Source organism: Oryctolagus cuniculus, chromosome 4, assembly GCF_051225735.1.
Source record: "Oryctolagus cuniculus isolate XC-2025 breed Fujian yellow rabbit chromosome 4, ASM5122573v1, whole genome shotgun sequence".
Lineage (NCBI taxonomy): Eukaryota > Metazoa > Chordata > Mammalia > Lagomorpha > Leporidae > Oryctolagus > Oryctolagus cuniculus.
Genome location: NC_142870.1, coordinates 130,610,052 through 130,681,122, shown reverse-complemented (window position 1 = coordinate 130,681,122; position 71,071 = coordinate 130,610,052). Strand labels below are relative to the sequence as shown.

Sequence of the window (71,071 nt, the reverse complement as noted above, 5' to 3'; positions counted from 1 at the left end):
CCATCAGTTAGCGTTAGCAGGTACTAGACTTGTCTATGTGCTCCCTTTGACTCCCAGTCCCTTCACCATGACCAACTGTGAACTGAAACTGATCACCTGGAACAGTGAGATGGCATTGGTACATGCCACCTCGATGGGATTGAATTGGAATCCCCTGGTATGCTTCCAACTCCACCACTTGGGGGAAGTCAGCCTGAGCATGTCCCAAATTATACATCTCTTCCCTCTCCCATTCCCACCACCATGTTCAACAGGGATCACATTTCAGTTAATTTTCAACACTTAAGAATAACTGTGCATCCACTTTGACTATGAGCTTGTCTAAACAAGATAAGAATCGGAGAACTCAGAGGGCTTCCATAGCCTTGGAAACTCATGACTGGAGCATAGGGAGATTACTGATGCCATAGACAGGAGTGTCAATTGGTAAAGTCAACAACAGGAGTCACTGTGCACTTACTCCTCATGTAGGATCTCTATCCTTAATGTGCTGTACATTGAGATTTAATGCTATAACGAGTACTCAAACAATATATTTCACTTTGTGTTTCTATGGGGGTGCAAACTGTTGAAATCCTTACTTAATGCATACTAAACTGATCCTCTGTAAAAAAAAAAAAAAAAAAAAAAAAGAAATTATCAATTTATCAATTCCCAACTTGACTCTCACTGGGATTAAACATGACAATAGGTCTGCTCTGATTTCATCATCATTTTAAAAAATCATCTATTATTTTTCACTTTATGTTTCTGTGTGGGAACAAACTGTTGAAATCCTTACTTAATGTATACTAAGCTGATCTTCTGTATATTAAGATAATCGAAAATGAATCTTGATGTGAATGGAAGGGGAGAGGGAGTGGGAAAGGGGAGGGTTGTGGGTGGGAGGGACGGTATGGGGGGAAAGCCATTGTAATCCATAAGTCGTACTTTGGAAATTTATATGCATTAAATAAAAGTTTAAAAAAAAAAAAAAAAAAGAATACTGTATCTTGTGCCCAACTAGCTTGCACTGGCTTTGCTTTCAAGAGCTGATGGCGAGAGGTATGTCCAAGAAGAATGAGGGAGCTGGGCTCTGCGTATCAGCTGTGGGAGGCTGGAATCCTTCACCGTTGTGTTATGGAGGGGGTCCCTGCAGGCAGGTGCAGGGAAGCCCCTTAACACACATGGTCATAATCACCTCACTTTTATGTTCCTGATACTCAGTTTCTCTCCCCTGGCTAATTCCAAAAGAACACCCTGGAAAACCATTTGATGCTCTTAACTTGAAGAATTTGTTCTGTCTCATACCCAAAGATATGCACAACATATTATTTTTATAGTTTTTATTCATATTTTAGTGAGAATTTTATGAATATAGGTTTTGATTCTTTGGTACAAGATGGAACATAATCTATTTAGTTGTGTCTCTCTCTCTTTTAATTTTAGAAAGATACTAAATTTACCAGGAGAGGGAACTGAATTCCTACCTATTAGTTACAGAATGGAATTGAAAACAATGATAGATCATTTTGAAAAAAAGAATGTTTCTTGAGGAAATTATTAAAAACTGAAGGGAATCAATTTATGGGCTTTGTTTTTGACTACTGGAAAATGCACCTGAGCTGATATTGGTTTTTTTCTGTCTGTCTGTCTGTCTTTAAGATTTCTTTTTTATTTGAAAGACAGAGTTACAGAGAGGAAGAGGCAGGGAGAGAGAGAGAAAGAGAGGTCTTCCATCCGCTGGTTCACTCCCCAAATGGCCACAATGGTCAGAGCTGCACTGATCTGAATCCAGGAGCCGGGAGCTTCTTCCTGGTCTCCCACGCGGGTGCAGGAGCCCAAGGACTTGGACCATCTTCTACTGCTTTCCCAGGCCGTAGCAGAGAGCTAGATCGGAATTGGAGCAGCTGGGACTCAGACTGGCACCTATATGGGATGCTGGCACTGCAGGCGGCAGCTTTACTTGCTATGCCACAGTGCTGGCCTCGGGGTTGTCCTATTTTCAATTCCAAGTTGCATTCAGCTGGCAGAAGGAAAGAAAAAGAATGGGTGATTAAAAAAAAAAGATTTATTTATTTGAAAGAATTAGGAGAGGCAGAGAGAGAGATTCGCTGGTTTACTCCCCAGTTGACTGCAATGGATAGGGCTGGGCCAAGCCAAAGCCAGGAGCTTCTTCCAAGTCTCCCACATAGGTGCAGGGGCCCAAGGACTTGGGCCATCTGCTGCTGCTTTCCCAGGCACATTAGCAAGGAGCTGGAGCAGCTGGGACTCCAACCAGCTCCCATATGGGATGCTGGCACTGCAGGCCGTGGCTTAACCCACTGTGTCACAGCACCAGTCCTGAGATGGGGGTGATCTTTAAGCTCCAGTATTGACATCAGCCAAGTGGAATATGGTAGCTTTGGGATCTGCAAGGAGGGAAGGCCTATACTTCCAGGAAGAGAGAGTCCCTACCTGTACTTCTGGGGAAGAAAAGTCCTTGTCAATGTCCCCACGGTGCCTAAAGGTCAACCAATGAGGATCAGACCTGCCTTGACCTTTAACCCCCACGCGCTGTATCTATAAAAGGAACCCTCCCAACCTCTGATGTGCGTCTTCCCCGGCCCCTGCTCTATTGGGACTGGGGAACCTCGCCCGGAGCGGAATCCCAATAAAAGCTTGTGAATTAATTGATTCGTCTGTCTGGGAAGATTTGTTACGCGCCGGACACCTTGCAGAATATTAGGGGACATAATTGGGAAAAATAGGAAGAGCCCAGGAGTGAAGGAAACAAGAGATGTAGCACCAGCAGGGGCAGGCACAAGGCCCAGGGCGGTGGCCCCATTCAGGTGGAGTCGCAGGCAGCCTGTGGCTCACCCGCTGTGGTTCCACTTTTCTCCATCACAGGAATGCAATCTGGCAGAAACAGGCTGGAGGTGTGGTTCCAGGGGAAAACTTGCCGAGTGTGGACATCAGGTGCAGAGCTGGGTCATCCCCATCACTGTGTCGAAAGCCAAGAATCTGAACAGAAAGGAGAGGAAGCCGAGAGGTGTGGGCAGAAGGTGAGGTAGGAGGGTGGCCCAACGTGGTCCCTGATGCCGTCAGGGAGCTGGGGCTCAGATGAGGACGAGGAGCTGTCTGTCCAAACTGCTCTACTGTTCTGGCCGGACACGCGATAGGGGAGGTCCCAGGGCCTGACAAAGCCACCCTCTGGGGTGAAGTCTTCGGGATACCCAGGCTGAATCAGCAAGGCCCTTCCTTTAAAGCTGCCCGTCCAGTGTGCCCTGATGAAATGCAGCAACTCAGATCCCAAGACAGCCTGCTGGGCTTTCCTTCCGCAAAGACACCTGTCCTCGATGCCTGGCAGGGTCTGGGGCCATAATGCCTCTTAGGCCAAGTGCAGGACCCTGTTGTCGCTGTGTACTTCAGAGTGCTCAGATTTACTTCCCCTCCCGCTAAAGGCACTGTAAGGAGAGGCAAGCAGTGTTATTTTTTTTTTTTAACTAAACAGACTCTTCGTGAAATCCTTTTAATGTTTAATTTTTTAAATATTTAGCCTGTACAGTTCCATGAGTTGACACAAACTTAAAAATAATCAGTTCTAGTCGCTGGCACTGTGGCGCAGCGGGCTAAAGCCCTGGCCTGGAGTGCTGGCATCCCGTATGGGCACCAGTTCTAGTCCCGGCTGCTCCTCTTCTGATCTAGCTCTCTGCTATGGTCTGGGAAAGCAGTAGAAAATAGCCCAAGTCCTTGGGCCCCTGCACCCACATGGGAGACCGAGAAGAAGCTCCTGGCTCCTGGCTTCGGATCAGCGCAGCTCTGGCCATTGTGGCCAATTAGGGAGTGAACCAGCAGATGGAGGACCTCTCTGTCTCTCTCTCTCTCTGTAACTCTGTCTTTCAAATAAATTATATATACATATATATATTTAAAAAAACAGTTCTAGATCAGCAAACCCAATTTTAACAGCCCCCAGAAAACTTCTGTCTCCAAGCCTCCCACACGTTCCAGTCACTGCCCACCCTAAGGGGAATCCCTGCCCTGACATCCTGCAGCCCTGATGAGTTGTGTCTGTTTTTATCCTTTTTATGGATGAAATCCTACTCCTTCCACTCTTTTATAGCCGGCTTCTTCCTTGTCTCTGTGTATGGCCATAGATTGCGCATTTCTGTTGCTGTATCGCATTCACTGTGTGACTGTACTACGGTTTGTCCATCCTTTTATAGGTGGACATTTAGATGGCTTCGAATTCGGGTACTGCTGTGAGTCTCATGGCTGTGGATTTTCTAGCACACGACTGTGGATCATGTGTTCACACTCTGGTGCTTGATTTCTGGTTGCAGAAATAGTTCCCTATCACCAACACCCCTGTCTCAGACATTTGGGCTGCCATAACCAAGCATAGTAAAGGCCGGTTGGTGTATAAACCATAGGACTCTCTTTTTCCCGGTCCTGGAGGCTGGTTGTTGGGGAGCAGAGTACCAGCATGGCCCATTTCTGGTGAGGGCCCACTTCTGGGTTGCACGCTGTTGGTGGAAAGAAGATGAGAATGCTCTCTGGTGTGAGAGATTTTACCCTGATGGCCAGCTGCCTCCCAAAGGGCCCCACCTCCTTAGGCTGTCCTGTTGGGGTTTAGGATTTCAACATATGAGCATTCAGTCCATGGCAACCCTCTCTGAGTCCGGAACTCTGTGTGAATGTCTGTGAGGAATTAGAGGACAGCTGGGCGTCCGCGAGGGCAAAGGTCCGGTGAGCATCCACAGAGTGGCTCTCTCCAAACCTCACGCATCCCATTCTTTCGCCTTCTAGCGGTGGCTCCGGTTTTTGCCCTCTGAGTCGTAAAGAGGCTAAACACCACGCTTGAAGTCACACGAGCAGCAAGCACAGGAGCCAGAGCTGCAGCCAGGTGGTCTGACCCCCACGCCAAGCCCTTTGTCACCCAGCGATGCTGCCTCTCCGAATCTTCAGCCTCAAGTCCCTGCTGTTGAGCGGAGCCATCTCTTCCCCGTGGAAACAAACACGCCTCATCTTTCCCTCTTAAACTCAGACATAAATTACTGCAAAAATGACTTTCCATCTTCCACTCCATCTCTTCTCATTGCTTCTTACTCACATTTTATCTGGGATGTTTAGGATGCTCCTAGAAGTAAGAGTAGTTTATGCTAATTTGACCCGTGTAGATGTTTAATTACCAGTGTCAAAAAGAAGCAGTCTTATGCAAAAGAGAACCTCAACATCATTAGCCAGTAGGGACCTACAAAACAAGTCAACAATGAGATACTACGCTGTACTCACTAAGCTGACTTTGATTAAAAAAAAAACACAGACTATAACAAGTATTGGGAGGAGGGTGGAAAAATTAGAGTTCTCAGACATCACTGGAGAGACTGCAAAATGGTGCAACTGTCCTGGAAAACATTCTGGCATTCCACGGTGTCCCCTCCCGTCCGACCCAGCAGTTCCACTCTAGTTCCACCCAGGAGAATGCAGACACGTGTCCACGCGAAAACTTGCTCATGAATGTTCTCATCAGCATCATTCACAGTAGTTAAAGTGTTCCTCAGCTGACCCATGGGTGTTTAAAATGCATGTTCATCCAATGGAATGCTGGTTGGCAGTGAGAATAAATGAAGTACTTATCCGTGCTTCAACATGGATAATCCTCGAAAGCATGAAAAGTGAAAGCAGCCGGTTATAAGGGCTCCACAGAGTAGTTCCATTTGAATGAAATGTAGAACAGGAAAGACGGGCCAATGTGCAGATACAGAAAGCAGATTGGTAGCCGTGGAGGACCAGCAGAATTTGGGAAAGTGGGGAATGACTAGTAATGGGCCTGTGGTTTCCCTTAGGGATGAGGAGCGTGGTCCAAAATCACTTGGGTGCTGGGCGTTTGGCTCAGCGGTGAAGATGGTGCTTGGGTTGCCCGCGTGCCTGGGTTCCACTCCTAGCGCTGCTTCCGGTTTCAGCTCCCTCCTAATCCCCATCCTGGGAGGCAGCTGGCGATAGCTCAAGTACTTGGGTCCCTGCCACCATGTGGGAGACCTGGATTGTGTTCCTTACTCCTGGCTGTGGCCCGGTGCCCTAGCTGTAGTATACATTTGAGAAATGAGCCAGCTGATGGGAGATTTCTCTCTGTGTCTCTTTCTCTGTCAAATAAAAAATTAAAAAATGAAGTTGTGGTGGTGGAGCACATCTCTGAGAACACAGCAAACACCACTTAATTGTACACTTTGAGTGAACTGTCCGGTACGTGAATTATATCTCAATAAAGCTATTTTTTTAAAGGAAGTGAAAAAGTAAAATCACCCCACCCAGATGTTATTAACAACAGCTTATGTGGCAACAGAACTGAACCCCAACTCTGTCGCCTGCATGTGCCTCTTCATGCCGGGATTCTTTCTGGGGATTGTATGTCCCTGGCTTTTGCTTTGATTTGGGATAATATTTTATGTCCTCTCCTCCTTTGAATTGCAAGGCATTGTGCAAGATCACAGCAAATAGTAGTTCTCCCTTTCTAGGATTCTTGGCAGGATTCAATTGTGCCTGGCATGTGGTTAATAACTATTAGCTATTATTTTTATCCTAACCAAATTTTTTTATTGTTGCAGAAAAAACTGAGATATGGAGTATGTTTCTCAGTTTTAATGCCTGTTATTTGTGTAGTTCTGCCAGGTCTAGCACACATCCAGTACACGGGAGGTGAAGGGGCACAGACCTGCCTCCTGTCTACCCATTATCACATGGTGCAATGATAAAGACAGACATTAGGGGGCAGCATGCAATCGCAAGAAAACCCAGCTCATTTGACATAGGCCAGAAATATCAAAGGAAAGTGAAAAGCTTTCCTTTAATACAGCATCTTGTAGCATGCTTTTTTTTTAAAACATTTATTTTATTTATTTGAAAGACAGTTACAGAGAGAGGTAGAGACAGAGAGAGAGGTCTTCCATCCACTGGTTCACTCCCCAGATGGCTGCAATGGCTGGAGCTACGCTGATCCGAAGCCAGGAGCCAGGAGCTTCCTTCTGGGTCTCCCACGTGGCTGCAGGGGCCCAAGAACTTGGGCCATCTTCTACTGCTTTCCCAGGCCATAGCAGAGAGCTGGATTGGAAGAGGAGCAGATGGGACTAGACCCAGCGCCCATATGGTATGCCAGCGCTTCAGGCCAGGGCGTTAACCCGCTGTGCCACAGCGCCAACCCCTTGTAGCATGCTTTTATGGAAGGGAAATACTGGATGGCATTGCTTCTGGAAGAACAGCTGCAGCATTTCTCAAGGTCTACCTACACATTCCTGCATTATGGGATGTTGCTCACGGGCTGTTCACTGTATGCTGGCTCCTGTGGGATCACTTAGCTTCTCCTGCAGCCAGTTCCCGCCATGAGAGGTGCTGATGGGAGCCGCTGAAGGCCTACGTTAGGATACCACTGCCTTACAAAGCACTTGAACATGAGATGTGGCTTCTGGGAGCAATGGGGATGCTTTAGGTCTGAGGCTTCCCTTCGACACCTAATGAGTTTCCGCAGAGGTCCGTGTGCCCCAGCTCAGCCTGAGTCCCTCAGGCACAGGGGCCTACTCCATTTTCCTCTTTGTGTTCTCAGCCGTGTGCAGGGTTTGGCGTGTCCAAGTGAGCAGCACAGTGACTCCTGGGCTAAACTGCTCTGTGAACAGAAGCTGGAAAAAGAGGGCGAACCGTGACCACTTTGTGCACGAGCAATGGGACTCTCCAGTGTGTCTTCTTTAGTTATTTTGTTTTTCCATAATGCAAAAGCAGTCCACGTTCATAATGGGCAAAGCAAGCAAACAGAACTTTGGAAAATGCTCATCATCCCACCTACCCAATATCAATCTGGAGAATATCACAGATTCTTTCCATGTGTGTATATAAACGTGTATGTGTGTATAAATATATGTGTGTATACGTAGATAGCGTTTACATTGCTGGCATTGTGGAATATCGCATTCCATCGTATGAGGACACTATCTTCATTTAACTACAGCCCCTCTTTCGGATGTTTGAGCTGTTTCTAAATGTTTGGTCTTTTGAAGAGAAGTCTGTCTCTAAGACTCAGCACGCATTCTTCACGAACACTTCAGGATAAATCCCCAGAAGCAGGATTTCTGGGTGAAGGGTAATTTACGTTGTCACCAGCAGTGGCAGTGCCCTTGATCAGCTGAAAAGTTCTAATTAGACACCACGTGAGAACTCTATAATCGTGGCTCAGGAATGTCATCGCTGCTCAAAACATTTGGGGAGCTTTGTGTTTGGTGATCCGGGGTGTGACTCACAGAAGAAAATAAATCATCTCATCTTGTCTTTGATCTTTGTTCAGGAAAATCCAGTTTATGGCAAAAGGACAAAGCAAGCATGCATGGAGGATATTTGTATAAATGTGGCACCCACGTCAAGGGGAGAGGTGGAGAAGCGTGTCCCACACGGCCTGCAGTGACACACCAGAGGGTAAGCTGCCACCCCTCATTTTTGTAAGTCTCTTTGGAAATTTTGGATAGAAACTCCCCATCATTTGAAGATTCATTCTGTGTGGCAAAAGGTTTTTTCTTTTTTAAAATATTTATTTATTGATTTGAAAGGCAGAGTTACAGAGAGGCAGAGGCAGAGAGAGAGAGAGGTCTTTCACTCGCTGGTTCACTCCCCAGATGGCCGCAATAGCCAGAGCTGCGCTGATCCAAAGCCAGGAGCCAGGAGCTTCTTTTGGGTCTCCCACGCAGGTGCAGGGCCCCAAGGACTTGGGCCATCTTCTACTGCTTTCCCAGGCCATAGCAGAGAGCTGGATCGGAAGTGGAGCAGCTGGGACTAGACCCGGCGCCCATATGGGATGCCAGCGCTTCAGGCCAGGGCGTTAACCTGCTGTGCCACAGCGCTGGCCCCCTGGGCTCTTTCCTAAAGGTTCCCAAGCTCCTCTTGCTTTAGCTCATAAAGATCTACCCAAGCAAAGCACAGAACATCCCAAAACACGTTTCTTCAGGTTTCTTCTTGGAATAACAAGAGAGGCAGTGATTCCATCCGAGGGTTAGCAGTTCTGTTTAGAGGGGCTTATGAGTGGCAGTTGATTGACGGGAGCTGGCCCGGAGGATGGCACTGGTTTTCTCCAAGGTTATCTGTTTATTTGGAGGGGATTTGGAGAAGAGCTGATGGTGGGTGGGCGCTACAACAAACTCAAGCAACCCTCTCAGTGCTGCTTTGAGAGGGCTGCGGTGCACAGAAATCCTCAGTGGCTCCTCGTAGCTTCCTAGATAAAGCTCTGGACCGATATGCAAGGCCTCCTACACAACAGTCCTAACCCTACTTTCCCAGCCCTCCCAGTCTCCACCGTTTATACAGACCCACATGGAAGCTACCCACACGCTTGCCACTGCTCCAGCCACCGCTCAGCAACCAGCTGGGCAGTGTGGCCTGTCAGCCCAGGCCTTAGCTGCAGCGAGAGTGGCTCACTTTCTGTCTGGTGTCTCCCTGATCCTGCCTCCCGGTGGCCTTCTGGACTCAGGCACGCGAGGGACCTGCTGTGCTTTGGAGCAACCTTTGATGACCTGGGGACAGGAACTGGAAGGTGAAGACTCCTCTTATGTTCTAGGCCCTTCTACACAATTTCCTCAGAAGCCCCCAGTGGGATTGAGCCCCACTCAGTCGGGATTGAGCTCCCTGTGCTGACAGACTGGGAAGGCACCCTTACCACCTGGCCCTTTGGTCCCCACTCCTGCTGCCTGGGATCGAAGCCTCGTTTCAGGCTCTGCTTACCAGGAGCAAACAACAGTTGCCATCCTATTTGCTGTGTCCACATTATGTTTTTATTTTTCTTTCTTTATAAAAAATTTTATTTATTTATTTGAAAAGCAGAGTTGCAGAGTAAAGAGACAGGGATCTTCCATCTGCTCGTTTACTCCCCCAATGGCCACAATGGCTGGGATTGGGCCAGGAAGAAGCCAGGAGCCAGGAACTTCTTCTGGGTCTCCCATGTGGGTACAGGGGCTGAAGGACTTGGGCCATCTTCCACTGCTTTCCCAGGTACATTGGCAGGAAGCTGGATCAGAAGTGGAGCAGCCGGGACCCAAAACAGGCCCCATATGGGATGCTGGCACTGCAGAAGGTGGCCCAACCCACTGTGCCACAGTGCTGGCCCCACTGGTTACATTCTTTGCTTTTCTTTGATTCATTTCTTCGATTCATTTCTTCAGTACTCACATGGGGACATCTAATATGTTGCCTGTGTGGGGAAGGGTCCTGTAATATAAAAAGAAATCAGACACGGGTCTCGCCCTTTAGGAGTATTTTTTTGGCCTAAGAGAAAAGGCAGGCAGCTCAAACAATGGCAGAGTAACAAAATGAATGCTGTTCCTGAGACCCAAGACGGGGGGACCCAGGGGGCAGGGCTACTGATTCAACTCGGGGCACCTGGGATGGGTTTCTCGCAGTGGATTTTAAGGGATGAATAGGAGCCAGTTTGTAGGAAGGAGGTGGAGGGCGTGGTCTGGCAGACAGAGTCGTGGGAACGTGGGGTGCTTGGGTACTGTGGGAAGTGCCGGGAGACTGGCGTGCAGCACGCCCAGCAAGGTGCTGCTCAGAACCAGAGTGCCTGCTGCTTATGTGCCACTGGCCCGTCTGGACTCCGGGACAAGGTAGTCCTCTCATCCTGGCGGTAGCTGCTGGCCAAGGGCAGACGCCATGGACTGGGGACAGGCTGAGTCCGCTGGGGTGGGGGGTCTGGGAAGCTGCATCTGGCCTTGCAGTACTGCGCACGGCTTGCTGTGCATCAGTTTCCTGTTCTTGGAGAGAGCCAGCAGGCATCCCCGGGTTCGAGTACAGCTGGGAGGGGGCTGGAAGGGTGCTGTCTCTCACAGGAGCAAACCACTTGTGTGTGTTTCCTCTGCATTGAAATAATTCTGCATTATGTTTATTGGTGCCTTTCCATTTCCCTCCCCCATCTTTTTGGTTAGCCAGGCAGCTCCCGACTTGGGAGCAGGTCAGTGACTTTCGGAGTGGGACGGATGAACCAATGGCTGGCTGAACCAAGTGGCCACCTCCTGGAGACCCCTTGGAGAGCTGGGGGAGGGTGAGAATTTAAGGCCACACAGAGAAGGCATGGGGAAGAAGCAGTGGGGAGGAGAGGAGAGGCAAGGAGAGCAGAGAGGAGCAGGGTGTGGCTGAGGCCCAGCGATCCGGCAGTAGCAGGGGTGGGAGATAGCGGGGCTTGGGACGCTCGCTGGGGCCTGCCTGATCTTTCTGCTTCTGGAAACATTCCAGCTCCCAGAAACCCACTGGTCTGCCGGGCCCGTGGCTCCCAGGCCATGACAGCAAACACACACTTCCCTGTTATCAGTCACATCCCAGCGTGAGCATGGTCAGGACAGGCCCTGCCTGGTCCTGCCTGGCCCTGCCTCTCACTGCTGTGTGAACTTGGGCAAGGAGTTGACCACCGTGTGTGCCTCAGTTTCCTCATTTGTAAACCAGGCTACCATTGGTGACCACATCCGTGGGTCATAGTGATGACTGCCAGTGGCACTCACTAAACGCTCTCTAAGCCACGTTAAGTAAAATGTGTAGGAGGCAGCTGTGGACGTGGCCTGGGCCCAATAGACGGAAGCTAATAGAGTTACCGCGGCGGCTGAGCTTTGCTTGGTTGCTGGCGACTCGGCAGCCCATTCATGCAGTAAACTAACCCATAACCAGCTGATGGACTCAGCTGTAGCCGGTTAGGTGGTTTCTGTGGGTGCCGTCGGGCCACGCTGCTGGCCCCCTTCTCAGAGCCTGCCCTGCTTCTGGGGGCTGCTCGACTGGCACATCCTTTCTGTTTGGCTCAAATCAACTCTGCTGAGTTTAGTTGGTATAAGGGACTATAGAGACTGTTTCCCAGGTGTGTGGCCTGGGGGGTGGGGGCTGTGGCCCCCTGGGAGCCCTGAGCGGTCCCAGGCCTGTGGGGCGAGGGAGGGAGCAGCTCTCAGACCCAGTAGCCTCAGGAGAGGGCGCGGGCAGCACTGTGGGGCTCTGTACCACTGCAGCGGGGCCAGCCGGGCCCAACACGGCAGCGTGGAAAGGATGTGGGTCCTCAAGCCCTCCCTGCTTTCCTGCCCTGATCTCCTGCCCATGTCTCCCAAAGACCAATCTGATTGGAGACCAGCGGGCAAGGCAGTACGGTGGGTATAAAACATAGAGGGCGGTGTGCCAGGCCCAGAGTGGGCGGTGGGGAGTGCTGCTGTGCTGTCCTCTCTACATTAAATGCCTGGTGCTGGGGTCTCCAGGCCTTGCAAACCAAACAGCCAGGCACAGAGAAGGCCCAGGGGATCACACAGCTGGACCTCTCTCTCGGTGACCTGAACGTGCTGTGCCGCTTCCCTGGCTAGCCTTGAAAGCTCTGCGGGCAGGCACTGAGGCCTTTTCTCTGTGTGTCCTGAGTGGCAGGCAGGACCAGGGACGTAGCCCTGCGGCTCGACCATTGGGGGACGTGTGGAGTCCTGGAGAGGCGCTTGCTGTGAATTGTTACAGAAGCAAAAACTCTGTGTGTGCGTGTGTGTGTGTGTGTGTGTGTGTGTGTGAATGCTAACATCACACACGTGCTGGGGAGAGGAAGTCTAACATGTTCTCAGATTTGGGTCAGGGAGGAGGCTAGGCCGTCCCCAGTGCCTTTCTTTCCCCTGTTTTGAACCCAGCTGAGGGTATCCCTGGATTGCATTGACTCTTTTTTTTTTTTTTTTTTTTTTTTTTTTAAGATTCATTTATTTCTTTCAAAGTTAGAGTTACAGAGAGAGAAAAGAGACAGAGAGATAAAGTCTTCCATCTGCTGGTTCACTCCCCAAATGACCACAATAGCCAAGGCTGGGCTGATCCAAAGCCAGGAGCCAGGAGCTTCCTCCGAGTCTCCCGCATGGGTACAGGGCCCCAAGCACTTGCGCCATCTTCTACTGCTTTCCCAGGCACATTAGCAGGGCGCTCGATTGGAAGAGGAGCAGCCAGGACTCGAACCAGCACCCATATGGGAAGTCGGTGGCACTGTAGACAGCGGCTTAACCTACTGTGCCACAGCGCCGGCCCCTCTCATTGACTCTTGACAACAGGTCTGTGGAGTACATGTGGCCTCTGCTTTATGCACGAGGACACTGGGGTGAATAGGTTTGGCAGTGTCTGTGTTTGAGCCCAGGTGTGTGTCTTTTGAGTCCTGAGCTTCTTCTCACTGAGTTAGTGTTTCCTAGCCAAGCTTTTGCAACCCGCCCTTGGCATTTATGCCACTTCCACATATTTCCTGTGTTGTCGTTTACTTAATATTTTTATGGGAATTGCTTTTTTTTTTTTTTGAGTGTTTTAAACAACTCTGCTTGAAAAGGAAATGGTATCAGTGCGTAAACGGAGAGCCAGAATCCCCCACGGCGAGCGGAAGGTGGCACGCCTGTCACACACAGGGATTCCTGGAGGCAGCCTGCCGGCTCTGAGAAGCAGAATGTGACTGTGTCCCCCTGAGGTGCTGGGCTGCCCCGAGAGGCCCCTCTCCCGTCTGTCTGGGCCCTAAGATAGGCAAAATTAGAGTTGAAATTGGATGGTAGCCAATTGCCTTGAAGTTTATCTTGAAGCCAGGCAAGGCGCACGCGCCCCGTCACGGAGACAGCACCACGCTGCGGGCTCGGGTGCAGTCACGTGGCAGATTTTGTCTTTTCCTTCTGCAACTTCGTTTCCTCGCTCTTCACTGCACCCTGCCATCGTACACGCCCTCCTCAGGCACTTTGTTAGCTGTTTTCCCTGCTAGAACCTTCTTCCTTCAGGTACCAGCCTGGTTCACTCCCTTACCTACCTCAGTTCTCCACTCAAGCCTTGCCTCCCAGAGGGCTTCCCTCTCACCCTATGGACAGCACAATCTCCTTCTCCTCTATTTCCTGCTGGGCCCACCCCACTTGCCTGCTTTATTTTCCTCCATAACTTGCCTGTCTTCAGTGTATTACCCTGTATTATATTTTTGCATTAGTTTCATTTTTTTTGCCTGTTTCCCACCATGAGCAATACAAAGGCTAGAATTTCTTTCTTTCTTTCTTTCTTTCTTTCTTTCTTTCTTTCTTTCTTTCTTTCTTTCTTTCTTTCTTTCTTTCTTTCTTTCTTTCTTTCTTTCTTTCTGCATAATTTTCCTGGATCCTTTCTGTGTGAAAGATTGCCTGGCATGGTGCAGCTAGTCAGCATATGGTTGTTGAATAAATGAATGACTGAATAGTGGGTACCTAGTAAACATGTGTTGAACAAACAGACGAATGGATGTTGCCTTAATCCTGGACATGCCAGCTTATCAGGGGAGAGTTTTCCCCATGCGTTTAATAGCTTTATTGACATATGATTTATACATGGTTGAGCCATTTGAAATGTATAATTCAATAGTTTTTACTGTATTCAGGGTTGTAGGATCATTATTAATAGTAATTTTAGAAAATTTTTGTCACTCCAGAAAAAACCCTGTGGCAATTAACAGTTACTCCCCATCACCTGCCCACCACCCCCACCCTAGTCAACCGCTAATTTACTTTCTGTCTCTGTAGATTGGCCAGTTCTACACATTTCACAGAGTCTCATAATACGTAACCTTTCATATCTGGCTTCTTTCACTTAGCATAGTCTTTTCAGGGTATTTCATTTCTTTTTATTGATGACTATCCCATTATGTGGACATGTCACATTTCACTTATTCATTCCTCCATTTATAGAAGTTCGGGTTGTTTCACTTCTCGATCATTATGAATAAGGTTGATAAGAAGATGCATGTTGAGTGTTTGTGTGGCTACCAGGACTGGAATTGCTGGGTCACGTGACAACTCTATGTTTAATACTGCCAGAATTTTTTCCAAAGCAGCTGCACCATTTTATATTCCCATCAGCAATGTGTGAGACTTACAATTTTCCACGCTCTTAACTACACTTGTTATTATCTGTCTTTTTGATTACAGTTGTCATAGTGGGTGTGAAATAGTATCTCATTGTGAATTTGACTTGTATTTTTCTGATGGTTAATGATGTTATGCATATTTCCACATACTTATTGGACATTTATCATTGGAAAAATGTCTATTCAGATCTTTTGGCAATTTAAAATTATGAGTTGTTTGTCTTTGTTGAGTTATGAGAGTTTATATTCTGAGACTAGACCCTTATTAGGTATTTGATTTGCAAAAAAACCCTGGATTATGTTCTCACTATTTTGATGATGTTCTTTGAAATCAGTTTTCTTCTGTTGCTTGTGCTTTTGGTATCATATTTAAGAAGCAATCACCTAACTCAAGGTCTAAATGAATCCTGTTGGTGTTTTCTGCTACAAGTTTTTTCATTTTAGCATTTGCATTTATGTCTTTGATCATTTTGAGTTAATTTGAATGTTGTGAGGCCAGAGCTCAGCTTCATTCTTTTGTATATAAATTCCCAGTTATGTCAGTACCATTTGTTGAAAAAACTCTCCTTTCACCATTGAATGGTCTTGGCACTCTGGTTTTAAAAAGTGGGGATTTTACGCGCGGGAGATCAGGAAAAAACTCCTGGCTCCTGGCTTCGGATTGGCGTAGCTCCGGCCGTTGCGGCAATTTGGAGAGTGAACCAACGGAAGGAAGACCTTTCTCTCTGTCTCTCTCTCTCTCTCACTGTCTGTAAACCCTACCTGTAAAATAAATAAATAAATAAATCTAAAAAAATCATTTAAAAAAAGTGGGGATTTTAAATAAGATTTATGTTATTGACCTTGTTTATTAAGGTAGAAGCACTGAAAATTCTAGTCAAATATTGTTCAGCTACAAGGTGGAAAATCCACCTGGCTGAAGGTTTTTTTTTTCACATTTGACAGAGTTAGAGTGAGAGAGAGACAGAGAGAAAGGTCTTCCTTCCATGTTGGTTCACCCCCCAAATGGCCACTACTGCCGGCGCTGCACTGATCCGAAGCCAGGAGCCAGGTGCTTCTTCCTGGTCTCCCATGCGGGTGCAGGGGCCTAAGCACGTGGGCCATCCTCTACTGCCTTCCTGGGCCACAGCAGAGAGCTGGACTGGAAGAGGAGCAACCGGGACAGAATCCGGCGCCCATATGGGATGCCGGTGCTGCAAGGTGGAGGATTAACCAAGTGAGCCACGGTGCTGGCCCCTGGCTGAAGTTTGAGTAAAGGGAAGGGCTAGTGCTTGGACTCTGTTTTTTTTTTTTCTTTCTTTCTTTTTTTTTTAGATTTATTTATTTATTTGAAAGTCAGAGTTACAAAGAGAGAGGAGAGGCAGAGAGAGAGAGAGAGAGGTCTTCCATCCGCTGGTTTCACTCCCCAGTTGGCCGCAACAGCCAGAGCTGCACTGATCCGAGAAGAAGCCAGGAGCTTCTTCCAGGTCTTTCACATGGGTGCAGGGACCCAAGGACTTGAGCCATCTTCCTCTGCTTTCCCAGGCCATGGCAGAGAGCTAGATCGGAAGTGGAGCAGCCGGGACTCGAACTGGCGCCCATATGGGATGCTGGCTGGCACTGCAGGCAGCAGCTTTACTCTCTAAGCCACAGTGCCGGCCTCTAGACTCTGGCTTTAAGTTATTGTTTCCCACTAAAAGAACCCAAAATTCCTTGGAGATGTAGTTGAATTCTATGTTGAGGGCAGAGAAAGGACAGGATGAGGCTGGAACTTCAAAGACGATTATCTATGATCATGTCAAAGGACCCACAAGCTTAGCTGAATACACAGTTGCCAAACCAAGATGTTATGGTATGAATATCAACCAGGACAACAACTACAATAATTGGAATGTATCAAAAATATTTAAATGTGGTTGGAGTTTGCCATGGTGTTGAGATGCTGCTTGGGACACCTACATGCTAGCTTTACTTTGGATTCCAGCTTCCTGGGAAGGTGCACCCTGTGAGGCAGCAAGTAGCACCTCAGTGTCGAGTCCCTGCCACCCATGTGGTTGACCTGGATTGGGTTCTGGGCTACTGGCGTAGGCCTGCACCTGCCCAAGCTGTTGTGCATTTGAGGAGTAAACCAGCAGATGAGAGAGCACTTTCCTCCTCTGTCTCCCCTGCTCTCTTTCTGCCTTTCAAATAAAAATAAATAAATAAAAATTCTTTAACTGCTATAATCCATGAGTTTATTGTGATTTTTTAAAAATATTTGTTTGTTTGAAAGGCAGAATTACAGAGATAAAGAGATGGAGAGACAGGGAGAGACAGAGAGAAAGACTCTTCATCCGTTGGTTCCCTCCCCGAATGGTGGTAGTGGCTTGGGATGGGCTGGGCCAAAGCCAGAGCCAGGAGCTTCCTCTGGGTCATGAAATTTAGCGAGTACGGGGCCAGGGGTTGTGGCACAGCAGTTACGGCACCAGTTAGGATGCCCACATCCCGTGGAGGTGGCAGGGGCCCAAACACCTGGATCATCCTCAGCTGCCTTCTCAGGTATTCCAGCAGGATCGAAAGTGGAGCTTGGGGGCCGGCGCTGTGGTACAGTGGGTTAACACCCTGGCCTGTAGTACCGGCATCCCATATGGGCGCCGGTTCAAGACCTGGCTGCTCCCCTTCTATTTCAGCTCTCTGCTATGGCCTGGAAAGCAGTAGAAGATGGCCCAAGCCCTTGGCCCCCTGCACCCATGTGGGAGACCCGGAAGAAGCTCTTGGCTCCTGGCTTCAGATCGGCTCAGCTCCAGCTTCAGATCGGCTCAGCTCCAGCTTTTGCAGCTGTCTGGGGAGTGAACCAGCGGATGGAAGACCTCTCTCTCTCTCTCTCTCTCTCTCTCTCTCTCTCCCTCTCTTTCTGTTTCTCTCTCCCCCTGTCTCTACTCTGTGTAACTCTGACTTTCAAATCAATATTTGAAAAAGACAGTGGAGCTTGGCTACCATGTGGGATGCTGGCACTGTAGGCAGTGATCCCTCTGCTTTGCCACAATGTTAGCCCCAAGGTTTTTTTTCTTTCTTTCTTTTTTTAACTAATTAAAAAAATCAAGGCAATGACTTGTCCTTATCTGAATGGCAGAGAGACAGATAGCAGGTGACAGTGAATGCTTCCATCCACTCTCTCGTTCATTGCTCACCGGCCTGCAGTGACCAGTCAGGCTGAAGCCAGGCGGTGGGAACTCAGCGCAGGCCTCCCAAGTGGGTGGCAGGAAGCCGGTTAGCTCAGCAATCACCGCTGCTTCACAGGGTCTGCGTTAGCAGGGAGCTGGAGAGTCTGGAGCATAGTGGGTGTTGAATTCAGGTACTCCAAAGAGGGACGTGAGCATCTTAACCGCTGGGCCAAACACTCTCCCCAGCGATTTTTTTTTTAAATATATTTCATTGGGGGCTGGAGTTGTGGCATAGCAGGTGAAGAGCCACCTGTGACACCAGCATCCCATATAGGCACTGGTTCGTGTCCCTACTGCTCCGCTTCCAATCCAGCTCCCTGCTAATGGCCTGGGAAAAGCAACAGAGGATGACCCAGGTGCTTGGGCCCCTATTACCCATGTGGGAGACCTGGAAGAAGTCCCTGACCCCTGGCTTCATCCTGGCCCAGCCCTGGCTGTTGCAGACATCTGGGGAGTGAACCAGTGGATTAGAAGTTCTCATTCTCTCTCTCTCTCTTTCTCTAACTCTGCCTTTCAAATAAATGAAAAAAAAAAAACAGATATAACCATTTCATCAGTAGCAATGTGAGGTTCTCATACATGGATCCCAGTTCAAACAGAGTGTACAGCAGCTGGAGAAATATGAATTCTGATTGGATATTTTTATCATATTCAAGAATTGTTCATTTTTATGGATATAAGAATGGTATTGTGAGTATACTTTAAAGTACTAATCTTTATTACATATTGAAATACACACACACACACACACACATGCACACACATATATATATGAAATTACATAATGCCTGGGATTTGATTTTAAAATGCCCATGTGGATATAGAGTTGATAAATGCTGATATTGCTGATGACACCTCCCATTCATCGCATTATTCTTTCTTCTTTTGAAAATTTACATAATAAAGGCATACAAAACCGTAATCCAGCTGGACAACAATACAGAATTTAACTCCGAAAGAGGGAGCTGCTTTCTTCCAGCTTGAGTGGGAGGAATCAATAAATATGGACTAAAATTGAGAGGGGGAAACAAGTAGCGAGAGGAATGAACTGGGAAGACACGGTAGGCCATTTCCAAGATGGTACAAGCAGAAAACGGACAGCTGAGACTCTCGGGGGTGGGGGGAGTCTGGGGCCTGCAAGGGTGGGCAGCGGTGCCTGCTGCCTCCATCTCTCAGGGCCTCCTTTGCCTGCAGCTATGCCGTATCCTGGCACTGCCCTGACTTTCTAGGGCTCTGCGAGTCTGGGGCCTGCCACCAATGGTCTCTGATGCTCCTAAGAGAGTCTGATTGGTTGCTGCTCAGCTAATGAATGAGCGCAATGTGGCTTGGGTTTCACCAGCCCTGGCCCACTTTGTGAGTTTGTGGATGAGGAACTAGCATGGGGTTTTCCAGCAACTGTAGGCAAAGTTTTCCAGCAAGGAGGGAAATTCTCTAGAAAGAGTGGGTTTCATTGTGAGTGGAGTTGGTCGTGAAATTTAGCTAGTAAGGGGGCAGGGGTATGGCACAGCAGTTACGGCACCAGTTAGGATGCCCACATCCCATATCAGAGTGCCTAGGTTCGTGTCCTGCCAACCAACTGACTTCTAAACAGCTTTCCATTAATGCACATTCTAGAAGGCAGCAGATGATGGCTCAAGGACTTGGGTACCTGTGATCCATGCAGAAGATCTGAATGGAGTTTCTGGCTTCAGCCTGGTCCAGCCTTGGCTGTTGTGGGCATTTCAGGAGTGAACCAGCAGATGGAAGATTCTCCCTCTCCCTCTCCCTCTCCCTCTCCCTCTCCCTCTCCCTCTCCCTCTCCCTCTCCCTCTCCCTCTCCCTCTCCCTCTCCCTCTCCTTCTCCCTCTTGACCCTTCTATGTGGTTGATCTTGTGTTCAAAGCTGCAAATGTAAGGTTAAAGGACATGTGAGTGAGAGAAAATCCATGAAGGGGACAGGAGGTGGCCAGGGGTGGACTCAGGCACTGAGTGGATTGAAGTTGATCGGGAGGGGCTTCGCTGTCTCTACATCTGCCTGTCTACCTCCATCCTGCAACGCCCTACCCAACATTCAAGGCCCAGTGCAAACCCTGCCTCCACCCGTCAAGGAGCATTTTCCAGTTGTCCTTTGAAATCTGTAGCGATTTGCAGGCCTTTCTCTCAGCTTGCTTTGTGATGACGTAGTTGACACAGTTGTGGTTGCAGTTTTTGTATTACCGTCTGTTGCCTCTTTGTGTTACGCTGTCACACTTCTGCTGGATAGGAGAGTACATACTCTAGTCGTGTGTACTGGTAGGCAGGGCCATAGGAGAGCCCACAGACCTGAGTATAAACACCATTTCTAGGGGCCAGGTGTTTGGCATGGTGGTTAACATGCTGCTTGGGATGGTCACCTCCCACATTGGAGTGCCTGGGTTCAAGTACCAGTCCCCCCCGCCCCCACCCCGCCGGATTTATTCTACGGAGTTACAGAGAGGTAGAAACAGAGAGAGGGTCTTCTATCTGCTGGTTCACTTCCCAAATGGCCACAACAGCCGAAACTGGGCTGATCTGAAGCCAGGAGCTGGGCCAATCCGAAGCCAGGCCAGGAGTTTTTTCCAGGTCTCTCACGTAGGTGCAGGGGCCTAAGGAATTAGGCCATCTTCTGCTGCTTTCCCAGGCCATAACAGAGCTGGATGGGAAGTGCAGCAGCCAGCACTCAAACCAGTACCCATACGGGATGCTGGTACCTCAGGCCAGGGTTTTAACCTGTGCCACAGCACCGCCCCTGCTCTACTCTCAACTCTAGTTTTCTGCTAATGTGCTCCCTGGGAGACAGCAGGTGATGGCTCAAGTAGTTGGGTCTCTGCCACCTGTGTGAGAGACTGGACTGAGTTTTAGGCTCTTGGCTTCAGCCTGGCCCACCCCTGGCTGTTGTAGGCATTTGGGGACTAAACCAGTGCTTGGGAGATCTCTGTCTCTGTATGTCCTTCACTGCCATTCAAATTAATTAATTAATTTAAAATCCCATTCCCAATGCTTGCCAGCTGCATGTTCTTGAGCCCTGATTTCGTCATTTGTTAACGCCAGTACTAATACCCATCTCGAAGTATTTTGTGCGGATTAACTTATATCAGATGTAAAAGTACAAGGCCAGGCACAGAGCAGCTGATTGACATGTACTGAATTGAAGAGAAACAAGTTAGGCCTGGAAAGATGAGGAGACTTAGCATCGTCACCCAGAGCTGTCTCCTGTGGTCCCTCGGTGGAGAGGTGAGAGGGTGGGCTGACCAGGGAGGAGGGCAGCTCTGGATGACTGCGAGGGACCTCTCCTCATGTTGTCTGCAGAAACGGCTGGAGTTCCACTCGGCTGGCGGCACACGTGCCCGGGGCAATGGAATCTCCACTCTGAGCTGCAAGCGTGCCCCTCCTTGATGCAGGGCCTGGAAGCAGCAACAAGAACAGGACTGGAGAACGCTGACCCAGGCTTTGAGGGAGCCTGGACGAATGCTGCAGCTTCCTGCAGAGCAAACCGCTCTGGCTGATCCGGATCGGGTGCCTTTTCTCCCACTCAGGACCGGAGAGGCACAGACTCCAGCCAGTGCAGGGCCTCGTAGACATCCTTTACTTGTGGGCACAATTTCGGAGGTCACAGCCTCCTGTATTTTCACAGCGGCTGCTTCCTGACTGTCTTAATTGAACAAGCAAATCGTCTGCCCCGAGAATTCTCGTCTTTGGAAAGACTTTGCCCTGCGATTTCTCCCTCTCCTCTGGGTGCTTCACCCTGGCATCACACCACGCTCTAGCGGCTGCAACTTAAGAACAGAATAGAAATCGATTGTGGGCTCCATTGTTCTCCGCCAGCTACTGCTCGGTCCTGGGACTCTTCTTGGCACACCTTCCGGAAAGCATTGTCTACAGCCCCTGCCTCCGCTCCTCACTCCTACAGTCCTGCTCGTTCCATCACCTGGAGTGCTATGGGCCTCTGTCTCCTCCCCGCCACCGGCTCATGTGACTCAGCTGTCTTCTCAGTAAGCATCAACCCACTTCTCTATTCACTGAACCGGATTTTTTATTCCCCCCAGGGACTGTGTGACGCCATACATGCCTTGTATTACTCATCTGCTCGGTTCCTCATGTCAACTCTAAAGTTGGTGGTCGGAGGACATGGGCCCGAGTTCCACATTCTTCTCTGTTCGTATTCTCTGCCTGGGTCTTCTTATTGCACCCACAACTTAAATACTGTACATATAGTGATGGTTCCTCAATTGACATCCCTACCCTGGCCTCTCCTCAGACCTCCAGGCCAACTCTCTGGTTGATGCCTTCAACCATGTGTCTCTGGCTCTCTCTCTGGTCTTCTTTGTTTTCATAAATGGTTCTCATCCAGTTACTCAGGGTGAAAACCTAGAGGTGATCATCCATGATTCTTCTTTTCCTTTATTTCTATAATCATCACCCCCTTTACACCCACCCACTCCTTTAGCAACCCCTGTCAACTCCACCATTAAAACATGGCCTAATTCTGTTCATTGCTTCCTCTACTCACCCTTGTCCAATCCATCATTGTTGGGGAAGGAGAGAGCCCTCTCCCGGCACCCCCTTAGTTATCTTGTGGGCTCTTACCTATTTATTTTTTTATTTGACAGATGGAGTTATACAGTGAGAGAGAGAGACAGAGAGAAAGGTCCTCCTTCCATTGGTTCACCCCCCAAATGGCTACTACAGCCGGCGCGCTGCGTTGATCCAAGCCAGGAACCAGGTGCTTCCTCCTGGTCTCCCATGTGGGTGCAGGGCCCAAGCACTTGGGCCATCCTCCACTGCACTCCCGGGCCACAGCAGAGAGTTGGACTGGAAGAGGAGCAACCAGGACTAGAACCCGGCGCCCATATGGGATGCCGGCGCCGCAGGTTTAACCAAGTGAGCCACAGCACCAGCCCCATGCTGAGTCTAGAAACCAAATCGACTGGAGACAGATTAGCAAGAGAAAAGCATATAAGCTTTATTGGTCTTTTATACTATTTAGAATGAGAATGATAGTGTGAAGAAATGACACAAAGGAATCTGGACTGGGGCAGTAGCCAGGAGATAGGACTGCATGGGTGTGGGGTGTAAAGCTAGTGCAAGATAAGGGTTCCTTTGGTGAGTTTGTTGAGTCTTAGGCCCATCACAGCCCCAGTGTCCATCTCTAGTGCTAGAGGCAGCTTTTTCCATCTTGTAGGGGCAGGCACTCCTTCCAAAGGAGTCTTCATGGTTCACCATATGTAGGACGGGGACTACCAAATGGCCTTTTTGCAGCTATGGTCTTTAGGTGACTTCAGCTCAAAACAGCCAGCATACCAGGGATGGTGTATCTTTACCTCCTTCATAGTCATCTGTCCCCTGGGCAAACACAGTCACTGCCTTAGAGCTTCCGTTCTTCTCCCAACAATCATTTTTCTTTATTGAGCAGCTAGAGATAGTGGTAAAATCCTCAATCAGGTTATCTGTAATGTTTCTCAAAACTGGTCAGTGGCTTCCCATTGTAGCTGGAAAGAAATCTAGAGCCCTGGTGTTGGCCTCACAGGCAAGCATTTAAGCCCTTGCTGTTCACACACCCCGTCCCAGGGTGCTCTAAGCCCGCTGTTCACACCCCATCCCAGGGTGCTCTAAGCCCTTGCTGTTCACACCCTGTCCCAGGGTGCTCTAAGCCCGCTGTTCACACCCCATCCCAGGGTACTCCCACAGCCCTGGCTGGATCTGCCCAGGCCTCTGTACTTGCTGCAATGCTTCCCTGCAGGTGGTTTCTACATTCACGTACATTCCTCCCCTTCACAGTCATTCAACCTAAAGCAGTCACCTGGGCAACTCTAGTTCATCACCCCATTTATGTTGGCAGAACACTTCTTACCCTCTGATAGTTTCTTGTTCATTGAGTTGTCTATTGTTTGTCACTCCTACTTGAATATATATGTCCCATGAGAGTAGATACATTGGCTATTTTTGTACACTGCTCCATTTCCAAAATCTAGCATGGGGCCTAACCCACAGCAGGTGCTATCAGATCTTGGATTTGATTCTACCTGACTTACTGACTAGTTGGTGAATTTTTTTTAACTATTTCATGGATGCTGGTAGAAGATGTGAGACTCCTGATTCAGAAACAAAGGACTTTATTCCTCTCAGCAGCATGAACACCAACACGTTTGCCCCAGGTTTCCCTGGCCTCCACGTCTCACGGGGATGTTGGAAAATGAGTCAGGTACTGCACAAAGCTGAGTCTGTGCAGCAGGTGAAGGACACCAAACTTGAAGACTACACAACTTGTCATAGGTACTTGTGAAAATTCATGGAAAAAATGAATTAAAAGCTTGGTGCAAAAAATTACAGCCTATGCATAGTTTTTTTTCCCCCATAGTATGCATTTTTCATGAAGTTCTCGAGGATTCCATTTAGTAAGCAGTAAGCAAGCCTGCCCTTTGCTCCCAAAGGAGACATTACTTCATCCGTCAAGTTACTTGCTGAAAATACAATCCTGAGCAACGTCTCAGGTAAAGAGCAGTTAAGCAGCAGGTCACGGAGCCTCTTGCTGCAACTACAGTTTCTCCAATGTTGTCGGCTTAAAATAATCTAGGTACGAATTTGGCGTATTTTGGAGTGGCATGGCTTAAACTCCTTCAGTTGTACAGCAGAAGAACAGAAAGGAGTTGGTATCCGTGGCATCGGGAGAGTTCTGTGGAGGACTGTCTTTCCCAAAGCTGTGTTGTAAATAGATGTGAAGGGAATGAATGTGGCCAGCCCACCCAGCGGCCAGATAGCAGGTCCTGGTGTCTGCTGATGGACTCATTGGAAGTCAGTTCCTGCCTGGATCCCCACCTGTCCCTCACCTTTGGGTACCACTTTATCACTGCTGTTGTCAGCCCTTGTGACTCCCCTGCAACGGCTATGCTCACAGAGGCTGAATGCTTGTTGGAACTTGTAGCCACCACATTTTGCTGCTAAATGGCCCAAGACTGACCCTGTCACTACGCATGACAGGAGGAGAATTAACAGTGGTGCTCATGATGACACCTACTGGGTGAGAAAGACAAGGTGTGTCCTCTAATTCCACGCCCCAAAAAGTACTCCATGGAATGGCATGAAATTGGTCTTTACCATAATCGAGTACAGTCTTACAGGATTAGTAAAGCTCAGTTGACAAGGTCCTGGGTCGACATAATTTGGTGATGCTGAGGGACCCATAGAGCTCTCAGAAAACAAATATCTGAGAGCCAATGAATTTAAGTACAAGAAAGGTCTACAGCTCTCAGAGTGTTGGACCGTTTACAACAGTCTACCCAGAGCATTCTTGCCCTGTAAGCAAACTGCATGTGAAGCCATATTGCATTCAGAAAATTGTTTGGCGGCATGGAATTAGACCCACAGTACGAAACGCTGATCAGATGTTAGGGAGGTTTAATGGTATCACTCTTTGCAAGCCTGAGGCACCTATCCCCATACTAGAAACACATCTGTCTGCTTGAGCCTTATCTTTTACCCTAAAGAGTTCTTACTACAGACTGCCAATCTTTACCTCCTGGTCTCTCCTTTCTCAATGTTCTAGGGTGGACAGTTTTCCCTTTTTGATCAGTATGTTCTTTCTCTCTGAATTTTACTTCCAATTCTTTTTTCTTTTTCCATCTCTTTGTTACTACATCTCAAGTACCTGAGAGAAGCTAACTTATGCAGGAAAAGGCTAATTTTTGCTCATGGTTTTGGAGGTTCACAGTCCAAAGTCGGGGGCTCTATTAGTCTGTGTCTGGCAGGGGTGCTGGATGGCAGAATGTGTGCAGAGCAAGGATCATACGGCAAACCAGGAAGCAAACAGGCGCATGCTCACTTCACAGGGTCTCCCCTAAAAAGGGCATCACGATTTGATCATAGGAGTTCCCCAGCTTAATCCAATCCATTCACTTCAGGCATCGTGCTTGGATTAAGTTCTGTCCTTGATCCATTAACGTAAGACTCTGCAGAGCAAGCCTTTAAAGTCTGAGCTTTAGGAGCCACCCACACTATTATCCAAACTATGACAACTGCATAACTGAAGGAGTTGAGGAGGTGCCATCCCCAAAATGCGCCCCATAGATATAGTGATGATTTCAAGCTGCAAACCCTGGAGAAACAGTGGTTACAGGGAGGCCTCTCTGATCTGCTTTTTCCTACGTGTAGCAGGCCATAACGATTCCTTCAGGGGGATTCCTTCCCCTTCCAGGACGAGAATGTTCTTTATCGCTGCAGACCGGGACTGAGGGCACCTAAACGCACTGTGCTAACTTTCATCTTCCACTAGCTCTGCGCCCCTTGGACTCCCCTAGAATTCACAGTCCCTAGATTCCTCTGTGCTGACAGTCCTTTACCCATTAGTCATTCTCTGTCCCAAAAGTATAAAGGCTTTCTGCAATTTCTTTCATATTCAGTCCCTTGTCATGGTCTCCGTGTACATGTAAAACTACTAGAGTATATGTGTTTCTCTTGTTCAGCTGTTTTGTGGCAATTTGGTTCCAAGACTCAGGTAATGATCTTACCAAAGAACTAGGATGGGTAAGGACCATTATTAGTCTTTCTTACTCAACTAATACGTGAGTATATTTTGTTGTAAACGACCCAACCAATCAAAACACACACATGTGTGTGTATGTGTGTGTGTGTGTGTGCATGTGTATATAAACACATGGAAAGCTGGGCCTACCTCTTCCCCCTCTACCCCCCCTTTTTTTAAAAAAAGATATTTATTTATTTATTTGAAAGGCAGAGTTATGGAGAGAGAGGGAGAGACAAGAAGAGAGTGAGATCTTCCACCTGCTGGTTCACTTCCCAAATGGCCATAATGACTGAGGCTGGGCCAGACAGAAGCCAGGAGCCTGGAATTCCATCTGGGTCTCCCACATGAGATGGCCAGGGCCCAGTACTTGGGACATTTTCTGCTGCTTTTCCAGGTGCATTAGCAGGGAGGTGGACTGGAAGTAGAGCAGCCAGGACTTGAAATTGTGCTCATATGAGATGCTGGTGGAGTGGTCAGTGGCTTAACCCATTGTACTACAACGTCAGCCCCATTAACTTTTAAATTTTTAAAACATTCATTTATTAATTTGATAGGTAGAGTGACATACAGGGAGAGACAGAGAGAGATCTTCTATTTGCTGAGTCACTCCCTAGTTGGCCACAACAGCCAGGGCTGGGCCAGGCCTAAGCCAAGAGCCAGGAGCTTCATTCAAGTCTCCCATGTGGGTGCAGGGGCCCAGGCACCTGGGCCATCTTCCACTGCGTTCCCAGGCATATTAGCAGGGAGCTGGATCAGAAGTGGAGCAGCTAGGACTTGAGTCAGCCCTCTAAATGGAATGCCAGCATTGTAAATAGCAGCTTAACCCATGTGGGCCCCCATATTCATAATTTTTTTGAAGCACTTCCATATGTATGCAAGAAGAGGAAGAAGTACAACAGAATGACTATGTGAATGTGCTCAGCACTACTGAATCGTACACTCAAACATGGTTAAAATGGTGAATTTTGTATGTCTATTTTACCACAGAAATATATATTTTTAAAAGTTGAACGTGTGTCCAGATCTCTAGGGGATGAGATTAAAGTGCCGATTCTGCATCAGTGGGTCTCCATGGGCTGGGGATGCTGCACATCCAACAAGCTCCCTAGTGATGCTGACGCCGATGGACAATGGACCACACTTTAAGTAGTGAGGCTCTGTATGGCCTGTCACTGGAGGAAAGGCCATGGAAGCTGTGGGGTTCTTGTCTTCACACAAGAAATAATTCAGGCTGAGACAGAGAGCAGAGTGATAAGGCTTTATTGGGGATAGGGCATCCATCAGAATGGAAGGGACAGAGAGAGCGCCCAGTCGCTCAGACTGGGGAAGAGTGAGGTTGCATGGTTGAGTGGAGAGAATACACCTGCCAGGTGGGTGGCTCAGCAGAGAGCAGAGAGCTGAGCACACAGTCCATTTGGACTTGCTAGGTTTTTAAGGGAGTCTGTTTACCCACCTCCCCCTCTCCTCCAGGACAAAGGATGGGGAGTCCCAGTGGAAGGGTTTGTTGGGTGAAAATTAGCAAATTCCTCCCCAGATTTGCTGGCACCTGCAGGGAAGCTGCAGCAGGGCAGAGCATGGGGCTTCCCTTAGGGCTTCTGGGAAGGTTGTTTCTTCCCATGCTATCAGGTCAGGTAGCCCATTTGGTCCTGAGGAGAGAATTCTCCTGGGAGCTTTCCTTGGGGGAAGGACTGGGACCCCCTGGGAGGTCCCCTGGGAGGTTCTCAGGGTCTGGGCAGGACTTTGAAGTGCCAGATGCTGGGCTCCTGGAGCTTCCCCAGTAGGTGCTGGTCTTCAGGCCTGTCTCTCACACACACACACAGGCTCAATTTCTGACTCCTGCCTAACATGGCCTCTGGGTTTCCTTCCCCTTCCAGCTGCTGGGACAGTGGACAGAGCAGTTCTGAAGCACAGGTGTTCTGTTCTGTATTCACCAAGCTTCCTGCACCCTATAACTTGCTTATCTTTATCTGTTCCAAATAAATTCCAAAGAAGCGGGTTTGTGTTGGTGGTTAGAATGTATGAAAGTCAAACATAGATGAAGACAGATGCTTTGATGTGGTGAAGGGGCACTGCTATGGTTTGAATAGGATAGGACTCCCAACCTGCTACAGATGGTCAAGTCCCAAAGCCGTGGATGGATGGTATGAAGAGGGTTAAGATGTGACCCAGTATGATGTCTAAGAGGTGGTCCTAGTTGTCGGTCTTTAGGTTCATAGCGGGAGGGGAGCGTGCTCTTGGAGAGTAGTTCTTGGGCGGGGGTTGGCTGTGAAAGCCGCAGTCGGGCCCAGCTGCTCTCTCAGCGGCTTCCTGGCTTGCCATGTGCACCTTCCTTTACCTGTTGTGTGCCACAGCCATCCGCCACCCTCGGCAGATGGCCAAATAAATGGTCCTGCTGCATATTGGACTATGAAAGCCCTGAGCCAAAGCACACTCTCCTTCAGGAGTAGCTAATCTTAGGTACTTGGTTGTAGGAATATAGGCGTGGACCCTGCAATGGGCTTCTATCCCAGTTCTGTTGCTTTCCAGCTGGGCACTGGAAGCAAGGCACTTAATCTCTAATTTCCAAAATGGGGCTAATATGTCCTTCTTATTATCTCCTGGGGAGCATTCAAAGGGTTAATGTGGACAAAGCACCTTGCACACAATAGATGCCCATATAGAGGCTGTGATCTTGGTGGACTTTGCAAACTGATCTAATCTCGTAATCTGATTCCCTGCAGGTCAAGGGAATTTATCTGTGCTCTCTGCAAGGCTCATCAAACACAGAGCCTACCTTTGATCTGAAAGTCAGGTGACACAGTGACGCAAGGAACTTCAAGGCACAGAGCCCGCAGACCAGCATTCTGTCCCTGCCTAGAGAATGGCAGGGGTAGAGAAACCCTTTTTCCCCCTCCCTTATGTAGATTGTGGGATTATCTCTGCTCTCTGCAGGTTCCCCTAGTGACTTCAGGTGCCAAGCCAGAGAAACCAGGGAACATTAACTCTTAAAGTGTTGACTTCAGTGCTACCATCAGCCTAGCCCGTTAGTAGTAATTTATTCAGCCAGACATTAATGGGGTGCCCCGGGTATCAGGGATATGGGGGCAAATGAACAAGAACTTCAAGTGTCTCTCACCCTGGAGTTTGTGGAAGAGAGGCAGGTGCTGAACAAACAGACAATTGCAATTGTGCTCAGACTATCAAAGAAAAGAACAGGCTGTTCCAAAAGGGAATATTATCTGTGACACCACTGATCTTCATTTAAAGAGCGCTTGCTGACTGCGTGTTGAGTAGACTGGTTTGGGGCAGAAGGAGGAAGGAGGGCATGGACAGTGGTCCAGGCCCAACTGGTGGCACTGGAGCTCGGGAGAAGTTGGAGGAACCAAGACTGAGAGCAAGTTTACTTCGTTTGCCTAATTATCATAAAATGTTGGCTTGTAGCTCTGTAATTATTTTCCCCTTTTGCTCAACATGGAAGACACTAACCAGTTTGTGGTATGGGGCCAGTGGGTTCCCCTCTGGAAAATAGCTATTTTTTTCTGGAAGATGGATAGTGGTTGTGAATGGCAGTGTCAAATTGATATCGGAATTTGGCCCCCTAAAATATATATCGAAATGTGGTCCCTTAAAGTTCCCCAAAAGTCCCATCTGGGGTGCCACATATGTTATCGGAATTTGGGGTGCCATACAATATCACCAAATGCTTATTAATAAGTTCCTAATATTAATAAGCCCTAGTGGGTCCTTGCCTAATATTCAGAGAGGAATTCTGAATACCGGCACAAATGAATGAGGCAGCATGGTACATTTTAAGCTTTTATTCAGTGTGAAAGATGCATAGGAGAGTGAGAGCTTTATCTAAGAGAGAAGTAAATCTGGGTTCATACGGAGTACCAGGAACCAGCCACGTGGAAGAGCATCCAGGCTGGAAGCATGGGGCAAGGGTGACCCAAAGGCCACATGCCCGGGAGGCGCAGGGCTGCAGCCAGCCCCCTCCTGGCAAGAGGCCAGGGAAAGGAAGGAAAGGGCCGGACACACCCTGGTCCAGGCTTTTAATCCACTCTCAAAGGGGAGTGGTTAATTAACCTGATTGGCCGGTGGGCACTCAGGTGTGGCCAGGTAGGGGCATGAGGTCATCCAAGGGCGTGGTAAAGGCGTGGTCTTCCAGCTCACAAACTAATCAATTTCAACCTGTATGCCTGTCTACTTCAAAATGGGTCTAAAGTCCTCTCGTGCTTGTCATTTGGGGATGCCAAGACAAGTGAACAGTATTCACAAGTGAGCCATCTCTAGAAGCAGAAGGATGAACACTACCAAGAACTGGCTTTCCATCCTGCAGGCATTGCTGCCCTCCTTCCACAGGCCGTTGAGCTGTAACCGCACTTTAAGGCTGGGGATGTATGAGTCAGGAGGGCTCCGGGCCATGGGGGCCTCTCAAGCCAGCACTACAAAGCACAACTGGTCTCCGTGACCAGGCACCAGCCCAGCTCTCAGCCGTGGGAACGTGAGAGGCAGCTGGAGCGTGACTCACCTGCCAGTGCTGACACACACACGCGGGGTCACCTCGAACGAAGGCTGGCGGAATGACTGACACACCTTAACCCCAACCTCGGGCAGCTTAATTGTTGCAGAGAAATCAGCACAAAAGGAAGAACACTTAGAAGATCAAGCTCCCGGTGATGCGGGTTAGGCAACGTGGGACCAGAGAGGTCCGCTGACTCAACCAGGGGGCCCTCGCTGGCCGGCTGGCGAGTTCCACGGGCCTGCGTGAAGGGAGGTGGAAGAATCTTCCTCTTTCCTGAGGAGGATTCCCTGGGCACGGTGTGGGAGGGAGCTGCAGAGGGCTGCTAGCCCAGAGGCGCTCTGCTGCTGCTTTGGGTGTGTGTTGATGGAATCGGGGCTCTCCTGGCGAGGGGGGCGGAGATCAAGGATGGTTAACACCTCAGAACCCCCTGGAAAGCCCCCCAATAGGATTTAACCCCTCAAGAGAGTCCACTCTTCAGGGTTCGGGGAAACTAACTAAGGCCAGTTCGTTCCTCCTCAAAGAAGGCTTGGATAGTCCTGTCCTCAAGTGCGGTTGGTGTTTAAAGTATGAAATAATACAAATAATAACGAATATTCCAGTTCCCGCCACTCAGGAGTGACTGTTAACATTGTCTTTCAAGTTATATTCAGAACCTTTTTTTTCCCCTTTAGAACAGCACAGATCTCATTAAACACAGGTTGAACCTATCTGGCCAGATTTTTATCAAATTAGAAGATTGAACTAAAACTGGAAAGAGAAAAAAAATTTTTTTCTTAAATATGGTAAAGTGGACTTTGAGATAAGTGGCAAATACATATCATTGTTTTAAAACCGCATTTGCAATTAGAACTATGCAAAAAGGCATTTCAACTTATACCATCTTTTTTAGTGTTTTTACTTCCTCGTTAAACAGGGAATGACCCGGGGATTTTTGTTTTCTGGCTGAAAATGCAGTTTCAAGAAAGAGAGTACAGGTTAAGGTTATAGACTTCCAATGACTAAGACCAGAGTGAGGTAAACAGTTCTGGAAAATAAAAAGCTGCGTTGCCTGTAACTTTATTTCCATTGGTGCAGTTGGAGAAGCCTGTCTGAGTGGGGAATTGGGAGCCCTGAATTCTGGAATCCGTGCTGCCCCTACCAACGTCCAGCGGGGCTCCTGCCCCGTCACTTTACCTCTTTGGACTAAAAACCTAACATTTGGTGCTTTTGGCAATTTGTTTCCTCTCTCTCCTTCATGATGTTTGGTTTCTAGCTTTGCCCTTTGCTGCACTGTGGACCAATTGGTTCTGATTGCTACCATCACACAGGACAGGGAACGTGAGATGTGGACATAAGGAATGCTGGCCAGTCAGGCTGGTTGATAGAACACACTGCCTGCGGGCTGTGCAGGTACTGGACGGCCATGTGGACCGGCTCTGTCCCCAGGGCCCAGGTCCAGCCGCTCCTGGACCCTAGTTCTACCTCCACAGGGTCTTCCATATACCAGCTCGAAATGCAACTTTCTTAGTGATAAATGCTGGGATTTTCATTCATTCACCAAACATGTTGGAAGCAACTCCCTTGGAGTAGGGCATTTTTAAGAAACCTTTATTTGAAGGATAGGCTAGAAGATACGTATGTTAGAAATTCCATTACTGCCAGAATTCTATGCTGGTAGAAGACAGGGATGAGAACTGTCACACGCCAGAAACAAAAACAAGCGCACAGCCCTCACTGCCACCTGGTACTGTACTAATGACGCTAGCTTACTGTGGAAAGTGGTCTTGAAGGCTTTCTGGGCACTGGGGGTAATCTCTGGAGTTCTTGAGAGAACTGAGGGTTGGGACTGAGGGACCCTGGATCAAGCTCAGTACTGTGGACATCAGCACCCACCCAGCTCCCTGATTCTGTGCAGCGGGAGTAATACCCCTCCTGCAGGGGTCCTGGCACTGTCCCACAGAAGGGCCCACTGCTGTCCACACTTCTGAGATGTGAGTTTGGGCTCCAGTGCTGCCCCTGCCCCACACCATGACCTCTGACAAATGGCTGCTTCCTCCTTTGGGGACAGAGCTGGCTCCAATCCTAGAGGGCATGATGAGGTTTAGTTGCACTTGCACACAGGAGCTGCCCAATAGTTACATCTTATCCAACTAGGAGAAAGGAGGACAACATTCATTTTTGGAAAATATTTATTACAAAACTAAAGTGAATGTGGCAAAAAAAAAAAAAAAACAACACATCCCTTTAAATAGCAAGCATATGGTGTGTTTATAAAGCTTTTCCAACTCTACCAACCTAGTCTTTCATACCAGCTACCATCAAGGAAGGCTGCTGGGAAGACAGGTCATCTGTGCTTAATCACGGAGAACTCTCATTGGCCATGCCTTTCCTAGGCAGCCCTCCCCAGACCCAAGAGTGACCAACCCCAGGAGTGTGTTCACGTGGATCTATAGCTCTATTTTTGAGGACAGGGGGCGGTTGGAGAGTGAAACAGTAGAAAGACCAACAGTATCAGCAGAGGGCAACCTTAAAGCACCTTTAAAACCTGGACCCTTGTGTCTACAGTTTAATCCTCAAACTTTACTATGTGACGAGACGGTTCCATTCATGGCCTCCGCCCTATCACCATTTTTAGGATGAGGGTTCCAGATGATTCTGGTCAGCCATCCAGTTTGAGCGACTTGGTTTAAAATGCATGAAAACAGTTCCTACCCCTCAAAAGTAGAAGTCAGATTAAGGAATCTGTTGACAATCAATGTGCTTTTGTCAATGTGTAGGGACAGATGGAGGGAGGCAGCGGGAAGGTGCCTCCGCTTCCTCGTATCCTGGTCTGGGGAGCCCTGAGCCACCTGTCGAGTGTCGTTCAGGAAGTAAACACAAGTTAACAACGGAGTGACCTGACAGCACAGAGGAGCCTCCTGTTAACAGGCCAGCCCTCTGCATCCCCCTGTAAGGACCTCTGTCGGGATGGGACGCTGCTGGTCGACAAACAAAAAACACCGGCTGATGGCGGGCTCTGACTTGCGAAGACATATTGGCTAAAACATCTGTAAAAATCTTTATTAAACATAGAGCACGAAGCCCAGGTCATCTCAACGGTTTAGGAAAGCCACCCGGCGAATCAGGGGCAACACGTGGAGATGGTCACGTTGATGCCAAGGTTCCCGTTATCTGCAAAAAGATGCGCTATGGCTGTGTCAAAGACGAGGCAGTCGCTGTTCATGATGGCCGCGGACACGCCGTCGTGGATGGAGCGTGGCGTGGCCTCCCAGGTCAGTCTCCGCCGGTTCCCGTTCAACTCCAGTCTGTAGGCAAAGTTCTCAGCTTGCTTGCGGGTGCCGATGAGCAGGACGATGGCGAAAAACTGCTGGTGGCCTTCGTACTTCTCCTGTTTCTCCAGCACCAGCATGAAGTGGTGGCCGAAACAGGACTGCATCATCACCCAGTCGACAGCCCCTGGCAGGTTAATGTCTGTGGCTAGAAAGACGATGTCTTCTCCCTGAAGCGTGGTGATGCTCTTGTGGGCGTGCATGAGATGGGACATCACGGCTTCCAGGGACCCCTGCCACTTGCAGGAGGCACCAGGACAAGGGCAGGAGTAGGGACGGTATTCACAGATGTCTTCGTGTTCTGGCTTCTCCGTGTGGTGCAGGGTCAGGGAGCAGCCCGTGGTGGCATACTGCAGAGACACAAAGAGAAACACTGAGTCCCGGGTCCTCTCCCCACTTCCCAGCATGGAAGCCCCTGTGACTATGTAGCCACTCAGGTTTCCTGGGCTTCCATTGAAGGTGGGCAGGGCACAAAGTCAATGGAAAGTGGAATTAACAGGTAGGATTATCTTGGTGCAAACACATTTGAAATCCATGCATAGCTTTTTCACAGTATGCATTTTCCATTAACTTTTTGAAAATCCCGGTATTTTTTTTTTTAATTAAAGATTTATTTATTTGAAAGGCAGAGTGTGAGAGAGAGAGAGACAGAGACAGAGAGGGAGATCCTGTATCTGTTGGCTCATTCCTCAAATGCTGGCAGTCGCCAGGGCTGGGCCAGGCTGAAGCCAGGAGCCAGGAACTCCATCCAGGTCTCCCACATGGGTGGTAGAGGCCCAAGCACTTGGGCCATCCTCTGTTGCCTTCCCAGATACATCAGCAGGGAGCTGGATAGGAAGTGGAGCAGCCAGGACTCTGACTGGCATACACATGGGATGCCAGTGGCTCAGGCGGTGGCTTAACACACTGGGCCAAAACACTGACCTGTATCCCTCTATTCTGAGCAAAATATCTAAGACTAAAAGTCTAACTTCCTGTTTACCGTCAATATTGATATGCAGAAAATCAAGAGCATTTCCTGAACCAGAAATATGCTGCTTTCCATTACCCCTATGGCAACATTGTTAAAAAGATGAGAGCTAGGTTCTCTTACTATTAAACATCTCAAACAAAACTTTGAGTCAACCAGACCTTCCCTTCATTTTCCATGACATTTTTTTTGAAGACATTAAGTGCTTGACAGTGGGTTGGGCAAGAATGATTACATGAGGATGCCTGAAAACCTCATGGAGAAATAGAATGAAGTTTGGGGTAGATGTTCAGTGCAGCAGCTGACGCTGCCTGGGATGACAGGGCCGTGTATCAGAGTGCACAGGGTCAAGTCTGCGTGCCAGCGCTGAGTCCAGCTTTCCGCTGATTCATGCCCTGGGTGGTAGCCGGTGAGGGCCCAGGTACTTGGGTCCCTGCCACCCATGTGGGAGACCTGGACTGAGTTCTTGGAGCCTGGCTTTAGCTTGGTCCAATTCCGGCTGTTGTGGGCATTTAGGGAGTGAGCCAGCAAATGGAACATCTCTCTTTCTGTGTCCCTTTCAAAAGAATTTAAAAAAATATTTTGGTGCAAAAATGTTGAACTAGATGCACATACTATTTTTCATAGTATGCATTTTTCATGAACTTTTTGAAGAGTCTTCATATATGTGGACTTTAAACTTTCTTGTATCAAAATAAACTTCTCTTGAATTCAGCTTTCCACAAACTTTTGGAAGTACCCGCTTACTACCTGGACTCTTTGTGCACAAAGACAATTTTGAAGAGAGTGTACCTCTCTCTATTGTCCCCCCCACTGCCCCAGGCTCAAGCTGGTGGCTGGCAGGCAGGCCAGGGGGAAGCCACCCTGTAGCTCCTTGTTCTTGATGACTGGAGTGACCAGGCCAGGACAGAGGAAGGCTGGAGACCCCTATACACTGCTGGAAACGTCACCTGCCTTCGACTTGAGGGCCTTTGCCCATACTTCTTGGGTTGAAAAAGCAAACAAATAAAAAAAACACAGGCAAGAACTTTCAGTAGTGTGCTTGTGAGTTTGATTCCAGCCAGTGGAGGCAAAATGAGAAGAGCCTAACCCTCCTCCCAAAGCCTACAGAACTTTCCCAAGACCACTTCCTCAAGTTCAAGTGCACATCTGTTCACAACTACGTATGCTGGATTCCCACCACAGGCCCAAGAGGAAGGGAAACTAGACGAGTTTTCTGACACGGTCAATCTGTCCCTCTGACACTGCTTTCCTAGGGGAGGGACAAAACCTTTCCTCTCCCTTGCTCTTGAGTTGCCCTACCCAGTGGATAAATAGCACCCGCCAGGACAATAGTCCACACTGGAAGGAATTCAAGTTCTGCTCCCAGCCCTCACAAGAATGACAATGTTAATTCCTAGGTACCAGATGGAGATCAGCCCACAAGCAGATACTTGCCCAGAGTACAGTGCTGCTGTCTTGTAAAGAATTAAGAAACCTGAGTCACCTTTTCAGGTTAAACTAGATGTCAGTCTTCTACTCCTGGGCTGCAGGTCAGCAGGTGAACTGTCTGGCTTCTGTACTCGGATCCCGCCCTTTTCCACCGAGACATGAAGGCACCAAGTAAGGGAGGGGCCAGGTCCTTTTTCTAAGATGCTGCATCCAATTGCTAGCAAAACGAAACCCCCAAACCCTCATATCTGTGTTTGCTTCTCTTTACCCTGCTGCCTTATGTCATAATGCCCTTATAAACTTTTTAAAATTATATTTTATTTGAAAGGCAGAGAGACAAGCGGGAGGAGAGAAAGAAAGGAAAAAAAGAAAAGAAAGGAAGAAACAAAGGAAAAGAAAACAGATTTCCTCTATTCATTGATTCACTCTCCAAATGCCGGCAACTCCAGGAGTTGGGCTGGGCCAAAGCCAAGATCCTTGTTCTCAAACTGGGTCTCCCACGTGGGTGACTGGGATGCAAGCATCAACCCCTGCCCCCAGGGTCCACTCTAGTAGGAAGCTGAAATTGGGAGTGGAGCTGGGACTCAGTCCCACACAGTCTGATACGGGTTGTGAGCATCCCAAGCAGTGTCTTAACTGCTACATCAAATGCCTACCCCCTCCTAGGAGGGCAAACATCTATCCTGGAGGCAGGAATATTCTCTAGAATGTGCAGTATATAAATAATTCACACTGAAAAATTAAGAATGGGAAGCCTCCTATACAGGACTTATTTAAACATGTATCACTTTAAATCGGGTCTTGACAACAGACACTACTAGCTTTATAAATCCAAACAAAGATGACGTGCTGACATGCCAACAAAGCACACACACAGGCAGGCCCAGTGCAGACGCGTCATTCACTACGTGAGTCACTCGCTCTTCACCGTGGTCACCGAGATGCCATGTGTGAGGCCTACAGTGGATCTGAAACCACGTCCAGAAGTGCATGGAGGACAGTGGCATTTTAAGAATCTCCATTTCCTCTATTCTCCTTTATAGCCAGGGGCCTTTTCTCTTTAAAAGCCAGGTCTTTGGGTCTGACTGTTGCCTGACAAGCTCTTTCTGCGGCTAACCCTGTTAACTGCATCGACCTCCATCCCTCCACTGATGGCGGATTTTGCCACTCTCACTGGGACACGCTGCGGAGTGGGGGACTCTGGCCAGCTCCAGGCTCTGTCTTTCTCTAGATGGTGCTCTGCTTTCCTATGTGGCTGCTCAAGTCCACTGCTCTGGCTTCCCGGCTGATGATCCAGGGCGCAGAGATGAGCTCCTGGGCCAGGGACATTCCGATTACACCTGACAATCACTGCCTCTACCTGGAATAACTGGCGACTTTGTATCAACCAGGCCCTTTTTCTCCCAGACAGCGGTGGTAGCACATGCTACGGCCAGTTCAAGACCACCACCTACTGTCTACTGATGCAACTGCTGGCCCTGGAAGGTTAGCAATACTGCTCTGATTCTGGAGACAAAAGAACTAGTGTCACTAGAATTCACTCTGGCTCTTTCCTTAAGGCCAACACCAGCACAGAATATCCTTGGGACTTCACTCCTGTTAGTTATGGCCTGCATTTCTGTATCAGCACAAGGTTTCTACTGAGTCAAGTTTTGCCATAGACTATGTCTATTCCAAGCACCACTTGGATGTAGGGTGCACGTTACATCTCAGTTTCCCCTTCCGAATGAGGCCGTATTACAGAGAAGCTGCTCCCAAGAACCCCGTTACAAACTTTAAGTCAAATTATAATGCATTTTTTAAATAATTTTTTTATTTAAAAGGAAAACAGACAGATATATAGATATCCCATCTGATGGGTCACTCCCCAGATGTCAAAAGCTAGGCTAGGCCAGACCAGAGCCAGGAGCCAGGGACTCAATCCAATCTCATATAGGTGGAAGAGACTCAAGTACTTGAATTGTCACCTGCTGCCTCTCTGAGTGTGCATTAGCAGGAAGCTGGAACCCAGAGCACAGCTAGGACTCGAACCCTGGTACTCCAATGGTTAAGCAGCACTTTATCCCCTGAACCCAATGCCTGGCCCCAAATTCGGATCTTTACAGATGACTTTATTGCTAGCAACATGGAGGTACTCAGCACCTTCTCTACACCAGATACCAAGTCACAGCTGTGGAAGGGGCGCACCAGCCTGCATTCTACTCGGGAAGAATGGCTCAAAGAGACTATGGCAGCTTGCTCTGCCCTCACCTTCCCCACCCGAAAGCAGATTATAATCTTGAACAGAAATTGTACAGTTGTTGACTTTGCCGATGAGAACGGCTTGCTCATGTTTTTGAACCATGGGCTAATTTTGAAAGCATGGGTGTAAAAAATGCAATCAGAGGGAACTAAATTTATTTACCCCAGTGTATTTATACTTCGTGTTTCTTCTTTAAAAGGCCTGAAAAAAACAAGTTACTATTAACTGTGTTTAAAATCCAGTTTGTGGCTAGGGATATAGAGACCGCTGATGGTCAGGGTGGGTGAGGCATTTCTGCCTGGAGTTTTTTCTTTCTCTCTCTCACGTACACACACAAACACACACGCCCTCTTCAGACACAGCCAAGACCCAGCCCAGGGGCTCACAGCTTCTCTGACTGCCACAGGCTCTCAAGATCCTGACCTGAAGACGTTTCAGAACGGGTTGTTTACCACAGCTGCCCAGAAGCGATCCCGGGAACAAGATGAACTTGGGCGAAGGGCAACACCGGAACGTACAAACTGTACCCCTTCCCAGAGCCTCCAACCGCCCCACATTCACCAACTCAACGCTGACAACAAATGTTTCTCTTCTTGCAATCATTTTAGAACCATTCCCATCCCAGCAGTGGTATTTATATTCTGAAGTATTTGGTTTGCCTTACAAGTCCCACATTCAGCTCTTCCTTCAAGCCAAATACAGGGAAGAGGGAACCTGCCCAAATTACACCAGCAGAAAGGGTGCTGCCTGGCTTCTGTGTGGACGATGACCTTGTGAAAACAGAGCCTGCTGCCGCGGCTGTGACTTAGGCGAACAGCTCTGAACGCCTTAGGTGCTCACTCTCTTTTCTGAACAAGCTGAGCTCTAATGCCAACCTCTCCCTTCTCTCTGCATCCCGGGTATGGGAGTGTCTTCCTGCACCCTCATGCCACTTTCATGATGACTGGTTGGAGATGGTCTCCACAAAGACAAGACCTAAACTTGACCCATACCCTCAGCATCCCTGGGCCCCACGCATGCTTACAGGAGTCTTGGTTCGGGGCTCCCATTCAGGGACCAGAGAGAGGGCTTCACACAGTCTGCAAATTCTCTAAGCCTGCATAAAACTCTCTCTGTGCCTCCGAGTGGCCAGGGCAGATCCCACTGGTCCCTGGCCCTGGATTTGTGCCTTCTTGAAAAGCTCCAAAGGTTTCTGAGGCTTGCCAGGGCTGTCTTAGAGCACACAGAGGGCACCAGCTGTGGCTCCTGCCCTTGCAGCCTCTGCAAGGGCCACGCACTGCCACGATAAACAACTCAAATGTGGAGGCCCCCTTAGCCCCGATTTCATTCCTGTGGTTTCAGTTACTTGCTGCCAACAGTGGTCTCAAAATATTCAATGGAAAGTTGCAGAAGCAAACCATTCACAAGTTTTAAACTACACGCCCTTCTGAGCACCGTGATGAAATCCCTGAGTGGGTCATCCCCTTGGTCGGGGTCTCCATGCTATATCCACTGCTGGCCCCGTATTAACACAGTGACGGCCCAGGAGCCTCCTTCTGATGTACCACAGAGGGCCCATAGCAGCGAACGCCACACCCCAGTGCCTGCACCATCCAGCTCCCTTCAACTCAGGCTGTGGGCACTGTATCGGCTGACATGAACACAAGGGTGACAGTGTATTTTGTAAGAAACAGACTACATTCACATAGCTTTTCCTTCAGCACGTTGTGACAGTTCTATTCTACTCCTGCTCATCGGTCACCGTGCATACTTTACAAAGCAAACTTTATCCTAGATGTGCTCAGCAGAGGAAACACGCACATGTAGGGTTTGGAACTACCCAGTTTCAGGCATCTGCTGGGGAAATCTTGGGACGTAGCTCCGGCTACGAAGTGGAAAACTGTACATCAGTGATACAGCTGTAAAAGCAGGAGGGGCCGGCTCAGGAGGAAGGGGTAAGGACAAAGCGGACTGCAGCTGGAGCTGCTCCAGTTCATTCTGGTACAGGGTGAGTGGAGGAGACAGTGGGGATAAGACGCCTTGGCCGACAAGTCAGTGTATCTCCCTGGCTACTAACCGTCTGGGGCCCCTCACTCCGTTGTGGGGCTGTGCTGTGCACTGGGGGATGTCTGGCAGCAACTGTGGCCTCTATGCATTAAAGGCGGTAGCAGCCGCTCTTGACCCTCAGCTGTGACAACCAGAAAGGCCTCCAGCCAAGGCCAAATGTCTCTTAGGGGACCAAACGGCCCCAGCGAGGACCGCAGATGCTGCTTCCCATGACTGACAGAGCCTGGCTTCCAGGCAGCCACATTGCCAGCTGCAGGAGGGGCTCATGCCAGCGACCAGGTGCAGCTGGTCCCTGCCCAGCCCAACAGGCACCAGCAGGGCCCCTGGGGAGCGCCAGCCCCGACACACACCAGTACTGGATCCACTGCAGACCAGGAGGTAGACCAGAAAGCCAGTTCCACCCATCTTACTGCCTAACACACCTGGAGCCCAGCCCCATGTCCCTCAGAAACCAAAGAACCCACGTTTTGAGAAAAAGGAACAGCAGTGATTCCCACTGGCTACCCCCACACCAAGCCCCAGCCCACAGACACCCGGCCTTTGAAGGAGGCTCCAACAGTGGCTTCTTCCTTGGTTGGCAAGGAGCACACCAGCCCTTGAGGTGCCACTCCTTAAGGAATAAGGTGGCAGCCACACCTCTCCCCGCAGGATCGGGCTGCCGGGCCCTCCCCACTTTCTGTGGCACCTGGCAAGAAGGTCCCGAGGTTTCGCTTTTCATCCTCTGGCGAGGGCTCGCCCCACCACATGGGAAGAAGGGGTCAGAGGAGTTGTGTGTTTGGGCCGAGGAGGGCTTTCCTGGTGGCGCCAGGCTCTTAGCTGTAGCCCGTTGTTACCGAGACGGCTCCTGCTGGCTCCGCAGAGAGCAGCCCTCCAGTGTGTTCTGGGACCTGCTCACAGCTATAAACGAGATTGCTCCCTAGGGAGAGGATCTGCTCATCCCGCTTAGTTTTAAGTCAACCTCTCCAAGGAAAACACACACACAGAAGCTCAAAGCTAAAGAAGGATTCGAGGAGGGGGAAAACGGCTCAGCAGGACATGAAACGGAGAAATGTTGAAATCGTATTTCTGACTTGTCTTGAGAAACTTCACGTTGCTCAAAAGTCGTGTGCAAACACGTTCTGCCCCGAAAGGCAATGTGTGACCTGGTGCCTCGTTTTTATGTCTCTGCAGAGAGCGGCAGGCAGTTCCCATTCTTATCCTACATACAGGATTCGAAGGTTGTATTTATGTTGGAATTGGGGTAAAGTGTTTCCCTTCTTTGACATAGGAACCCTTTATGTACAAATACATACAATGAGATACGTCAGAGCATAAATACAGGGCACCTGTTATTTCCCTAATAAACACAGTCACATTGTATTTGTTTAGGCAATGAGTATATAAGCAAAATAACCTTTCTTAGGCAGGGTGTGAGGGAATGGTTTGGAACAATTCATTTAATCTATTTAATTCAACCCCATTCCACGCAATTCAAGGATAATTTACTGGACCGTGGCCGCCAACACTCAGAGGCACCAGATGCACACCCCTCTCGGGGGACCACCCTCCCTCGATCGGCTTACCTCCTAGGAGACAGCTGAACTGTACGAGCAAAGTATCTGCCAGTGCCTCACATGAGAACATCTCAAGAAAAACAAAGCACAATTCATATTTTGTTGGTGATGCTCATATCCTTTTGGACAAAATCCAAGAAATGACCTTGTCTCAACAGAGTCCTCTTTTTGTCCACAGACGCTGTAATGGTCACAAAATGCATGTTGATGGCAAAATGAGATCCGTGACCCTGGCCTAGGAAACCAAAAATTGCTACGAAGGACGTTACTGGGGCAACAGCTGAAATTTGAGCATGGTCTGTGGATTAGATAATAGTATCTAGTGCGTGTCAAGTTTCCTGATTTTGATAACTGTACCGTAATTACATGAGACAATGTCCTTGTTTATAGGAGAAACACTGTGAGGTATGTAATAAAAAAGGCAAGAGCTTGCAGTTTATATTCACATGGTTTTAAAATATGAGAGGAGAGAGCACAAATGATAAAGCAAAGGGGGGGGGAAGAAAATAGTGGGGAATCTTGATAAAGGCTCTTCAGAATTTATTTTGGAGTCTTACTGCAACTGATGTGTAAGTCAAGGCATAACAAAACAAAAAATATATTAAAGAATCATTAAATAATCCCAGGACTGAGTTGGTATATTTATCCTTTATTTGATAGAAATTTCTCATGCAGAGGTAGCTGACTGAATTAAGTTGCATCAAGTGTTTTTCTAAGAAAAAATAGTCTTATATCTCTACAGGTCAAAGCAACTCAAGTTTCATGGTGCTTCTTTGACTCTAGGCCCTTTGAAACTTTTAGTGACTTGGTACAAGCTTGCAATGAAGACATGGATTGTTAGAAGAACCAGCACTTCTTTGGCCCCCAGAGAAGACACAGCGTTCTGCAATGTCCTCTGATCCTTCTGACAAAGTCTGGCCACCGCAGGCTCATTATCGACCACCCACAGTGGTCCAAGGTCAATGCCTATTGATCCCAGACTCCAAGGGAAAGATGAGCTCTGGGAGTGAGATTTACCCAAGCCCCCTTTCTCTTACACAGGTTTTTTTTTTTCCCTTTCTTCTAGCACTAGGGAGGTGAACACAGAAAGGGAAGCCGAGTTCTATGAGTTCAAGTGGAAGGCTGAGTCCCTGACAGTCTACTGTATGAATGACCGGCACATACTTAGCAGGCTAAGGGTTGGAGTTTCTATCTTCTCAGTATTCTTGAGACATGTTCAACGGAAGTTGCAGCTAAACCTAGTATAGGTAAACTTACATTTCAGACAGAAGTCACACATAATCTTACCGCTCTTTCAAAGGACTTTTAGCGATTTATGGTTGTTCTTTCATGATTAAAAATCTCCACCTATGCCCGAGACACTACTGAACAATCACAGGTTGCTTCCCAGTTTATTTATGAGTTTATTAATTTTGTTTATTGATTCGCTGATTCATTGCTTCTTGCCCTCACAATATTTGCTGATAAATGAATACATGTTAGTTCTATCTACAGAGGACTGAATGTTCTCTACCAGGTTAATTTATTATGAGCAGTCTTACTGTGGAACTTCGCAGTAAAAAAAAAAAAAAATGCAACAGACCTTGAAATCATCTAAGAAAAATGTTATTTTGTTTTGTTTAGGCACTGTGAATCTGGTGAGAGTGTTCTTTCTTCTGAAATCTTATGCAGATCAGGAACCAGCCGGGTGTTGTCCTTTTGCTGGCTTGAAATGTTTGTAACCACTTGATTAGAACTCAAGGACATGGTGTCCTGTGTGCCCTTGAGCCTCCCAGTCACCTCTGCCTGCGACTCACCTCATGACTATTGTTAACAGTGTAAGAGACACAAGCACATCCAGAATTGGCCATGGGAGTACAATGATGCTAACACTCACTCTTACTTGCACCTGTCTAGCACCCTTCGGCTAAGAAGAAGCTTAGTGTATTTTCACCTAAATGGTGAATACCTCACCTCCCGTACAAGGCAGGGCCCCGAGACAACTGTGAATGCATAGACAGTAGTAACACAAGACAAGCTGACTGTGCCCCAGAGCTGGCCAACACTGTCACCAAGCAGTGGTTACACTAGAAAACACTTTGCACACCCTCTGCTGGGAAGGTGGTTCTAGTTAAAATCTTGGGCTCAAACATTCACCCACTTTGCCTGCGAGGAAGGTGACAGTGCGCCCATTGCACATAGCTTTCTTCCTCAGTGGTGGTCTCTGTGGAAGACTCCTGTGTCAGAAATCTGAGACCGTCCTGCCCCGAGGGGCAGGTGGCTCTGGTCTTACAGACTCCCTGGGCTGGCTAGGGTTTACTTTCCCTCTTAGCAACTCCACACAGAAGTCCACTTTTGACCACGTTATGTTTCTCATCTGCCCGCAGCCAGAGTTGGCAGGCAACTGCACGCTGTCTGCGAGCACCAGTTTGGCGAGATCCCTTGAGAGGGCAGATCCAGGGCAACACAAGCACTGGGACGGAGAGCGGGCGGGAGCTGCAGCCTCTTGTAGGACCGTTCCCCGCCCAGCAGTCACTGTTACTCCGGGACAGCTCTCCAAACAGCCTTCTGGCCCTCAGCAGTCTGTCTTTCTCAACCAAAGCGGCCGAATTCACAGATTCGCAACTAAGACTCCATGCCTTGCTTAGACTCCCCTTCCTCCAAGAACTTATCTGCAGCTCAGATGTAACTGTGCTTCTTGTATTTTACCTGGCCACCCCGATTAAGAGGGTCCTGCCTTGCCACACGGGGGAGCGGGAGCGGGGAGGGGTGTCCGCAGGAAGGGCCGGAGGCTGTAGTGGAAAAGACACAGCAGGGGTAATAACAAGGCCCAGGCTGCAGTTGCTGCCCCCTGAACTTGCAAACTGCCTGATGTCGGGCAGATCCCTCAGGAGGCACGCTAACCGCATCCCACCCCCTTTGCAGAGCCAGCAGGCGAACAGCGTCCTCTGCAAATGGCGCCGCTGGCCTCCCCACATAACCTCCTCAAGAGCTTGCATCCCTTCCTCTCTCACGGACCGCGCATGCCCCGAGTGTTAGGAAAATGGCGCAGTTTTATCTATGGCACGATCTACACCCTGATTTACATCCTAGGCCCTAGCCCCACGCCACCATTGCTGGAAGCCAGGGGGCCACGTGGCCCAACCACTGGCGTCAAGCTCCACCCCCTTCCTAATGGGATTCGCTGCTCACGCTTCCCTGACCGCCCTCCGGCAAAGTTTTAAGAGGACCTGCTCCTGAACACGGGGCTCTCTCTCTAGCCTCCTCCTCTGCTCTCTTCTCTTCTCTCCTGCTCACTCTCTCACTCTCTTCTCTCCTGCTCACTCTCTCGCTCTCTTCTCTCCTCTCTCTCTCCTGCTCGCTCGCTCTCTCTCTCCTCTCTGTTACACTCTCCTTCTCTCTCTTTTTTCCCCTCTTCGCCCCTTCCCTCCAGCCTGCTGGTTTTCCCCAATAAACCCTTTCCCTTACTCCGGTGTTTGGTGTGTTTTGTGATGGCCTAACACTGTGCTTACCTGTGTCCCAGCAGACACAGAAGGCTGCGAGTGGAGGCGACTGGTTTGGGAAGGACTCGGCCTGGGGCTGCAGGAGACTCCAGGCAACAGTGGGTATGCTTACAAGTTAGTGGCGGCAGTGGCCAGTTCTGGCCTGAGGTTCCATTAGAGAGAAAAGGCAGGCAGCAGCCATGAGGAAAGCGGAAAGGGTAACACTCAGTGTTGGTGATGCTGGGAAGAAATGGGTACTCAGCTGTAAATGATTCCAGGAATGAAAGCAATTGGCCTGCACTAGCTGAAGCTTAGATTTCTGTCTATATATATCCTCTGGTTCTATCATCCAACTTCTAGAAATATTGGGAAGTACTTATTTTCTTATGCACATAGATTCAATTACAACAGTTCTTTTTTCCTTTTTAAACCGCAGTCAGGAGACAAAACACCTGAGGTGGGTGTCTGCTGCAGCTGCTAGGGATGCCTGCGTCCCTGTCGGAGTGCCTGGTTTGAGTCTTGGCTCCTCCACTTCCGATCTGGCTTCCTGCCAATGTGCACCAGGGATGGCAGCAGAGCATGGCTGAAATATTTGGGTCCCTGCCACCCCTGTGGGAGACCTGGATTGAGTTCTACGCGGTGCCTGCTGACTTCAGCTTGGCCCAGCCCTTCTGTTGTGGGAATTCAGGGAGTGAACCAGTAATGGAAAATCTCTCTTTCTCTCTGCCTTTCAGATGAAAAAACAGAAATTTAAAAAATAAAAAAAGCAATTTAAAAGGCCATAAACAGAAACTAGATTAAATAACTAGTACTGATATACTGATAGGGAACTACAATACTATGCAGAGGTTAAACAGGACTTTCAAAGGAACATGGATCAGTGTAGAAAAGCAGACACAATGTGCTAGGTGGGGGAAAACCAGGTCATGATGCAATGTGTACAACAGGATTTGCGCTGCACCTGCTTTGCTTTTCTTTCTTTTTCCAAGTGAAAAACTCCAATGATGTAGAGATGAGTTTGCAAGGATTATATGTAAAATGTTATAGTTGTTTTTTTTTTTCCCCCTGGGGAAGGTGTTTATAGAGACTTCTAATGTTTTTAGCACCTTTTATATGTTCTATATTTAAAAATGAACAAGCTTTAAAATGCATGTATTTTGTAATATTGCTTAACCTACCCAAGTTTTCCCTTTTAAAAGCATTAAAGAAATGGGGGCAAAAAGTCTCATCACTGAAAAGCCAGAGTCAGGGCCATCTTACACAACTCCATGAAATTCTGTGGGAGGAAAAAAAGCAGGATTCCTTTTTCTGTATTTCTTTTTTTTTTTTTTTAAGATTTTATTTTTTATTTGAGAGGCAGAGTTACAGACAGTGAGAGGGAGAGACAGAGAGAAAGGTCTTCATTCCATTGGTTCACTCCCCAAATGGCCACAAAGGCTGGAGCTGCGTCTGTCTGAAGCCAGGAGCCAGGGGCTTCTTCCAGGTCTCCCATGCGGGTGCAGGGGCCCAAGCACTTGGACCATCTTCCACTGCCTTCCCAGGCCACAGCAGAGAGCTCGATCAGAAGAGGAGCGGCCAGGACTAGAACCAGCACCCATATAGGATACTGGCACCACAGGCGGAGGATTAACCTACTGCGCAATGGTGCTGGCCCCGTCTGCATATCAAGTTTATGCCTGGACTTAACCTTAGACCTTGGCTATGTGTTCTCGGTCTGCTTCTAACTGTGCACATATATTTAGTGCCAGGGCACTGCTGATGCTAACCCTACCATCATTCCATGTTGCCAACAAACCATGGTGACTTGGGTGGGTTTGCAGGGGTCACCAGCTATGCACAGTGGGGACAGAGTAGATATCTGGACCAACGGCATGGCCAGGGCCTGTCCTTGAATCTACCAGAGTAGGAGGGAGCCCAAAGACCTATCTTTATGAATTCAGAGGTTGATGAGAGCGCACAGGCCCACTCACTTAACACAGGGGTATGTGCCCCAAACAGACTCTGTGGTCTAAAAATCATCACATAACATCTTTACCCAACTGGAAATGAAGAAAACAGGTTTCTAATTTTCAGGAAACTAGTGGAGAAAGATGGGCATCTGGGTGAAGGTGAGCTTCTGTCTCTCCTAAGCTTTAGCCAGCATACCCTACAACTTCAAGGTACAGTTAGGAAAACTTCCTTTTTTCCTTTCAGAGGTATCCAGAGCAGAGCTACATGCAAATATTCCAGGCAGGACCATAGCTGTGCAACTCACCAGCAACCCACAGCAGCTGGTTCAGGAAAAGCATACCTACTATGAACCCCTATTGCCTCTGAATAAGAAATGCCCTGTCTCACAAACCTTGCCAGGTGCACAAGGAAGTCTTGCTCTTAAGATCTTTTACAGTGAGGTCTTTCTTTGTCCCACTTTCTATGGGACTTCAAAACACAGAATGGGAGGAAGCAATCCAATCTCAGGCTGGTATTTTATAGGCCAGACCTGCTGCACCATTAGTGAGCCTCCATTCTGGTTGTAGGAAGGATCCACTTCAACAAACCTGATGTATGCCAGCTCCAGGTCATGATGACCTGTGCCCCGCTGTGTGTAGAATCAGCATTAAACCTCAGTACTGCTGTATAACACATTCCAGCGCTTCTGTTCTTAATTCCATAATGAAAAGCTGTACTGTCAGTTTTCTTTAAAGTCTTGAGCCTCTTGTCCTTGCCAGCTCATTCTTTGCTTCTATGGACCAGCCTGGTCAGTCGCATGAAGCAGAGAGGAGTGCAGGGACAATTTCCAAAGGAAATGTTGTTTTGGGGCTGTGAAGAGATCCCAGACACTGTTTCTGCTGACTGGCTAGTCTTCAGCCTTCTAGGTGACCACCCATCACCATCCAGCCACCCATACTACTCATCTTCTGTCTGATGTCGGAAAGCAGAACCCTCCACAGCACTCAGAGCCTAATCTCACACACCACCAGCCATGTGGCTCCATTCTCTTTAATGGATGGACAACCAGGCTCACAGAAGTACAGGACTGGACGCAAAGCCAGCACCAGAACCCAGTTTTTCTGTCTCTTGGCTAGAATTTTTTTCCCTGGGACCACCTGCTAGATTGTAAAATCTTAGAGTAAGAAAGAATGTTGGTATAATCATTGAGTCCAACCCTCTGGGCCTAAAAAAGAGACTGACTGGTACCAAGTTAAACCTCTAATCACCAGGATGACAGTTCAGGTCTCCTGATGGTTAGAATAAATATTCTCTTGGCAAAAGAAAGATGAAAAGAAAAGCTACGAAAATCACCTATGGTTGGGCCCTATCGTGGCCGCAAAGTTCAGATAGGAGTTCAATGAGAACCAGATCAGAGGCTCTGTTCTGGCAGCTGGAACTTGGCCCATATGTCTGGTTGGCCTGTAAGTGCTGGCTGTGAACTTGAATTAGGCTGGCGTGAAGGGGAAAAAATTGAGATGTTTAACACAAAAAGATCCAGATTCCTGGATTTCTTGAAAAACTTTGAAGGTCCGGCATGGCCACATGCGCCCCCCACTCCTATCAATCTGCTGTGGCTGAGCCAGGGCTGCCCTCTTCGGAGGTGGTACCTGATCTCTACCCATGGTCTCCATTGCCCTGAGGCCCTTTGTCAGATGCCCCCCCCCCCCACCTTGGTACTAGCCCCTGCTGGTATTTTTATAGTTGGTCTCACTGGACTAGAGGAAGCCAGCCAGAGGGTTTTTTAAACTCTTCACTGTGCTGTCTGACCTGACTTGGTTTTTGGGAGGAAAAACAAAGCAACATGATCACAGTCTAATCACAGGGAAGATTTGGCTGGCTAAGGCTTTCCAATGCAATGATTATTTGGAGATATTCTAGATGTACTAGAAACTTTCAGAGAAGACAAAGAAAGTAGAAAGAAAATTGTATCAGAGTAGATAGGCTAGAGTGGTTTAGCACTTCCCACAGATGTGGAGAGAAACAGTTGGCTAGCATCAGAATATTCTGTTGAGTGGTAAAATATACTGTACTGAAATATGTGTCAACCTTCACTTTCCCCTACGCCTACACTCCACCAAGGTGGGAGGGGGGAGCCCGAGACAGAGGTACAGGATGTCAAAAAGTTCCCAGGTGTGAGATAAGTCATAGGATAGACTAAAACTACCCCAGGTGGAAGACAGCCATGCTTCTTACAAAAGGAGACCTGAGCTTATAATACACAGGTACCCTGTGTCAAAGGTGCTGGCAGCACTCTGGCCTTCAATAGTGGCCCTATACCTGTGTAAGGTGGCTATTGGCAAAACATCCACTGTTGGACAGGTCGGCTGAAGCATGACCAGTTCAGACTGGGATGAAACTATTAGGTCTGTGACCGCTCCACCACCACCTGCCTATTCCACATGCCCTACAAAATTCTTGTCAGTGAATTTCATAGTTAACATATAGGCTGTCCTATTGGGATGGTTCCACCAGAGGCCCATCTGGTGAACTCACCCAGGCAGATGGTTTTATTACTGGTGTCAGTCTTGAGTTATGACGTGGGGCCTTTTTGTATAAACTCAGATTCAAAATTCGCTATGTTGGGGCCGGCGCCGTGGCTTACTTGACTAATCCTCCGCCTGTGGTGCTGGTACTCTGGGTTCTAGTCCCAGTTGGGGTGCTGGGTACTAGTCCCGGTTGCTCCTCTTCCAGTCCAGCTCTCTGCTGTGGCCCAGGAGGGCAGTGGAGGATGGCCCAAGTGCTTGGGTCCTGCACCCACATGGGAGACTGAGAGGAAGCACCCGGCTCCTGGCTTCGGATTGGCGCAGTGCTGGCCGTAGCGGCCATTAGGGGAGTGAACCAACGGAAGGAAGACCTTTCTCTCTGTCTCTCTCTCACTGTCTATAACTCTACCTGTCAAATAAAAAAAATTCGCTATGTCATAAGGAATAATACAAAGGATGTCCAGGTCCGGGATGCAGGTTCACAGACTGGCCTGCTTCCTAGTTGTGTGGCTAGACAAGTCAACTGACACTGAACCATTCTACAGGTGTGGTTCTGTTTAGTGACAAAAGCGCAAACTAATAAAACCTGGTCGGCATAAAGTAGTTAGCGACGGCGGCACCCAGTAATGTCCCACAACACCACTTTTTTTTGCATGGGACACTGGACACGACAGGTCCTTCGAAGTCCAGAAGTTTGACCCTTCTTTTACAGATGATGAAATCACGATGCCCACAGGGCTCTCAGGCAAGCAGGAGCAGTGCCCAGCAGCTCTGGAGACCTGGGCCCTGGAACTTTACCCAACATTGGCTTGCTGGCGTGAGCCAGCTCAAGAGAGAGATTCTGAGAACTGGTAGGGACAGTGACATGGCAGTTCCTATAATTTCCAGGAACCTCAAACTGCGAGCCAACGGGCTAGCTAGCTACACAGATTTCCCTGGTTTTAAGTTTGACACAGTGGGTCAGGTGTTTGGTGCTATGGTTAACACACTGCTTGGGATGCCCTTGTCCCATATCTGAGTGCCTGGGTTCAAGTTCTGACTCTGTTTCCAATTTAGCTTCCTGCCCTATTAGGCAGCAGTAATGGCTTAGGGACTTGGGTCCCTGCCACTCATGTGAAAAATCCATATCGGGTTCCTGACTCTTGGCTTCAGCCTGATCCAGCCCCAACTGTTGTGGGTATTTGGGGAGTGAACAAACAGATGGAAGACCTCTCTGTCTCCATCTCTCTCTGCCTTTCAAATAAATAGTAACTAAATAAAATTACAAGACATAAGCGTAACATAGGCCTTACTGTTCCCCATCACGTCTCATTCTCTCACATCTGATTCTCTTACACAAATATATCTTGATTGCCTGCTGGGCCTCTGTATATATCCAAGTTTAGTTTATCTATACTGCCAGGCCGAGTTGCCCTACCAATAGCTTGGATTACTGGTCAACCAAAGATGAAGCATGCACACTTCAACTTTATAAATCTCTCTCTCTCTCACACACACACACACACACACACAGTGACCCCACGATAATGTTTGAAGCCTGGTTTCTGGTCTGTAGGAGAATGGCTGACCCTTTTTAATTTCAGCTTGCCAAGTGATGGCTTTGCCAAACTGCATTCTTATAGAGACTTGGAAAATCAATGATTTATAAAAAAAGGCTTACTATTCCTGATTCCCAAGAGAACCACTCTTGAAGAACGACTTCACTCGCCTGCTACACATTAGGAAAGAGCATATGCTTCAACAGGAACCACAGTTCTAGATCCAGAAACTGCACCTCCACGCTCCATGCATCATGTTACCACGGTTTTCTTCTTTTTCTCTTGGGACCAACATAATTCTCCCATGGTTGTGTTTTAAAATTAAATTTTGAACACTGACATATCAAATGTTCACGTGTGAAATAAAAATCTGTCAAAGCCAATTCTGTTAGCCGCTGAAGGTTTAGACCAGGGATGGGGAATGGCCTGCCCATGGGCCCTATAAGGCCCTTGAAATCACTCAGTCTGGCCCCACCAAGGCAAAACCAGGTGGGACTCAAAAATTCAATAAAACTATAATAGTCTGATTTTTAGGCTGATAATTTTGTGTGGCCCGTGAATGATGTTATAAATATCCAACACTCTTGGCAGAGAAAAGATACCTCACCCCTGCAGAAAAGTGAAAGTATGAGACAGTGGCTCCCCAGAAATCCCATGGGGCATACTCCTACCCCCATAACACAGACACACACACACCTCAAACATAAGATACCCACTCTATGTCAACTATCACCCAATCTTCTTTAATCACTAGGCTGCCACACTCTTCACTCCCCTAAGAAAGCTATGAAAGTATTTTATTTAAATTTTATGAGAAATGAAGGGCTGAGGGAGGTAGTGTGCATTATATGAAGGACTGAAAGCAAAGTAACTTATTAAGCTTGCAAGAAACCCATCGTCCAAACCCTGATTCAAACCCTTATTTGAATATGCTATTTTAATCCTGATTTGTTGCAGGACAGGAGACCAAATTAGATCACTCATTTTACTGATGTGAGTTCCAAGTCTGAATTCTCGGGTGGATTATTTTTAATTTAAAAGTGAGTTCTTGCCCTATAAAAAAAATAGCACCAAAGAGATATGCAAGGCAGCCTAAATGGCCAAAGAGGCAGAACAGTTAACTTTTAACAGCATTATTTCCACTTCTCAGTTTAGAAGACTAACTTTATGGTCTAGCTCTAGGTTCAATGATTATAGACAGGTAAGTGTGTGAAACTGCTCCTGGGGATTCTAAAGTAATGGCCGTAGACAAACAGATGTTATAATATGACCACACAATGCACTACTATGCAGCCATTTCAAGTGCATTAAGGTTGGGCTAGGCTCAGGCATTAAACAGCATGTGATAGCATCAATTAAGAACACCAGGTTGCAGAAGTCATTTTTGGAGCAAAATTTATGTGTGGGTATTAAAAACTCCTCGGCCACACACACAAGGAGGGCTCTATATTTAGCTGTGAGGATGCATAGAAGCATGGTTTAAAAAGTCTTCCCTCACCAAACCCAACGCTGATGGGAAAGGAAGGGAGGGGTCTTGGTCTTTCTGGACTTAACTTTTCTGGTCTGTGGTTTGGTAACTTAAAAAAAACTAATAATAACATGCTGGGCTTCAAAGACTGTAACACAGCTCCTAGGAGCCCTTGTCAAGTTCCCAGTCGGCCTCGTTTTCACCCTGTTCAGTACAAAAACGCAGCCACAACTCCTCAGTCCCGGGGAAGGCCAGCAGAGGGGAAGGCGTGGCTTGCAGGGCTTTCTGGTTGCAGGAGGAAAACAGGCTCGGGCGCCCTTTTTTTAGCTACACTCCCGGGAGCTCCCACGTGTCAGGGGTGTGCAGACCGGGGGCGCGGGGCGCATGAGGAATCCTGTACGAGCGCTGCCAAGCAGAGTGCTGGTAAATGCTGCCTTCAGCTCGCCCATTTCCTCCCTCCCCGGTCCCCACGGTGAGCCACCCAGTTCAAGTTTTACTTGGGCGGCCCAGCCGTACCGAGCACACCCGAGCACATGTCGGCTGAGGACGCAGGCACAGGGCACGGAAGGCTAGGATGTGTTCCCACCAGCAGCGAGAGGGCCAATCCTTCTGGGTTCAGTGTCCGGGCAAATGTCAATCAACCCAGAGTGACTCCCGAAGTGGACAGGCCGGCTCGGGGGAAGAGTGGACGTAGGGTAGACACTGCCCCCCCCCCAACCCCTTCAAACAAGAAAGATGCCCCCCACCTCTCAGGGCCTGCCGACAGGTCCCCGGGCTTACCTTGCAGGGAAACAGGACCGCCGAGGCCACCTTCTCCATAGCCAGGTTCCTGATGCTGGGCGTTAGGGCACCCCTGCACGTCGGGCAGCAGCTCAACTTCTGGCGGCATTGGTTACACACCAGGTGCCCGGCCTGGCACTGCAGGATGGGGGGCAGGACATAATCAAAGCAGACCGGGCACTCGAAGAGCGAGGTCAGCTCGTGGTGCTGCGGGGACACCGGGCCGGCCCCGCCGCCACCGCCACCGCCGCCGCCGCCGCCGCCGGGGCCCGAGATCACCGCCGCCGCGGCAGGCACCGCGGACGAGCCGGGGCCCGCAGCCGAGATGGTGGCGGCGGCCGGGGGCGCAGCCGGGGACGGAGCGTGCTGGGGCTGCGGCGGCGGCTGCTTGCTGCAGGGTTTGTTAGCGCTGGGGCCGGTGGAGGACGGGCGGCTCATCGCGTTCGGAGCCCACCATGGAACTGCGGGCGCCTGCCTGCCGCGGGGCCGCCCGGGTCAAGGCGGTGCGCGCCCCGCGGGCGGCAGGCTCCGGGGCAACGCCACGGCGCCCAGCCCCCGGACCGGGCAACGGCGACGGTCGGCTCTCGGCAGGCGGGCGGTGGGCGGGTGGGAGATGGGCTGGGCCGCGCCGACGCCCTCCGCGGCCCCGGGCGATCCACACAGCCCTGTGCGTCCCACCCGGCGCGGTGCCTTCCTCCCTCCCGGCGGCTTTCGGGCCCCGACCCCGAGCGGCGCGCAGAACCCAGCCCAGCAGCTTCTGGAGCGGCCGCTGACGCAAGCCCCGGGGGCGCGCGCGGACGTGACGCCTGGACACGTGTGCGGCCGCCCAGGCGCGCGGGGACTGGCAGAGCCACCCTGCGCCCCGGCGCGGGCTCCGCCCGGTTCCAGCTGGCGGCGCAGGGGGCCGCCCAGTGCGGGCGCTTCCTGCTTGGGGCTGCAGGGAGCACGCCCCGCTCGCCCCGGCCGCCGCCGCCGCCGCGCGGGGTCGCGGTTCCCGGTCCGGGAAGGAGGGCCGACCTCCGGCGTCCCGTGGCCACACCCCGGGTAGCCCTGCCGTCCCGTTCCCCACCCTCAAACCACAGGGGCAACTTCGGGCGCGCGGGGGCGTGGCCGGTGGGCGGGCCGGCACGCGAGCTGGCGGGGCGGGGCGCGGGCGCCGGGGACAGGTCGGAAAAACCCAGAACCCAGAGGTCCTCTTCCCTCGGTTGAGTCACCAGCGCGTGGGGGAGGCGTGCGACGCAGCCCGCCGGGCTGTCGCGCTTGGAACGCGGGGTCGGGACCAGGGGCTCGGAGGGGGTCTGCAGCCGGCACCGGACCTAGTGCTGGACTGTTAAGGACGGGGTTGGGCTACTCGGTGGTCCTGTCCCGAGGGGTGGACAGGAAAAACCCCCCTTATTCAGTGACCAGCTGACGGGGAGGATGCCTTGGTGACCCGAGCATCTTTAATTTGCATAGCAGTTCGGGGGTGGGGTAGCGTTGGCTAAAGCAGAGTTGGAGATCATCTAGGGTGCGTCGTGAGGCTCAGGAAGACTGTGGGCGCTGCGTGAGGACCCGCCTCGCCGCGGAAGCGATTCTGGAGGCGTGGCAGCCCGGCGTGAACCCCGTGTTCGTTGAATGGTTAAAATGTGCTTCGGGTTAAATTACTTTTGTGCACACTTGCTTGAGTCAAGGGAACGGGCTGCTTAGTTGGGAATTGGGTAGTCTTTGTGGGACAGAGGTTAGAACAACAGGTTGTCAACTGGGTGAAAAATGGTGCCTGTGTCCTTGATGTCTGTGGCTTTGGGCAAGTTCTTTTTTTGTTTGTTTCTTTTTTTCTTTTATTTATTTGAAAGAGAGTTACAGAGAGGACTTCCATCCGCTGGTTCACTCCCCAAATGGCCGCAACAGCTGGAGTTGCGCTGATCCGAAGCCAGGAGCCAGGAGCTTCCTTCTGGGTCTCCCCACGCTGGTGCAGGGGCCCAAGGATTTGGGCCATCTTCTGCTTTCCCAGGCCATAGCAGAGAGCTGGATCGGAAGTGGAGCAGCTGGGACTCAAACCGGCGTCCATATGGGTTGCTGGTGCTTCAGGCCAGGGCTTTAACCCACTGCACCACAGCGCCAGCCGCAAGGGCAAGTTCTTAAAAAACTTATCTGGGCCTCAATTTCCTCATCTGTAGAAGTGGAATAAAGGCAATACTCATCTTATAGGTGGGTATTAAGAGTTAAGTGAGTATGCTATGTGTCAAATATGTCATATATGAGATATATCATAAGGTTCATTTAAATATTAGCTGTTTTAGGACATTTTAGTGAATGTTTAAACTTTTTTGAGTTATTTTTGAAAAGATTTATTTATTTGAAAGGCAGAGTTACAGAGGGAGGGAGAGAGACACTCGCCAAATTGCCACAATGGCCAGTCTGGGCCAAGCGAAAGCCAGGAGTCAGGAGCCAGGGGCTTCTTCTGGATCTCCCATGTGGGTGGCAAGGGCCCAAGGACTTGGTCCATCTTCCTTTGCTTTCCCAGGCACATTGGCAGGGAGCTGGATTGGAAAATGGAGCAGCTGGGACTTGAACCGATGCCCATATGGGTAACACAATGCCAGCCCCATATACTTAATACTAGTGAATACCCATGGATAAAATAGGTCCAAGAAATATGCTATTAGAGCCTACAAAAAAATAAATAAATCACATTTTATTTATTTGAGAGGCAAAGAGACAGAGCTCCATCCATTAGGTCCCTCCCCAAATGTTCTCAACAGCCTGGGCTGGGCCCAACAGAAAGCAAGAACTGAGAACTCTATCCAGGTCTCCCAAGTGGGTGGCAGGGACTCAACCACTTGCGCCATCATTGGTTGCCTCCTGGGGTCTACACTACCAGGAGACTGGAACCGGAAGCAGAGTGGAGACTCCAACCTAGCACTCCAGTGCGGGAAGCAGGTGTTCCAAGCAGAGTAGTAACAGTCGTGCGTCCTGCTAGGCCTGAAGTGTAATCTCAGAAGGGGCATCTAGAAAGACTCCATGCATGGAATTGGTAGGAGTCATCTCAGTTTTGGAAAAGGTAGCAGGCATAGGTGTCATTCCCCTGTGGTACGGGTCTCCTGCACTGTGTGGCGGCGGCTACTGTTAGGGCTCTCAGAGTGCCTTTATCCTGAATGTAAGGAGGCGGCTCCGGACCAAACCCTCCCCGGGGCAGGATTTCAGCTTTGTTGGAGCGGTGCAGATGGGAAGACTCAGAAGGAGCTAAAGCTCAGAGTGAGAGAATGCATTCCCAGAGTGCAGTAGGACTTGCTGCTGGGGGGCGTGTAATGGGTGAGCAGGGAGGTGGGACCTTCAGCTGGTGTAGTAAGACCTTTACCTCAGTGTCAAAGTCTTGTAAAGAACCGTCTCGTGGTTGAACCTGCGTTTCTGGATAGATGCTGTGGGAAATGTAAAAAATGCAAGTAACTAATAATTATTGAGTGCTCAGTATTTGTCAGAGTGGATGCTTTTAAGTATTTTGCGGAAGTCTTACACGGCAGATACTACTGCTAACCGCTTCTCTTTAACAGCTGAGGGAGCAGCTGATGCTAATTTGCTCAAGGCCACACATCTGAGAACGTCAGCACACACTCTGGATACCCCCCCCTCCCCCCACCGCTTTTGTTCCAATAGAGAGAGAGAGAGAGAGAGAGAGAGAGAGAGAGACTCCACCTGCTGGTTGCCTCTCCTACTGCCCACAATGGCAGAGGGGCCAACCTAGGAACTGGAGACTAGATCTCAATCCAGATCTCCCACATGGGTAGCAGGGACCTAAGTATTTGAACCATCACCACTGCCTCCCAGGCTCTGCATTAGCAAAAGCTGGCGTCAGGAGCCAGAGTCGGGAATGGAATCCAGGCACTCCTCGGTCTTCATCACTGGGCCGAAAGCCTACTGTCGGAACCCTTGTTAACTCCAGGTCTGATTCCTCCCAGTGTTGCCCGACTCCTGCTTGCACTCTTGAAGGAGCTTAGATGAGCATCCTGGCAGAGACTTGTGTGGCCTGTGACAAAGTCCTGAATCCTATGGGCGAACTTTGCAGAACGTCTTCCCTTAGCAGCTCGTGGGAAACAGATTAAATCATTCTATTTATTCCACTTCCACCTTTTTTGTCGCATAAAGGGGACAGAATAGGGATAAGAGAAAGAAAAAGAAATCATTCACAGTTTCATTGTTATTGGAGAAAATGGAATGTTTTCCACTTGTTTTTATTTTAAAGGTTTATTTATTTATTTTGAAAGTCAGAGAGAGACTTGGGCCACTTTTCCACTGCTTTTCCAAGGCCATTAGCAGAGATCTGGATCAGAACTGGAGCAGCCGGGCCTTGAACCGGCACCCATATGGGATGCTGCTACCCATGTGGGAGCATCCAAACACACACACTCTCTCTCTCTCTTCCTTCCTTCCTTCCTTCCTTCCTTCCTTCCTTCCTTCCCTTTCCTTCTGTTTCTTTCTCTCTTGATTTATTTATTTATTTATTGAAAGGCAGAATGACACAGGGAAGGAGAGAACCTTTTTTCTGCCAAGGGCCATCTGGATACTTATAACATCACTTGCTGGCCATAAATTATCAACTGAAAAATTAGCCTGCTGTACATTTATTGAATTCGAGTCCCACCTGTGGTTGCCTTGGCAGGGCCAGAACAAATAATGTCCTGGGTGTTTCCCACTCATGTCCCAAATGACCACAACAGCTAGGGGTGGGCCAGGCGGAAGCCAGGAGACAGGAGCTACATCCTGGTTTCCCACGTGGGCAACCACTCCCTTCCGAAGCACCGTTAGCAGGAATCTGGGTCAGAAGCAGAGTAAGCAGGAAAGGAAATGGCACTCCAATAGAGGATGCTGGCGCCCCAAGTGGTGGCTTAACCCACTATACCTTAATACCAGCCCCATGTTTTCCACTTTTAATTTAAAACTCGAGTTGTTCAAACGTAATGATTGGAATATATTTTTCTTCCTTCCATCTCCAGCCCCGCAGTTACCACCCACCAATCCCCAACCTGGGGCTTGCGGGCTGGCATTGGAAGGGTCAGATCCTCACCCTTGCCCTTCGACATGTTCTAGCCAGTTAGGTGCAGGTTATTTAAAGTTATTTAGTTATTTAGTTAGGGAGGTGTTGAAACAAAGAGGGAAAGCTACTCTCTGCAGAGACATCTCGGGATAATTTTCCTAATAATACTGCCCCATCCGCTCTTACTTTGGTATATAGAGAAATTTCTTTTTGCTTCCTCTGTTACATCCTCGCACTCCTGATGGAGTTGGCCTGTGTTAATTAAAAACAACAGGAGCAAAGCCACAGACTCGGGCAGCCTGACAGCAGGCAGGAAGGCAGTGGGCAGGCCTGAAGGTGGAACCACCTCAGTGACCTTTCCAGGCTGCCTGGCTGGTTTTTCCAGTCCTCCTTTCTTCTTCCTTCTTCCAGTGGGGCTTTTGAACGGGAGAGAGGTAGCCTTTGTACCTTGGCCACTGTGACCTAGAGCCTTCTCCATCAGGAGGGCAGTCAGCACAGAGCAGCCACTCTGTGGGCAGTCAACATGGGTGCAAAACTGAGTTGCTGCAGGTGTGTTTGCCCTTGCATGTGTTGCTACGGTGCTCCAGGGCTACTGTACAATGGGTGATTTTGTGGCCTGGCGGAGAGGGGAGCCCAGCCTTTTGTTATCTTCTGATTTATGAGTCATCTACCACATGTGCTGGGTGAGGGATTCCTCCTCCCCCCACCCACTGAGTCACGACGGCGTATCTCAGCCAGGACGCTGCTCCTTAGCCCATCTGATCTGCCCCAACCTTTACAGACTGGGGGTGTGCTGAATAACCCTTTCATTCCTTCAAATATCAGGGTGAGTCATAAAAAAAAAAAAAAAAAAAAAAAACAGAGCAAAACCTCACAGGTGAGCATCCAAGCTCCCCTACATTGCTGATGAAAAGGAGAAGTCCCGCAGCGAGCAGACACAAGCTCTCGCCCTTTTTTCTATACCTTACACATTGTGTGGTTTTGCAAATCGGGCAGCTTCTGCTATCAGGCAAACGGCGTGCATTTGCAGAGCAAAATGTGGTCGGCTTTTTCTATTTAGGTTCCGAGATGACTCAGGTGTGCACTGGCGCTTGCAAAGTTCTCATGGGGGAAAGCTGATGGGAAATTTGGAGGTGACTACGAGGCCCCCCACCAATTATGGTAGGAACGTTTAGCTCTATAAGGTACTTCTGCTGCTGGGGTAATTTCCACAATCTCACACTTCTTCTGAATAATCCTTTTATTTTGTGACCACTCACCAGGCTCTTACTACTGTGCAGTGAACAGAACAGGTCTATGTATTTGCATTCTTTTTTCTTTTTATTTTACGTAACTGATTTGAGACACAGAGCAAGAGTGAGAGAGAGAAAGCTCCCATCCTCTGGTTCACTCCCAAAATGCCCGTAATGGAGAAGGGCTGAAGCCAGGAGCCATGACCTCAATCCTTTTCTCCCATGTGAGAGGCAGGAGCCCAGTTTCATGAGCCCCCACCGCGGCCTCCCAGGGTCTGCATGAGCAGGACGCTGGAGTTTGGAGCTGAGACTTGAAACCCAGGCACTCTGGTGTGGGTCATGGGCACCTTAACCACTAGGACAAGTGCCTGCTCCTTGTTTTCCATACTTAGCTACTGTCTCTCTAGTGCTCACCCTGTACTAGGTACCATCCTGAGCTCTTTATGTATTTTAACTCATTCAATCCTCAAGATGTCTTTTTTGAGATAGGAGAGTACTTCAAAAAAGCTTGTGGGAAAATGGCATTAAGAGATTTTGTCTTGGGGGTTGGTACTGTGGTGTGGTGGGCTGGGCTTCTACCCGAGGCGCTAGCATCCCACATGGGCAGCAGTTCAAGACCTGGCTGCTCCACTTCTGATCCAGCTCTCTGCTATGGTCTGGGAAACCAGTATAAGATGGACCAAGTGCTTGGGCCCCTGCACCTGCGTGGGAGACCTGGAGGAAGCCCCTGGCTCCTGGCTTCAGATCAGTTCAATTCTGGCCATGTGGCCATTTGGGGAATGGGCCAGAGGATGAAAGGCCTTCTCTCTGTCTCTTCCTCTCTCTGCCTGTAGTTCTACCTCTCAAGTGAATTGATGGAATCTTTGAATAAAAAAAGATTTTGCTGTGGTACAAAGATTTTTGAAATCATATATACAAAGGGTTTTCTAAAAGGTCATGAAATATGTAATTAGAAAAAAAATTGTGCTGGATTTTAACTTTTTTTTTTCCATCAAACTTATTGAGTCTGGTGCGGTGGTACAATGGGTTAAAGCCCTGGCCTGCAGTGCTAGCATCCCATATGGGCACCGGTTCGAGTCCCAGCTGCTCCACCTCTGATCCATCTCTCTGCTAATGTGCCTGGGAAAGCAGCAGAGGATGGCCCAAGTCCTCGGGCCTTTGCACCCACGTGGAAGACCCAGAGAAAGCACCTGGCTCCTGATTGGCTCAGCTCCAGCCATTGTGGCCATTTGGTGAGAGAACCCGTGGGTGGAAGACCTTTCTCTCTTTGTCTCTACCTCTCTCTGTAACTCTTACAAATAAATAAAATAAATCTTAAAAAACGAAACTTATGTTTTGATCTTGTTCATCCACAAACTTTGTGAAGTATACCCTGTAGAGGTTTACAATGGCAAAACTGAGGTCCAGACAGAACACACTGCTTGTAGTAAGTAAGCTACAAGAAGGCTCCCATCAGTGTCACCGCCGTGTCACCCCTCCTTTTCCTTTGAGTAAGAGCTGATCTTGCTTTAAAGGAATAGAATTGGGCCAGAGTGGTGAAGTGTTACTTCTGAAACTAGGCTGCTAAAAGACCATGACTCTGGCTTGCTCTCTGTCCCTGTCTGTCTTCTCAGCCCGAGATGCTATAACAAAATACCACAAATTGGACTACTGGAAACTTAAAACACTTACTTCTTGAAGCTATGGGGGCTGGGATGTTTAAGATCAAGGTGCCAAAGATTGAGTGTCAATAGTGAGGGCCAAGTTCTTTTTGCTGTGTCTTCCTGTGTTAAGACAGGAAGCAGGCTCTTGTGTGTGTGTGTGTGTTTTAAGATTATTTATTGAGAGTCAGAATTACAGAGATATACCCTGTATATACCCTGTAGATATCTTCCATTGGCTGATTCACGCCCCATGTCTCCCATGTGGATGCAGGGGCCCAAGCACCTGGACCATCCTCTGCTGCTTTCTCAGGCACATTAACAGGGAGCTGGATCAGAAGTGGAGCAGCTGGGACTCGAACCAGTGCCCATATGGGAAACTGGTGCTGCAGATGGCAGCTTAACCTGCTACGCCACAGTGCCAGCTCCTCCCATGGGATACGTATGAGCACATTAGTCCCATTCAGGCGGGCTGCACCCTCATGATCTCATCTAACCCTAATTATCTTGTGAAGAGCCCATCTCCTAGTGCCATCACTTACAACATACAAATTTGGGGTGAGGAGACATAAGCATCACTTATAAACCTTTCTGGTCCTTCTCGGTGGGTGAAATCAGCTCCCATGTTCAGAGCACATCATGGAAAGGTAGGTCCTTGGCATCCAGGAATTGGCATCTCTGACCATCAGGACCCCAGGCCTGCCCACGGAAGTTTGGAAGTGCCCCCCCACCCAGCCTTGGGCTTATCGCAGCCTTGGCCAACCGTGACTGCACTTGTGTGAACCTGGACCAGAGGATGCAGATGAGCTGACATACACATTGTGAGGTGATAAATGGCTGATGTTTTAAGCCAGTAAGTTTGGGGGTAATTTGTTACATAGCAATAAATAACCAACAAACCTGTCCAAGATCACAGAGCTTGGATGTGAAAAGAAATGCAAAGGACAGACCTACCTGTCCTGCTTTTTTTCTCTTAAATGATGTTTATTATAGTGCTATTTAGATATACAGAAACAAATGTGGGAATGTAATTTTATGGTGATTATTATATACAGCTATAGGGGAAAAAAAGGAGTAAAGCCAGAATTCACATTCTAATTTCTTATTTTGATTTATGCTCACATTTTCAAAGTTATAATTTAATATGATGGAAGATATGCTAAAATGAAATCACTATTTAGTTTGGAAACAGCTTCAATGGCCATTAACAGGGAAACAAACTCCACAAAGCCAGCCTACCAGGACCTCTGCGATTTGGAAAGGGTCTCTAAGACAAATTGTTGCATGAAAAAAAAAAGCAAAGCTGCAGCCCAAAACACTCAAAGTGATCCCATTTATGTAAACAAACAATTATGTAAACAAACAAACATTATGTAAACAAACTGGCATCCCATATGGGTGCCAGTTCGAGTCCTGGCTTCTCCACTTCCAATCCAGCTCTCTGCCATCGCCTGGGAAAGCAGTGAAAGATGGCCCAAGTCCTTGGGCCCCTGCACCTGCGTGGGGGACCTGGAAGAAATTCCTGGCTCATTGCGGACATCTGGGGAGTGAGCCAGCACATGGAAGACCCCTCTCCCTCTATGCCTCTGCCTCTCTGTAACTCTACCTTTTAAATAAATAAATAAATCATAAAAAAAGAACCATGTAAAGCAAAGCAACTGCTTCCTTTTTTTGTATGCTTAAAAGTGGATAGAAAGGTCTGGAAGAAGACAGTGGACACGAATGAATGTTTATAGAGGAACTTTTGCTTTCTATTTTCTAGAATTCTGGCATTTCTTCTTTTTCTTTTTCTGCAATGAAAACTCATCCATGTGTTCCTTGTGTTCCAAGCCGTGGCTGTTACAGGGATTTTGGAAGTAAATTGGTGGATAGGAGCTCTCTGTATCTCTCTGCCACTTAAAAATAATTCAAAAGTTGCCTTTGCCTTCATGGGGTTATTTTTGTGTAGGATTCTTTTGGTTCTAGGCTTAGTGCCAAAATGAACAATGCACAAAAGGCCAGCGAGCCAGAAGAGGTGGGCCTTATACGGCCATGGAATGGACTCGGAGCCGTAGCCAGGTGCTTGGTTTCAGAAGGTGACTGGCTGCAGCTGGTGTTTTGATCACGGTTAATCAAACACAGTGTGTGAGTGGAACTGGGAGACCCTGAGGAGAAAGACAAGACAGGACGGAGGGTCTAGCTTTCCCAGGGATGCCCCTCCGGTCAAGCACACATTCAGTCCTAGGGCAGAGGGGAAGGTGAGCCAAGTTCATGGCTATTGGTCCGCTGACCAAGTGCAAAGATTTAGTCAGGCAATGGTGTCACACTTGGCCAAGGGCAAAATCATACCCAGGCTTGCCTTCTTGGTGGCTGTTGGCTTGACTGTTGGTAGCCCAGAGAGGGCGTGATATTAACAATGCTATACATCAGGCACCTTTTAAAGCACATTCCGCTGAATCCTTGCAAGAACCATATGAAGCATGTTCCATTATCCCCTTTTGCAGTTGGAAGAAGGAAGGAACTTAGAGGTTTAACACCTTGTCAGGGCCTGGATAGCTGGCAAGTGAGAGAATCACAAATTGGATCCAGGCTGTTTTAACTCCGTTCAGCTGTTTGCCCAGAAATCCATTTGAAAACCAAGTGCTGTGTGATAGGCACCCACAGTGTTGGGGTGAGGGGGAGGGGAAATCTAGCACTTCCTGGAGAGGTATGAGGAAGATACCAAGAAAAAGGATCTCGAAGCAAGAGCAGGGAGTGACAGCCCGGGAAAGGGCGCAGTGTGTCCCCAGGCGTAGAGCTCCCGAGCTCAGGAGTCTTCCTCCTCTGTCCTCTGTGTGGCGCCCAGGATCAGATCCGCACTCCCCTCCCCCTTCTGAACCTGCTGTTGAGGCAGAGCCGCTCCCAGGACTGTCTGTTCTTGGACCTCTGTCCCTGAGTCAGACAAATGGCGTTTGGTCCCCAGAGGGCCGTGAGGAGGGACACAGGGGAGCCAGTCCTGAATACTCTTCCTGTGTTCCAGCTGACGCCCCTCGGCCTGCTCTGGGATTCTCCAGAGCCTCACCCGTGTCAGTCAGGCCCGGCCCAGAGTGTGCAGCAGGAAGACCAGCACAGAACTTGCAGCCTCCAACCCCACATGCCTCTCCGTCCGCATCAGCTGCATCAGATTAAATACCCAGTAGAGAAAGAGATGCAATCAAAGGGAGACGCTGACTCGCTAGCGGAGAGCAGGTGAGTTTTAAACCTGGTTCCTCCAGCTGCCTGTGCCGCAGCCACTCGGGAGACGCCTGAGCATGGAGCTTTCCCAGAGTCCTCCTCGCTCCCCAAGATGGCGTCCTCGCGCTCTCTCCTCTGGCGTGGTGAGTGGCTCTGTAACTGCTCATCTTTGCCTAGTGGGAGTCTGGGAGCTGGCCCCACACCCTGCTCCCTCCAGCTCAGCCCAGACCAGCGCCCCAGCATTCCATACCCCTGGCCCTCCCATGCCATCCCTGATGCCCCTGCTTTTCTTGTGGTCCTGTACAAGTGCTGGGGACGCCGCCTCCTGCCCCCACAGCTGGCCAGCCTCTCCCTCCTCCAGCCCCGTGTGCCGCCTCCACAGTACAAGCCTCAGCCCTCTGGCCAAAGAGCGGCTGGATCCCAGTCCTGCTTAGGGCCCTCTGGGGGTTATCTTGAAGCGGCTGAGTAGGGGGTTTTACAGGAGAAAGGGGAGGAGTGGCCCATCCTCGGGGTAAGTCTGATAAAGGCCGAAACTGAGCTTGCCACATCATCGGGGCTCCGTCCCTGCGAGGTGGTGAGAGGGACCCTAGCTTTGGGTGGCCCTGCTCCGGCTGCCTGGAAGAGAAGCCCAGATGAGCGTGCAAGCATTCCCACTGCGCGGGTGAAAAGGGAGGCAGACAACGTAACCTTGAAGCCTAACAACCCAGTGCTTTGTAACCGCAGAACAGCATCATTTCGTTAGAATAAACACAACACTTCCCTGTCGGAATGTGCCACCTCGCGTTCGATTCCAGTGAGAAGCAACTCCTGAATTTTGGTATCGCCCCGTGATCCCGGTTACGGTGTGGCCGCTGCACCGGTCATGTTGAAATCTGGCTCTTCTCATGGGGGTGGAGCCTTTCAGAGGCAGTTAGGAGTTATTGAAGAGGGCTTGAGGCCTTTCTCCAGGTAGCGAGGGCCAGCCCTTGCCTAGGTGGCTCTTCCTCTCCCACACACCTGCTTGCTTTCTGCTTTGCCGCCTGCAAAAATAAAAAAGGCCGAGCCACCTGCCTCCAGAAATGTGAGCCCCCCAAAAACCTCCGTTCTGTAGAAATCGTCCAGTCTCATGCACAGTCAGTTGTCCTTTGGGATCCATGGGGGATTGGTTCCAGGACCCAAGTCGGCACATACTCAAGTTGGTTATATGAAGTGGTACAGTGCTTGCATATAACCTGTGTACTTCTGCCCATATATTTCAGATCCCTCTAGACTGTAAATGTTATGTAAATTGTTATGTTAAAGAGTTCAACCAATAGTATTAAGTAGAACAAAACAAAATACTAAAAGGGATAATGTATTAAGTTGTTCATCAACAGTCAGGACAAGGGCTGATCAAGTCACGGTTTCTCCTAGTGTCCACTTCACTTCAACAGGTTTCCTTTTTGGTGCTCGGTTAGTTGTAACACACAATTATTCTTAGGTGTTTAAATTTAACTGAAAAGTGATCCCTGTTAAATATAAGAGTGGGAATAAGAGAGGGAGGAGATGTACAATTCACCACATGCTCAATCACATTTGTCCCAAATGGTAGAGTTAGAAACGTGCCAGGGGATTCCAATTCAATCCCATCAAGGTGGCATGTACCAATGCCTTCTCACTAGTCAAAGTGATCAGTTTCAGTTCACAATTGATCATACTGATAGGACTAAGAGTCAAAGGGATCACATAAACAAGATGAGTGTCTGCTAATACTAACTGATAGAATTAAAAAGGAGAGAACGATCCAACATGGGAAGCAGGATACACAGCAGACTCATAGGATGAGCATGTTTAGATTCCTAAACGGCACTCTGGCCTCAGAATCAGCCCTTAAGGAATTTGGATCTGGCTGAAGAGCCCATGAGAGTATTTCAGGCATGGAAAGCCAAGACACTCTGGAAAAAAAATAAAAATTAAAAAAGAGGACCTAAATGAAAGATCTCTGCGAGTGAGATCCCAGTGGAAAGAACTGGCCATCAAAGAAGGAGGTGCCTTTCCCTGAAGGGAGGAGAGAACTTCCACTTTGACTATGACCTTGTCTAAATAAGATTGGAGTTGGCAAACACAAAAGGCTTCCATAGCCTTGGCAATTCATGACAAGAGCCTAGGGTGATTACTGACGCCATAAACAAGAGTGTCAATTTGTTAACAACAGGAGTCACTGTGTACTTACTCCTCATGTAGGATCTCTGTCCTTAATGTATTGTACAATGTGAATTAATGCTATAACTAGTACTCAAACAGTACTTTACACCTTGTGTTTCTGTGTGGGTGCAAACTCTTGAGATCTTAATATATACTAAATTGATCTTCTGTATATAAAGATAATTGAAAATGAATCTTGATGTGAATGGAATGGGAGAGGGAGTGGGAGATGGGAGGGTGTGGGTGGGAGGGAAATTATGGGGGAGAAAAGCCACTGTAATTCATAAGCTGTACTTTGGAAATTTATATTTATTAAATAAAAGTTAAAAAAATAGTTATGTTGTATTGTTAATAGTGCTAAGAACAAAATCTGTTTAATGCATTTGTGATAAAAATTTCCACCTGTGCTTGGTTGAATGTATGGGCTCAGAACCTGTGGAGACCTTGTTTTTTAGGGCAACACTGTGTAATGAGTGCTACAGCACCAGCTCATAAGTCGCAAGCCATTTACCTTATTGTTGCATTCCTCAAGTGTTGGAAGTGTGTACTGTGTGCCTGGCCTTGGGTTAAGTACGTTGTGTGTTCTTTTGGTCACATAGCAGATAGGAATGAGTTCAGACTAATCCAGGGGTCTTGCGTGGGAAGAAGGCAAGGCAGTGCCAGCCGGCCTGAGCACCCTAGCGTAAGGTCTGGGAAGCTCCAGGAAGCGTGAAATAACTGGTGTTCTCCGGTTCTTTCTCGCGTAGCCTGTTCAGTTCCTCCCCTTCCTTCCCCCTGGCTCTTGGTGCTTTCCAGAGCACAGCATCAAATGCAAGCAGCCTGCAGATTCTGATGTACTCTGCAGCTCCTTTTCCTGAGGTCTTGGAGAGAAAGATCTAATTGGCCAGCTTAGGTCATGTGACCACTCCTTGTCCAGTCAAGGAAGGTCAAGCAGGCCAGCCCACTCTACACATACAGAATTGTTTTGTATGGGTGGGAAGGGAGTTCAGAGCTGTCCAGATGCTCCAAAAGTTGTCTGTGACGTGTTCTAAGGAAAGACATGACCTCCGACTTATCAGTTCTTAAACCCTATTGAGGAAATTGAGTTGGAGTTACTTGAAATGAATGTAAAAATCTTTGATTTTTGTGGAAAGAGTTGGAAGTTGTTGATGGAAATAATTGAACATTAACAAAGCAAATGTTTTTCAGTTTTGGAGAGAATGGTTATTTCACATGAGATTAGAAGGGTTTAGGTTTCTACAAGGAATGAGTGTTTTTCTCAGAGTACATTCAATTTCGATTGCTGAGACTTGAGATTAATTGGCAAGTATGAACCTTCCACCGGAAGGATTTGAAACTAAGTAAGTTTAGACCTGGCCCATTGATGAATGATGGGAAATTAGGATGGTCAAAATGGAAACGGAGTTAAAATGGAGTCCTAGAGGCTTGGGCTTGAGCCTGCCCCTGCCTGTGGTTTTTGTGACCTGAGTAAGTTCTAGAATTGCAATATCTTACTATCTTTACCTAGAAAATGGTAATAACAGGACTGGCCTTAGTGTTGCTCTCTGCTACATCCATTTTCACTTGTCAGTGTCAGTTTGGGGACCCACTGTGTGGTTTAGGTAGGAGTGAGTGTATTTTACAGCATGAGAAAAGACGCTTGACCCTGGCCAGCACCCCCACCCAGCACCTTCCGCGGTGGCTTCACTTCCCTAGGTTGGACATGGCTGCGGACCTGTAACCCGTGTGATGTGAATGCTGCCTCTTTACACGCAGCGTCCAGTGCACCACACGACCTGCCCAACTGCACAAAGCAGCTCCGACTCTGGCCAGCTGGATCAGTCTACCCACTGGCCACAGGCTAGGGAAGCAGAAGTGGCCCAGCCAGGCCAATGGCAGATGATGACGCCACATGAAAGTGAGCAATGCCAGTGCAGAGGAGTAAAGGGCTGAGAGGCACGGGTGCATCAGGAGCGCTCTTTGCTCCAGCCATGCCTGAAGCTGGACAGCCGCTGCGCTAATATGAACGGCTTTGCCACTTTACCAATGAGAGCTTTAGTTCTTTTGTTCCTTCTACCTTTTAGATCAGAATTACTAAAATATCCAACAATAGCATCACCTCAGAATCCAATTAAGAACAAAGCCCCGTTTTCTTGAACTTTCCCCCTGATTGTGAAAAGGTGGGGAGTATCTCAGACATTTTATACTGAATAGCACCAATAGGAGTCCATTTATAGTATCCACCATGCTAATTAACCAGTCACTAATTTGACCAATGTAAACCGATTAATAACACTTGTTATAACTAGCAGAGCCTGTGGTGTTGATTGAAGGTAGCTGAAGCCTTCTGATAATCCTCTCTGGTGTGTGGCCTTCTGATTAACTGTTAGCTGTGAATTCTTGATTAGGGCAACCGACTGTCCCTAGAGTGCAGATTAAGGCTAACAAACATACCTATTTATGTCATGCTTTCTGAGCTAAAGTGTTTAAAAGTAAATTAGAGAAATCATACAAGGGCCAAACCATTTCTGAGTGTACCTGGGACCATGCAGAATGGGAACCAAATGTGCCTTTCATCAGCTGTCTTTGTGACTTTGGGGTACTGTTTAGATTTTTTTGGGTTCCAGTTTCTTCGTTTATGAAATGAAAGACTTGGATTAAATTATCCTTTAAGTTTCTTTCAACACTTAAATGCTACAATTCAAATCTAAGAGGCAACGTATTCACATGTATAAAACCATGTAATGTAGACAGATTTCATGACTGCTCAGAAGTAGTGGTACAAAAGTGAGATTGGATTATTCAAGAAGACTTCTGGGGAAGGGACACTAAACCAGTCGTCAGTGAATTGCTTCACTTGTCAACGTGTGTGTATGTGTGTATTTACCTATAAGCCATTGTTCTGCTTAGATCAAAATGTTTCTGGTACTTTAAGATTCCATCTTTGGATATATTATATATAAGATGACCTTGTTAGCTTTTGGAATGTGTAAGGAGGCAGGGTGTTGGTTTTTGTTTGCTTTAGGTGGATATAAGAGTATTTCGGAAAGTTCATGGATAAAGGGAATTAGAAGATGTTAGGTGCAAAATTTCTCTTGAAATCCGTGTCTGATATTTTTTTTTCCATGATACTTGTTTTCCATGAACTTTCTCAAGTATTCTTGTAGGAGCTATGCTGACAGACTGTTGGCTTCAAGTACAAATAAGTTACATGCCTTCTTACTCCACTTTGCGCCTCTTCTGGCTAGACTTGTAATAAAATGGCTACCTACAGATTAAAGTCTGGAATAAAGATGCATATTTCCTTGTATTCAAAAAGCAAAGGGAAGGACATACTGACGTCAAATACCTTGATTAAAGCAGCATTCAGATCCTAAACACTGCTGCAAGCATGCAATTCAAATGAGCCCCATGGGCACATCTGTCCTTTGGCATAAGTGCTTCTTAGTTCCCAGACTTGCCACACAGGGATGCTAGAAGAGAATGCAGCAGCTTCCTTTCCCAAGGATGGAAGTGCCCGCTGGACAGAGGGAGGGTGTGGGGCAAACCCCTACAAGAGTTTTGCAAGTC

General features: G+C 48.7%; 1 protein-coding gene and 1 pseudogene across 2 annotated transcripts; both read right to left on the bottom strand.

Annotated features, from left to right (window-relative positions):
* Positions 1-33,183: 33,183 nt before the first annotated feature.
* On the bottom strand, positions 33,184-55,335 carry SIAH2 (siah E3 ubiquitin protein ligase 2). Its single transcript, XM_008266327.4, has 2 exons — positions 54,285-55,335; positions 33,184-34,691 (listed from the first exon to the last, which is right to left on the bottom strand). Exons 1-2 carry the CDS (start codon positions 54,720-54,722, stop codon positions 34,134-34,136), a joined length of 996 nt encoding a protein of 331 aa, XP_008264549.3. The 5' UTR covers positions 54,723-55,335; the 3' UTR covers positions 33,184-34,133.
* Positions 34,699-54,278, bottom strand: LOC149127114 (methylglutaconyl-CoA hydratase, mitochondrial pseudogene; annotated as a pseudogene). Its single transcript, XR_016232703.1, has 2 exons — positions 46,075-54,278; positions 34,699-45,354 (listed from the first exon to the last, which is right to left on the bottom strand). The product of XR_016232703.1 is annotated as a methylglutaconyl-CoA hydratase, mitochondrial pseudogene (transcript).
* Positions 55,336-71,071: the final 15,736 nt, after the last annotated feature.

Bases quoted from the DNA above. Each gene is read 5' to 3' on its own strand.
- SIAH2 (XM_008266327.4), bottom strand. From the start codon at position 54,722: ATGAGCCGCCCGTCCTCCACCGGCCCCAGCGCTAACAAACCCTGCAGC. The intron at 34,692-54,284 runs GTAAGCCCGGGG...GTGTCTCTGCAG, and splicing joins CGGTCCTGTTTCCCTGCAAG to TATGCCACCACGGGCTGCTC.